Below are 66,667 nucleotides of genomic sequence, written 5' to 3' on the forward strand. Positions count from 1 at the left end.
AACCACAGAAACCTCCCACTGTTAGCCCGACGGCAAGGGGATTATAACCCACGATCCGTCTAGCACTGAGATTATTTTACATCAGCACTGTGGTCGCTGCGATTCGGGAGCAGAATTCTTATCAACCAGACACCGCTGAAATTCGAACCTGGGTCACATCATTGAGAGGCTATCCCCTGATCCATCGCGGCACAAATATACATTTATTAAGGAGTCTCCATGGAGTTGAGCTGTTCCAATAACTTTCGCAGTCAGGGAAAAAATGCACCTAAAAAAATAACCGGAAAAAAACACCGAGAAAAAATACTGAAAAAAGCACCTCAATGACTATAAAATTTATCGTCAGATTCTATTCGAACCGTTGAATCCGATTTGAATGTAATTAAATAATTATTCGAAGGAAATTAGATATTTTTAAAATAATTACTTAAAATAATTACTAAATTGTCCGAAAGTAACTTTTAATGCTTTATATTTCAATTATTAATTTAGTTATTAACAATTCTCTCTCAGAGACTTAATCTTTCTACAAGTTAAAACATTTTAACAAAAATGATAAAGTATTTCACTTTAATACAATTTTTTTTAAAAATAACTAGCTGAAATTTTTTTTTATTTGTTTATTATTATTGTTGCAATACAATATAATAAGAGTAATTATTAAAAGTAATATGTGCAATTATTGAAATTTATAACAATTTTAGAATTGCTTAAGAGTCTTTATAATTTTGGCAAATTGTATGAAATGGGGAAAGTTCGTTTCGGTAAAATTTAAACTAATTTTTATGTTTATTATATTTTCTTAAAAAATATCTTATTTCATTCAATTTTTTTTTTCAATTTTAAAAAACTCTTGTTCCACGGGTCTATTGAATCAATTGTTAAGTTTATATAATTACTAATGACGTCCTTTTTTTCCTGTGCTTTTTCACTGTTCTGTTTTTTTCTGGTACCTTTTTTCCGGTGATTTTTTCCCGGTTTTTCTTCCGGAGCTGCTTTTCCAGAGATCTTGTTTCCACCTACCTAATTTTGTGGGAATTAGGGTTTTTGATTGCTATGCAATAATGCATACAATCTTTGATTGACAATGCCTAGTTTTGTTGCAAGCTTTATTATTATCCATGGATCATTTTTGTAGATGTATCTAAGAACACAATATAATCAAAATAAAATCTTATGCCTTAAATCAATTTTTAGTACTCGATTCTTTTTAAATTGATCTTTGACCTCACGTATCAGTATTTCATTGATTATATAGCCATTTTTTTATTTAATCTAAAGACCCCACGTATCAAGCGTTTAGTTGATTATGTGCAGCCAATTTTTTTTAATTTGATCCAAAACCACGTATTTCAAGCATTCGGTTGATTATGTAGCATTTTTTAAGTCCAACATGAAAGCAGTTCTTCGCAATGTCGAGAAAAATGCTTTGTAACAATTCTTAAAAAATTATTTATCTATTGTATATTAAATATAAAATGTAATATTATAATTTTTCAAAGTAAAATTTATTATAATATTTTTGCAATTGCTAGAACACCTTAAAACTTTAAATCCATCATAATTTTCGATATCGATATTTTTTCGTCAATTCTAATGACACTTCTTTAAAGAGTCACAGATATCAAAAATGATTTAATTATTGAAAATCAAATTTAAGGGACAGAAGCTTAAAACTATGTAGTATACAAATTCTAAGCAAAATAAGTCATTAAAAAATGAATCATTTGTTTAAAATCAAAGCTAAAAAATGGAAAATTAGGTTGAAATAAATAAAAGTTAAAATACTTCATTTTTTTAAATAAACTTTTAAGTTTATTTATCAAACAGGCATTCAATTTCCGAATTCAGAAATTCAATTTCTCAGAAATTCATTAGTTATTAAAAAAAACTACTAACTGAGAATAAAATATCTCTACGCACAGACATATTTTTCAAAAAAGCAAAGATATGCAACATGCATGCTTTTAAGTTTATAAATAAATCGGTTGAAAATTATTTAAGATATCCAGTATTAAAAGTTCAAAATTTCTAGGAAACGCGAACTCACCGTGTCATCTAAATGACATATTAAAACTCATGTAAACAGAAAAAAATTAACAAAAAAGAATCGTATAACTATTTTTTTTTTAAAAAAAAACTCATAAATGACAAATTATACACAATATTTTTCTCAAATTGCATTTTTTATGAATTGTTAATGCATATACAATTTGTGAAATTAAATAAAAAAAATTTAAAAAATTCGATTTCAAGTCAGACAGTATTTTTTCTGATAATAATTTAAAAAGAATTAACATTTTTTCCCTAATGATATGCCCTACATAAAATATGATTTAATAAAAATAGATAAATAAAAGCTTGTAGACGCTATCATGAAAGAAAGAAAAAAATTTCAAGCAACTCAGTACCTCATTTCATTCTATTGAGTCGATGCAAAAAATACCTTAACAACTTATCTCATTAGAGCTACAAGAAAAAGTTGAAAAAACACGTGTTTCGAAAAATCATAACGGACTGTGAATGATAGGGAAAAAAGTAAACAGAACACGGAATGTTTAAAGAATTTTAAGCCTTTCATTCAGTAAAAGAAAAGAATTTAGAAAGAAAAATAATTTTTTTTTCGTAGAAGTAAAAAAAAGAGAGAGAAAGCGCAGGAATTTTTAGATGAACATACGATACCGGAGATTGCTCAACCCTTGGAGCCTCAATTCAAGACGATCTGGCTTTTGAGGACAAAACGCAGATCATCTCGGATGAAGATTCTACTGGATAATGAGAATTATACCAAAGAGATGACACATCCAAATGCAAGGAATTCAATCACTTTCTGTCCTATTTGAAGAAAAATAAGAAATATAATTTAATTGTTTTTGAATTTGAAATATCAAAAATTGTTTTACCTTTCATTTTAAATAATCAATTAAATAAGATTGTAAAATTTTGCCTTCTATCAATTGATTACTGGAAGGAAATTGATCAATTGATTACAAAACAAAAAATGATAAAACTGGATGCTAGCAACGAATTTAATAATTTTCCATCCAATTTACAGCTAAGGAGTTAAACTATGAGTTAATGTGTTACTTAATTTAAGATACATAAAATTGTTTTCGCACATTAGCTACAAAATTTAAATAGATTTGATTGACAAACAATCAATTAAATAATTTTTATAAAAAAAATAGTGTTTGATCAATTAAATAGAAGAAAAACTGCTCAATTAATTACAAAACAAAAACTGATGAATACTGGATGCTTGCAAAGAATTTAATCATTTTTCATCCAGTTCACAGCTAAGCAGTAAAAATTAAATATGAGTTACTTAATGTGTTACTTAATTTAAAATACACAAATCATTTTAAATAGCCAATAATCAAAACAGCTTAAATAACGAACAATTAAATAAAATTTCAAACGTTAGTGTTAGATCAATCAATTGTTGAAGAAAAAGTGATTTATTTATTACAAAAAAAAAATGCGCACGATTAAAAGGAATTCCATCCTTTTTCATCCAGTTCTCAGCTAATGGTACAAAAAAAGGAATACGAATTTATTGTTATTGAATTTAAAATACATGGAATTGTTTTCTCGTTTTAAATGGCTAGTAATTGATTAAATAATTTTTTTTTTTTTTAAGAATTGGTGTTGTATCTATTCTTTACTAGATAAAAAAAATTTTCTATTAATTCAATCATATTTCACCCATTTCACAGCTAAGCAGAAGAGAAAAAAAAGAAAACGAGTAATCTTTTACTTAATTTAAAATATATTTTAAAAAAATATTATGAATAGCAGACAATCAATAAAATAAAAATATAAAAATTAGCGTTGAATCAGTTAACACATTTCCTTATATTTTAAAAAAGTATGTTTTTTATGGTTTATTTATAGAACAATAGGCATTTTCAACATTGCATTGTTTTGAAAAATAGTACATGAAGTGTATTTCGTAATTAACAACTCAAAGCTTCATTATAAACAATGAAATCAAAAAGATAAATATGCATGTTTCTCAATATCTTTTAACATTTTTAAAACTTATGAAACCAAAAATAATTTTATGGTAACATAAATTTCAATTACAATTTATTGTCTTGTATCATTTAGTTTCTAGCGTAGAAAACTAGAAATACGAATTCTTTCTTTGGACAAAACAGTTAATATTACTTGAAACAAATAGTACTAAAAACGCACAAAAGAAAAATCATAAAATATTAATAAAAAATAGAAACGTTTGGAGCTTCCAGAAAGTTATTAATCATCTGGATTGCTTTTACTGATGCCGTGCGGGGGCGCTAACATCACTCGTGCTCAACAGTTAGTCGTAAAATTCAGCCTTTCATTTTAATGCAACGTTAATAATTTTTCTCTTGAGAGAGCTTAACCCAAAATTTCTCCATTTTTTTCAACTAAAATAACATTTTTTGGATCAAGTTGAGAAAAGTCTTACGTGAGCATGCATAACATCAATAGACCAAGATTGGGATAACTAACTTTTGCCCCAATGGCTCAGATAGATATGCATTACCAATGATCCAATTCAATTAGATTTGGATTAATGGCTGAAACATACAAACACAATCGAGCAACTTTATATATACTGAGTAATAGTTTTTAAATATCGATAGAGTCGGAAAATTTTAAGTAGTTAAAATATTGGTAAAAAACACTGCCCCTCTGCAATTTATTCATCTAAAAATCATGTATATTGATCCAATGACTATGGAGCTTTACATAGGTTATTTTGATAAAAATTTTAAAAAATACTTGCTTTGAGAAAACTTGGTTTAAGAAAGAACCCTAATTTTTGGTACCCTAATTTCTTGTTAAAATTTTTTTTTATTTTCGACTTATTAAGATGAATTGGAGCCAGACTGCAATAGCCAGAAGAGATTTAACGAAAAATGATTATTGGGATCCAACTTAAGAATTTGGAAGAGCTATAACATACCTGACATGACAAGACAAACTAAAGGATTTTTTGCGTTTGTCAATTTTAATAGCAATGTCAAGCGGAAGAAATTTTTACAGTATAAATAATAAGGGATTGCTAAACTATTCCCTTTGCATGAAATCTAAAAATGTTTGTAGATTAAATTAAACTTAAAGTACCTCGCCTTTACTTAAAAACGAGCGTTCTTCCTTTTTTTGCGACTTCCTTCACAAGAAATTTTGTTTTCTTGCCAAACATCCTGTTTGCACAATATTTCAAAACTGAAATTTATCATTTTACCAGCAATTATTCGAGAAGTGAAAGCCATTACCAGAGGCAAACTACGGAAAAAATAAAAAAAATAGTTAACGATAATTAGAAGAAACGAACTTCCATATCGTTCTCTCAGATCTTAGCTTTCACTGAACAGTAATTGAAGAGCAAGGGTTTCTATCATGCTTTCAAATTTGGGTTCGAATAAATTAACTTTCACCAGACAGAGTGAAAAATATGGCGGTAGAGTATCAAATGTCCATACTTCAGCAACATGATCGTAACTTCCGCGTTTGCCACAAGATGGCAGAGCGGATCTGTGATTTGTAGTCAATATCTACAATCAGTAGCTGCTCTATACGCAGATCTAGTTGTTATAAGAACTTTTGTCCTTGACTCCCTCAATTGTAATAAAGATACGCTGACAAAAAAAAAGTAAAAGGATAACAACAAGAACTGTGACTCTTGTGTTATAGGTTCTTTTGTTTGATGCAATTTTTTGCATTCAACTTAATCATTTTTTTTTTTTCGTTAACAAGGACATGTGTTATCTCATTTCGTCATGAGAGCAATTTGATTTTTTCTTTTAATTATTTAATGGGCAACTAATTGCCTTTCTGAACCATTGAGTAAACAGATACACATAACCAGGCACGTGTATTGTACAGCCCTTTTGTTCCTATTAAGAGACTTCTATATCAGTGATATTTCCATAGTCTGTCTCCTCATATCTCATCTAAATTTAATCATAATGCTTCCCCGTACGCATGAAACGTCCTAGAAATACCATTGAAGTATAGAAATAAATATGGAAATATCAATGCAAAGCTTTTTTTTTTTAGGGACTTCCAATTTCAATGATATTTCTATATGGTTAGTCTCCTAGTGTCATGTTCAAATGTGACTCTTGATTATTAGGAGTAAATTTGAAAATGACATTATGAGGCTGCCGAAAAGTCCCATACGTATAGAAATATTACTGACATTGAATCATGAGGCTCTTTTCTAACTATGAAATTAATTTTTTACCATTTGTTAAAAATCATTTTTATAAACTAAACTACATTTTGTTGGGTTTATAAAACCTTCTTTCAAATAATTAAAAAGGAAAAATAGACAGAGAGACAAAAATAAGTAAGAAAAAGTGCTAGAACAATCATAAAATAAGCAACTATATATATTTAGAAAGGAGGCAGTTTTAGTTCGTATGTTTTGAAACATTAAAATAATAAAAATCCCGCCTAACATTACCAACTCAGGCAGATTTTTTTTAAGTATCTCCGTTATTTTTATCTTTTATCTTTTGAGGTTAACTTAATAAATATTATGATTTAACTTTATATTGCAATTAAACCTCACTGACATTTGTATCAAAATTACACGCTATTTTAAACATTAATAATATATTGATAAACTTCGATGATGTTTTCGTTGAACTTCAATGATATTTTTGTTTAATTTCAATGATATTTTTGTATAATTTCAATGATGTTTTCGATGAACTTCAATGATATTTTTGTATAATTTCAATGATGTTTTTGATGAACTTCAATGATATTTTTGTATAATTTCAATGATGTTTTCGATGAACGTCAATGATATTTTTGTATAATTTCAATGATGTTTTAGGTACACTTTAATGATATTTTTGTTTAATTTCAATGATGTTTTAGGTACACTTTAATGATATTTTTAGAAAAATTTCAATGGCATTGTTGCTAATGTTCAATACAAAAGAAGTAGAAAATAACGTAATAAGCACATAGATCCATATAGTTCCGAGTTACGCAGCAATAACAGTGTTTCTCTAAACTAACGTGACAGTGTTTTCTCACATAATCCATTTCCTCATTTGGATTTTTTTTTTTAAATAAAAATAAAATAAATGCTGGAAATAAAACAAATTTGAAACTGGTAAAAATTAATTACAACTAAAAAAAAAAAGCCGAAGGTGGAAAGAAAAGAAAAATTCGAACTCATAATATTCCAGAAGTAATTAGGCGAAACCACTCCAACTAGTGCAACAGCGTTAAAAACAGCGGCACATTGCTCAAAAGAGACACCGCGCTACCTGCTTGGGTTATTAGTCGGCAAATTTCTACGCACCAATTAATCGGTCCGATTGATTGATCGATCCGCACCCACTCGAAGTCGGAAGATGCTGGAAAATAAATAAAAAAAATGTCGGACTGCCGGTCGCCTTCACTATCGCCAAACTGCCCCTATCAAATGAACCTTGACCCTTTGCTTCCGATACAACGCCCTCGCCGACTAGCCGCCCTACACAAAAATGCGTCCAAAAGACGCGCCAACCTAGCGTTTTAATTTTTTTCCAATCTATCTGGCATTTCATCAAAAATAGAGATGGGGCAGCACGTTGACACGCCCTATCTCGTTCCGTGGTTCCGACGGCGGAAGCGACCGTCCACGTTCGACTTCAGGTTCCGATTTATGGCGGAATTTATTCTTAAGTCGTGGGCGTCTTGGAGTGCTATAAATAAAGGAAGTTAAGCCAACACGTGGAGTGGGAGATAGAAATTGGAAAATATGACTCAGAATTAAAGTGCAGTCACTTTGCAACTGTTTTTCTCTCTCTCTCTCTCTCTCTCTTATTCAATCTAACTTAGTTTAATGTCGTGGTTTTCTGGAGTAATTTTTCGTTATTTGTACACTAATCATCAAAATACAATGTAACACTTACTGGCAAAATGACTAGACTAGAAAGGAAAATAGGATGGGGAAATAGCTGGAAATAAACATAGAAACTTTAGAGACATAAATTGATTTTGTAGAAAAATACCTAATAAAATTTTTGTGCCTACACCTTTTATACCTTATTAATTAACACCAAATTTAAGAAGAAAAAAAAAATCTTTAAAAGCACGCAAAATAGTATAACTCGATGCAATTGCAATATTCAAGTACCCGCTGCTTATAAAACTGCTTTCTTTCATTATTCCCACACTGTATCAAACATTATTCTTAAAAAAAAAATAGTGCGTTATTCAAAAACGAACATTTTAGATAAAAATTTAATAGGGCATCATATTAGGTATAATTGACATGTTTGCAAGATGAATCATATTGGCCAGTGTTTCCCAAAGCGTGGTACTCGCACCCCCAGGGGTACGGGAGCAGCTTAGTGGGGGAACGTGTTCTTATGCGAAATAACTCGCAACAAACGAAAATTTCAACAAAAAAAATTTAAAAAACAAAGGTAGCCATGAAAATTTACGATTACGTATTTTTCTATTGGCTACTTTTTGCAGAGTTAACAGTTAATAATTAGTGGTCTCAACTGCCAGTTGTGGTTTTTAACTTTGTGCAATTTTTTTATAGTAAAGGTTTGTAATAAATTCTACTTATTTTGATTTTCTTTATAAAATATAGTTCTTATCTTTAACATGGATCGCTGGTTAGTATCTACAAAACTTTGTACCAAAAAAAAAATTAAACATATTTAAAAAAAAAAAAATACATTCATTTTTTCATTAGTAGTGCACAGCGTGGACAATATAACCAATGAAACGCCTCGAGTATGAGGGGCGGTTATCGCTTTTAAAAGAATCTCGGAAAAAAAGGCATTACAACTCACAATAATATAAATTTCATGACTCATACATGAATTTAATATGCATATATATTTCGAGCTTCTTAAGGATTCGTTAAAAAGTAAGAAAAAGAGAGAAGTTTACTTCCATTAACTTCAAATAAATCCTAGCACAGTAATTATATTTTTAATAAAACATCCAATTACGTATGAATAAATATTCTATTACATTAAATTCAGACTCAGGTTTGCATAATTGAATCATTCACGTAACTTTTCTTTTCGGAGGGGAGCCCCTTCATTTGCAATTGGGTAAAAATTAATATGGAGTGAAACAAAATTTAATAACAAAGAAAAATTTAATAATGAAGGAAAAAAACATAACTTACATTAGCGCGCTGATTAGGCTGTTAATTGATAAGAAATGATAATGATGTCTAACTAGTTAAATAGAATTAACAATATTAAAATTTTCCATTTTCAAAAAATAAAAAAAAACTTTTATATTTAGACTTTCACAGATTTTTTTTTCTCAGGTAAATTATTGTCATTACGTAATAAAAGTATTTCATAATTTTTAAAAAATTATGTTTTGGTATAAATTTTAATCTATATATTTATATATTTCACACATACTTATTCCTCACCAGTTATATACAATAATTACTTTAATAGTAACAGCAATAATAATAGTTATAATAATAATACTTGGCCGAGCCTCCTATAATATTTTTCAAATTATTTTTGCTCTTACATTTCAAATAAAAATAATTTGTAAACTTGACGGTGTCGCCCTCTATACGACTATATTTTTTAATTTATTCATAATAAAAACTCCCACTTCACTTGAAAGAAAAGTATAAACTTTAACAAAATATTTAAAAAACTAAATAAATTCAATTTATCTACCTGTAAAACGTAATCTTTAAGCATCTGTCACAATTATTTTTAAAATCTTTTCCAATTTAGAGTTTCCGAAGAAGGTCCGTGTTATTTTTTTTCTTTCGTGCTGCCATCTGTGAACAAAGTAATTCTCCATTTTAATAACCAAAGCAGCGAACTTAGGGAAATGCGCAACATATTTTCTTAAGTTACTTATCTCAATTAAAATACAGTATAAATCTTTTATATATCATTATCAGTACATAAAAGGAGAACTAAAAGTTTCCACATTAAATATGATGCTTTAATAATAAATACATTATACAGAAGTGATTTCAAATGTATTTGCTTAACTTATGCTATTTATTCCAAGTTTAACAGGAAAAGCAAAATTATTTATGGTGCTGCCATCTGTTATCAATATATCAAAACCCTTATTAAACAATCGGAATGGGAATAAATCTTATCATTAATACAATTTCGCTATTTTTGTCATTAAAAAAATATAGAAGGTACATTATTGATACAAAACATTTTAATTTTAAATGATTGCTTTCCAAAATGTTATCGAAATTAATTTTATATTATAATTTTCATTATACAAATTACAGCCCTGTTACATTGCACAGTTTAATAATGTAATTAAAATATTTTTAAGTATAATGTATTTACTATTACTCATTGCATTCCATTAACCAAAATGATTCATTAATAATGATGCTTACTACTATAATGTTCATTAACGATGGTGTTTCATTTATAAATATAGGCAGTTATCAACGTGAGTTTAGTTTCTAAATAATTTTCCTAGATGGCGACACTATAAAATCTATAAACATTACAATACTTTCTTTAACATCTAAAATTGCAACTACAATAACAAATTTAAATTAATTTAGTAAAAAAAAAAAACTGTATTTAAATAAATACGGAAAAAAAATCTGATTTTCAGAAAAAGGAAAAAGTAGAACATGCTGTTTTTTATTAATCTAGCATAAAAAATTTAATGCTATCTATAACACCATGAGCAACCAACTATAACTAAAAGTAATTTCAGAAACACGACATTTATCGATTTATTAGCACAAAAAATAATAATTCTCTTCCACTATAAAACACTATATTTTTAATAAGATAATTTGAGACTTTTAACATCAATACACATATGGATATTTCTAAAGTTTAACATAAATAAAAACTAATTTAGTTCCACATATTTTCATAAAAATCTGTATGTAATATGTAGAATTTACAATTAAATATATTTAAGAAGAAAAAATATTAACCGAAAGTATTAAATAGTACGCACTCGTCACGTTTCTCCTTTTTTATTTAACACCAAAACAAATCTTTAATATTTTTCCTAGATAGGTACTGAGGAAATTTTCGCAACATTTTCGCAACATCAACGAACATTAAACTAAAACCTAAAATTTAAACTTAAATGGGAATTTTCAGTGTTTTTAAAATGAAATTGTGTAGGCGATAGCGAAACAAGCGTTTTCTCAACATGAAAAGCGTTTCAACGTGTGAGGTTTTCTGTACTTTTAAGTTTAAACATTGGAAGAAAACCATTTAAGAAAATATTGAATTTATCAAGTAGTAATAATGACGTTACATATTTTTATTCAAAAAAATAAAAGATTTTTGGTACAAATATAGTTATTTTAATAACTGATTAACAGTGCGAGAAATGCATAAATTTATTTATATTTTTTATTATTTATTTTCAATAAACTTTTATTTAATACAAATAAAGTAAATAAAGTTAAAAACAACGTGAAAAAACACAAATAATGTCATGAAAACAGACATACGATTATTTTCGGTACTATTATAAAATTCATTCTTCAATGTAATAATAATACTGGAAAGGCAGTATCTCCGTTTATGCTAAATTAATTGTGTTTTTTTCACGACGCTTTAGCTCTACTTATTTATATTCTCTATTTATATTATACTTATAGCTCTATTTATATTTAATATAAAGTTAACCTTTCCTTATGCAATAGCTATGGGAATCAATTTTCATATTGTAGTAATATTTACGACACATTAAAGATCACCGAGATACATCTTCTGATAAATAATACTGCATAGTACAAAGCTGTCGTTGCACGAAGCTAAAGCTAGAAAGCATAAAAAGTCGAAAAAAATTGAGATGTTCACTAAAAATGACAAATAAAAGTCATAAAATTTCTTTCGATTTGATGAAAACTGTACGAGTTAGAAAATATCGATACAAAATTATACCAAATGTATTCCCCATATTAGATTTTCAACACTGGTCACTGACTCGCATTTGTTCCATGGCGAACAGTTTATTTCTGTCTAAACCAATCATATGTCATAAAACAATTTTGGAAATAGATATCAAAACACTTACAGATTTAGAGCAGGATTCTTCCGAAACGACTCCTCATCATTGTTAAAATCTTGAAAATTATGGTTTTTCAGGTATCCTTCGTTCTTGCTTGTTACTTCATATAATGTTGACATAATCAGCAGCTGCATTCTCATTGACCTTTTCCATTCATTCTAAAAGGAAGAAACAAACAGGAAATTTAGTTTCATTGTTCGTTCCACGTTAAGAAAAAGAAAGAAGAGAAGAAAAGAAAAAAAAAGAGAATGAAATTTGGAACATTTGTTCTGGTTTCTTTGATCTTCTGAAAAACATTGTTTAAGCCTTAATTTTCGTTTTATTTTAAACTATCGTTTGACGCCCGCGAAGTTTCACCATTCAATTTTATCAGTTGGGTTTTTAATAAAAGTGAAACAGGAAATGGGATTAGTTCTTTTGCCACTTGCGGATTGAATTCGAAAGAATATTTAGAAACATGGGATTGTATTTATTTACGTTTTGCGGTGAAGCGATTTAAAATGTGTGTTTCACAGGAGATAGTGTGATTCTGTGTGTCACAGATGTTTCAGGAAAGTTGCATGTTTTTATTCTCGACAGTTTCATTATTAAAAATAACTGCGAACTGTAATAAATTATTTCCGTTTTCAAAGTGAAATTCAAGAATAACTTTAAAATTAAATTACAAGATAAAATTATTTATCCGAGATCTCTGTATTTTACTGTTTAGGGTGCAAAAATTGCCGTTATTACTATTCCTTTCTTTTCAACCCGATCGTAACATATTCTTTACAACTGAAAAAAAAAAATTGTTTTCAAAATTTTATTTAACATGTTTCTTTTTTATCTGTTCAATTATAAATTAAAAGGGAAGTTTTTTGTTCTGTTATAATTTTCACAGCTCATCACAACAACAACATACTCTCTTAACTTGAAAAATAAAATAAATGCTCCCGAAATTTCACTTTATATGTTCTTTCATTAGTCTTCAATTATAATTAAAATGACATTTTTCTTTCCAATTTTTATTAAATAATGATGCTTATTATAAGGAATATAATTATTTAAAGAATTTAACTTCTGATATAAGAAATAAAGATAAATTTTTTAATTTATAAACAATAAAAAAATCATAATTAAAAATTCTTTTACAAATATATCCCATAATTGTATATGCTACGTAATTTTTTAAACAATTAATAAGCTAATCAAGCAGGAAAAGAAATTAATTTTTCGACTTTTTTAAAATTTTCAAACAAATCGAAAAATTTTCAGGTTGATATTTATTAATACATTCACGATAAATGATAATTAAATTTAGAAAATATTATTTGATATTTGTTTAACAACCAGTGTTGAACAGCCGATCTAATTCTGAGTTTACGACTATCACTGTTAAACTCCGCAGTCTAGTAATTTTGAACCCAACTCAGAAGACAAAGAACTCTTGGATCAAGCAGTGGGGCAAACTAGCCTTTGTGGTGCACTTTTGATGGAACTAACCAGCATTTGTATAACATGGGAGAGAAAAACCTCGAAAACATCTCCCTAGCCAGACAGCAAGGAGATTCTAAGCCATGATCTATCTATCTACCACCAAGAATATTTTACGTTAGCACTGTGGTCGGTGCGAGCCGGGAGCAGAATTTGTCACCTTCATTGAGAATCGAATACCTTATCTCCTAAACCACAGCGGTGAAAAAAATTATTGAAAAACTTTGACTTCGGTTTTAATGTGTTAAGATTATCAAAACAATGAACTCATAAATTAATAAAATTACATACTTTAAAAAAACACTTTCCATCAGAAAGTTACAAAACCTTTTAAAAAGCTTTACATGGACTTCAACAATCTTGATACAATTTATTTTAATGTTTTCTTAATACCAAATTAAACAAGAGGAAATAACTAAATCAAGTATTCAATTTGTAGAGGAATATGCAACTTCATAGCGTAAGTTGCGTACAGTTTTTGATCAAATTTTAATATATAAGTACCAATATTACCGATATTCCAGTATTCAATATAGTTTATACATTGAATATTATTAGTACATAGCAATAATATTCAATGTATAAACTATAATATAAAATGTGAATTTAAAATTTTTTTAGTATATTTTTCTCTAAATTTAAAAAGGAATATTTAACTATTGCACCTTGATAAAAGCAAGTAATTGTTGAGATAATACGCATCCCCATTAAACATTAAAAAGATAATAATTAATAACTTAATGAACAGTAGAAAAAAAGCAAATAATTATCGAAATAATGTTTATTCACATCAAACAGTAAAAAAATAACAGTTGATTTTAATTTAGTTATTGTACCTTAAAATAAAAGTAATAATTGCTAAAATAATACGCATCCCCATTAAGCATTAAAAAGAAAATAGTTCATTATAATTTACTTGTTGTACCTTATTAAAATAAAAGAAAATGATTGTCGACAAAATACGTGTCTCCATCAAACATTAAAAAGATAATAGTTACAAAACGGGATTTTTTTTTAATATTATGAAATAAGCACGTAAATAATAAATACATTTACAAAGTACTTAATCTCATTTTTCTAAAGTGATAACAATAAACACAAAATGCACGTGCTGTTAGGTATTCTCATTCTTCCTTTGATTTAGCACTTCACTCTCATAAAGTGACCTCATTATTATGATCGTCTGCTTTTTCTCCGTTCTATTCTTAACGATATCTGATACAGAATATACAAATCACGTAAAAAAAATTTAAAAAAAACGCCTTTTTAGCAATGTTTTCTCATCTGTGATGATAATCATCATAATTACGTATCATTCGAAAAATATTCTCATTGGGTATGCCTTTTAGAGCTCCAAACCACCCATCCATTCTATAAAAAATAAATGAAAATTACAAATAAAAAAAGAACCATTGATAGTACGAAGTGTTTGTAAACAAGACTCAAGGCCCCGAGAAAAAAAAATTACCAAACCGTATCGCGTAAGACCGCAGCTGAATAAAAAGAATCGGCCTATTTGAATCTCCAGTGTACATGTGCCTTAAAAATCAACTTAACTGTGTCCTTACCTATCATACGTTTTGTTTTAATTTTCTTTATTATCGTTTGGCAACATCCTTGTGCATTAATAAGAGAGCGTGAGGTTCGACCATTGATCCTCGTTCTTTTTCAAGCTAATTCCTCGCCTTCGCAGGTGTGTGCATCTCTATTAATCCATTATGTAAGGCACGTAACAACAGATGTGCGTCGTCTTTTTAAATAACTAATTTCTGATGTTTCCTTTCAATTACTCTCAATCCGCTTAGATTAAAACAGGCTAAAGGCTCTTGCAAAATGATGAAATTTTATTAAAAAACCACCCCGAAAAAATGAATTTTCACACTGTGTAGCAGGGGGAAAAAATGATGCTCTATAAAAATAGCCTGAGGTGAAGAAACTTATTTTGTCCCTGAAATTTTTAAAATGATTTTGACTAAGTATGATTAGCTAATGCTGGTTTTGAAAAAGAAAGAATTTTACACTATCAACACTTCTTAAAAATTATTCAGAGCAGAAAGTTGTGAAATGGGAGATTTTGAAGCCCTACAAAATTGTTTCTTCGTTGCCTTTGATTTAAATATATTCTATTACTTCTATCATATTTACTTTTTAAGACTCAGCTAGCTTCTTAAGTTCTTGGTCCTTTAAATAAATTACACTAAATTTATAAAAGATATTTTAATTTATTCATTCATTCACTTTTTTATTTATTCACTTTTAGTATTATTTTTATTTCCTTGTTTGTTCTTTTTTTTTACTTTATTTTTTTAAGATTTAACTAGGTTAGAAGGATTCAGAGGAAGATGGGTATAGCTAACTTTCTGGAAATTTAACAAAATAAAATAGTAAAAACAACCAGTGAACCTTCCAAAATGATAATTCGTACATTTATTACGAATTGTATAAAAAGGAAGTTAACTTATGTACTGTACTGGTTAACTTATGTAATAATTAACTAACAAACTGAAAGTATTTTTGAAAAAATTTCATGAAAAATCCTTTGAGATGAAAAATTTTTTAAAGTCATGAGACAACTTCTGATCTGCTAAACTCTAAAATAACCCTATTTTGAACAATTTGAAAATGCGGTACATTATTGTATTTTACACAGCCCTTTAAAATTTTGTTACACATTTTACGTCATGCCAATATGTTTTTGCTAGGTAATTTTGTTAATGTTAGACTTCCTTCTTCCAATGCAAATAAAAATTATAATTTATAGGAAATTTTCTACGATAAAATTAATTTAGCTTCTTACGTTTGGTTTCTCATACTTTCCAATTCTAAGCAGCTAATAATCTAAATGCAAACCCTTTATTAAGTGGTGACGTATCATTTGAGTAACCTCTATCATAACATTCATATAAAAGGAAAAAGAGCAATGTATGTTCATAGTTAACTCCTTAAAATATCGAAAAAGTTCTAAGAAAATTATTTTAAAGGAATTGGTATATGTTTCCCGAAAAAAAATTATAATTTTATCAAAAATAAATAAATAAATATGATTCATAATAAGGGAACAAAAATTATAATAAGTAATTCTTAAGCATTTAATAATATATAATGATAACATATAATACGAACATTATAATTTAATAGAATAATAACAGTTTTTATTAGTATGTAATACGAACATAACGTAAGATTTACAACATCCCTAAATAACTAACATCGAAGCATTTTGTGAAACTAACCAAACGATTAACAACAAACATAAAAAATACAATTAAAAATAATCAAAGAAAACGACAAACTCATCAAACTCATTATCAGCTCAGATTTTTTTTGTGCTAAACCAATAGTGTGGTGCTAAAACCATTTGGGCGAGAGTGTTGCCACTTTGCCTCACTTAGAAAACAAACTTTTTTTCATATGCTATAGTATTATAATGGAAAGTATATATTTTTTCGTGGCTTGAAATATAAAATTAGAAAAAGAGTACAAAAATATGACATTTATAGAATAGTAAGCTTAAAAAATCGTCTTGTTTTTCTCTTTTTAAAATATTTAGCCAAAGAAATAAAAAATGATTTAGGATTACGAACTATTTTCCAAAAAGTTGAACACAAAAATTTTTTTACAAGCCTGGAATGTTTTATTCCTTTTTTTCCGTAAAAATTAAAACTGTACGATAATTGTGAGCAATTGTATTTTTATAGAAAAAGGGTAGGAGACATAAATTACCTTTAAAATCTATGATTTTATAAAAAGAAAGCAAACAATTTCTAAAAATAATTAAAATACTTAAATAAAAAAATGGAACCTTTTTACAGTCATGTATAGATGGTTGACTGAGGATATTTTTGGCATCGTTTAAGAAATGAAATCTTAAGAACATTTTCGAAAGACGATTATTTGAATTACGATGATTATAGATTTGAATTACGTGAGTTAGAGTATAATTTTTTAATCAAATATTTATTTAAGATATTTTATTTCGACAATGATGCGAAAATTATATAAACGCAATTTAAAATTGTCAAACTTCACACGAAGAAAAAATTCTGGTAAAACTACCATACTTGCATATTAATATTTATGTTAAAAAAAATCTGGTAAGAATTACAGTACTTTTTGGTGCTCTCAAAAAGCCAGTAACACAGCAAATTTTCTGGTAATTATGACCACTTTTTTTCTCAGTATATAATGGATTTGCGAAATATCGAGATTTAACGCATAACTAAAACTTTCTAATAATTTTTTTATCCTTTAGGTACAGATTATGAATGAAAACGAGCTTAATAAAAGAATATGGTGAATTAATTAACTTTTCGTCCAATATGTATATTCTTATAGTTTTTTTAAAAATATTCCTTTGATTCTTTTTAAAATGATACATATTTTGTTTTTTGCGTTACTTTTAAAAAGTAATTCGCACTTATCTATTATAAGACAAATTGAAGTGCTCAACTAGCATGTATGTTTAGCTCGTATGTGTGCTCTCAGTGTATTTAAAACAGTACTGGTGTACCTTCATACCTCCTTTAATCACTCAACCCTTTAATATATATGTTTTTAAAAAAGCAAAGTAAATTTTAAAAAGTAATAATTTGTTTTTTCTTAAAATTTATTCTTGGAATTTAAAAGTAGCTATTCGACGGAGGTTGGGAAACACTTACATAGAATCTGTAAGCGAAACTAATGTGTCATCAATTGTAATATGCTCGTAATGTAAATTTAATCAAAACACGAAAAACGTAACTAGTCTCCAATTCATGTCAGACAATGATAAGTAGGAAAGTCGTTGAACTTTTATTGTTATTTTAAACTTTCAATGACAATGTTTTAAATTATTGGCGACGGCAGTGAAAAAACATTACATTTATTACAGAAAATCTTATCTTAAACATATAACACACGAGATTCCCAGGTCAATTTCTTTCCATTCGATTCAGTCCACAATGTGATTCATGAGTACTTGAGCTCCAGCAGAAATTCGATTTAGACATATATGCTTTAAATGATTATAAAAGAATGATTAATTGCCGTTCTTGTTCGGGAATGTTTTAAAGCAGACTGTAAATAGGTAAAGATGCAATTAAGGAATTTAGTGGAGGATGACACGCTACATTATAAAAACGTTAAACATCTTGAATTTGCTAATAAGTTACGGGCATCTGTAAGTATAGAACATTATTTTTTCTGCTAAGCCTGCCAATATAAGGCTGGTTTTAATGGATGGTTCCTGTTATTGTTATATTAGCTATTATTGTTATATTGTTATATTATATTTTATTGTTATACATACACCCTTGTGCAAATTAATTGAAACAAACTTTTTTTTTCGTGCTCTTTGCAGCCTATTGACGGTATGATGCGTTCTGAGCAGTGCATTACTATTCTGGGTAAAAAAATTGTTCCAGAATTGAAGAAACGATACCCTGATGGAACATGGATTTTTCAACAGGATTTAGCTCCTTGCCATGCGTCCAAAATTGTCAAGAAATTCATGTCTGAGAATCAAATTGAGGCATTGGAATGGCCAGGGAACTCTCCGGATATCAACCCAATTGAGAATCTGCAATTGCCATATGCAAGAATCGCCTATTAAATATGGACTGTACAACTATGGAGAAGCTAATCACGGCGTTAATTCACGTGTGGTACAAGGACACAAATATTATAAATGACTGTAAAAAATTAGTGGAATCCATGCCGAATCGTGTCCAAATGTTAATAAAGTGTCGTGGAGATCATATTATGTACTAAAAATTTTTGAGTTTTCATAAATTTAAATAAAATAGCATTTTCTCTTAGTCTTCTGAATTTATTGAGTTTGTTTCAATTAATTTGCTCAAGGGTGTACGATGAAATGACACTAAAGCTCAAAATTCTTGAATTGCAAAATTGGTTGGTAATAACAACAACAACGAAAAAAACTAAAAAATATATGGTGAACTGAAATATTTAGTTTTAAATTCTTCCTATATTCTTATCAATTAATTTCTGTTTAAAAATTTGAAAAACAATGAATTAGTATAGTAAAAAATATTGAATTTGAATTTATATGAATATAAACTTATTCGGTCTATGAGCAATCTGATTCAACTCATCACTCTAAATAACAATTATAATGAAAATAAATAAATTAAAAACAGATTCTAGTTCAATAATATTTTAATTTTGAACANGGAGAAGCTAATCACGGCGTTAATTCATGTGTGGTACAAGGACACAAATATTATAAATGACTGTAGAAAATTAGTGGAATTCATGCCGAATCGTGTCCAAATGTTAATAAAGTGTCGTGGAGATCATATTATGTACTAAAAATTTTTGAGTTTGCATAAATTTAAATAAAATAGCATTTTCTCTTAGTTTTCTGAATTTATTGAGTTTGTTTCAATTAATTTGTTCAAGGGTGTAAGATGAAATGACACTAAAGCTCAAAATTCTTGAATTGCAAAATTGGTTGGTAATAAAAACAACGAAAAAAATTAAAAATATATGGTGAACTGAAATATTTAGTTTTAAATTCTTCCTATATTCTTATCAATTAATTTTTGTTTAAAAATTTGAAAAACAATGAATTAGTATAGTAAAAAATATTGAATTTGAATTTATATGAATATAAACTTATTCGGTCTATGAGCAATCTGATTCAACTCATCACTCTATATAACAATTATAATGAAAATAAATAAATTAAAAACAGATTCTAGTTCAATAATATTTTAATTTTGAACACTCCAATAGTTCAGAAACTATAATAATTTTTTTTTACTCAATTTGAGAGCGCATATGAAAATTCGAGAATACCCTTAATTTGAAACTCTTGCACAGCATGCATATTGATAAAGAAATAAGCTTTCACAAACCAAGAGTTTTTCTCAAAACAAAATTGATTGTATTCGTGAGTTAGATAGTTATCAATTATCATCTGATTTGATCTCTCCATGATTGTCCAATATAACATTTTCCATTGCAGATGCAATAAAAAAATAAAACTAAATGTAATAAATTTTGATTGGTTGTTTAGTTGCTATAGTGACTTTTGTGCATTAAAATCACTGTCTTTTTAAAAGTCAAAATTCGTTCTATGAATAATAGGATACCTGCTAGTGACGTAGTGTGGGCATCACGGTTCTGATTGGTTCTTGAAACGTGGCATTTGTTTACGTTGGAAACTGTTCTTTCCATTCTATTTCGAGCAAGCCAAATCCGTCAAGTATGAATTCTCTTAAGTTGCACATTCTTTATTCTTTCACATAGATTTTAATTCTTTCACAATAAATTTCTTACTTAGCACGAAGACAAGGACGAAGCCATGTAGAGCATATGCAAATTAATTATGCATCAAAGCTGCCATGTACACAAAACAAAAATATATCATGGTTACAATAAAATACATGAACAAATAATATATCTAAGATGAGTAAAAGGCGTAGACAATAAAAATTATATTTTAACAAATTCGATGAGAGATACGGCATTGTGTTTAATAAACATCACGTTAATTAACATTCTATCTTAAGAGTAGAAACTTACACGTCATCTGGTTTATAAGCGATCAGCTAGCGTTGAGGTCATAAATCACGTGTTTGTGTATCAGTGACCGTCTTCTTCTCGAGTTACAAGTACCCAATCGTTTTATTTTACTTAAAACATAACTGTTCTCGAAACCTAGGGCAGCGAATTTTCAAAACTCTTTTCCGCCATTTTTCATTTTAGAGTGTTTTTCTCCTAAATAATTATACTCAACTCCCTTTAATAATTAGATGTATCGTTAATATCGAAACAAAAATAGAGAAAGTAATTGACCAAAAGAAGAATCTCCTGTCGTTGACCATTGAGAGTTTAGTTTTGAAAGAATTTCTTTACTATTTCAAATATGTGGAATAAAGTTAAAATAAATCTACAGTTTTAATTTATTATATGATCAATTATTTTACTCAGAAATCAACTAAGATAATCACCGTGTTGAAAATTCATTAACAGGACAGACTTTACTTATCTATAAAACATCATTAATAAAAATAAAAAAATTACTATTACTGTATAATAGATGATCAAAAATCAGGCTATGAATAAAGTAATTCAAAATATTTTCCATGCGATCACTTTTGATCAAGGGAGTAAAAAAAAATCTGATTGCTGTCCAAATAAGCAGGTAAGAAATTCCTCCAAAAAATAATTTGCAAATAAAATATAAAAAACAAACAAATTGCAACAAAATTCCAATCGAAATACCTGACCCTCTTTAACAACGTCGCCCTGCAAGCCAAATCTGAGGTAGTTATTTATCCGAGAAGTTCCAAGAAAAAGGGGGGAAAACGAGACCAAAAAACTAAAAAGATGTATACAAGCGAAACAAAAAAAAAAAAATCCAGACGCTTTAGCATGGACCGCACGCGCAAATCATGAACGGCGGCACCACACAGTCTAGAACGACCGGACAACTATTTCGAATCTTAGGATGAAAGGAATGTGCCTTCAGGACATGAGAGCAAGAAAAGAACAAGAAAATCGAGCGTGTGTGTTCTCAGTAAAAGAATGAGGATAAATAAAAACAAAAGAAGAAGAAGAAAAAAGAACTACTTGATGAGAAGTGTGGGGATTTCCCACGGACTGTAGAGCAGGATAGTTTCCCCGCAGGGGCAACTACATCTTGACCCTTTCCTGATTTCGTCCAGACAAGTGCCTCGTCCACTCAGCGATTGTAGTGAGAATATTTCAGAATGCAGATGATACATTAAATTAATTAAAATATGCGCTTTACACTTTATTTTTTAGATATTTTAAATTATTAATGAGCTGAAAAATTTAAGTGCATTAATTAAAAAATATGGGATCGCCATTCAATCTATTTTTAAGAGATTTAAATGGTATAAGTTGAGCTTAAAATTCATAATGTGTGCTTATAAATATTAATTAATAAACGCAAAAAAATTTAGATCTATTTTTGAGAGATTTAAATGGTATAAGTTGCGTTTAAAACTCATAATGCATGTTTATAAATATTAATTAAAAAATGCAAAAAAAATTTATAATATTTGCGAGTGAATTTTTTTAAGAAGAGCTCAAAAAATATTTGCCTAAAAAAGTTTCTAGGTTGCAAAACATATAAATTTCATTTTCATTCTTTTTAGTCTTACTACAATTTTTGAATTAATTTATAATTGTCCTTCGTTCTCTTAAATTAATAAACGTGTTTAGATAAATATTTTTTTTTTGTTACAAAATCCAAAACAAGGTCAGTTTAAAAGGAAAAGAAAAACAGTCTATGACATCATTCATTGTTGGCGTAGTTGTTAAAAAATAAGGGCATACTTCAACAACCCACAATAATAGTATAAACTAGTTAAAACGTCTGTAATCCCACATAATTATCGAAAAACAAGTAATAAAGTTATATTGGGTATTATTATTACAAATTAATTATGCATTCATACTTTAACCGTCTTTTAAATCAACACCCAATGGAACAGCGCAAGACGTAATAGAAAAAAGAACAAATAAAATGCGTGTCAACGTACGAGCATAGTTATGCAAAACACGTAACACTTGCAATCTAATTTGAATTCGCATGACTGCTAACTAGTAATATAATTTCACGCGAGAATTATCTAAACTTTTACATAATTTTCTTTGTCAAATAAAAATAATCACGCAAATTAAAGAAAATGGAGTTCGGCGTAAACCTAATTCCCAAAGATCACTTTACAAATTTTACTTATCGACAACAGCAAAGGTTAGACTCAGAGATGAAAGAACACCACAAAAAAAAGTCATTTTAATCTGATGCATATACATCGAAGCTAATTTCATTTTATTTTATAAACGTCGTATAACAGCCGACACTATTTAAGGTTTACGACTACAAATGTTCAACTCCGTAGCCTTGTAACTTTGAACCCAATCCAGAAGACAAGGAAACTCCTGGATCAAGTATTGGAAGAAATTTGTCTTCGTGGAGGACTTTTTGATGAAACTAACCCGCAGTTGCAGGGAGAGGAAAACATGTAGAGGAAAACCTCCCAAGGTTAGCCTGGCGGCAAGGGGACTCTATCCCATAATCCGTCTACGACTGAGGATATTTTATTACATCATTGCGATCGGTGCGAGCTAAATGCGGAATTCGTATCGACCAGCTATCGCTGGGATTCGAACCCGGTTCACCTCATTAAAAGGCGTACGCTTTTGGAAAATCTCTTATGTAAGCAAACTGTTGTCACATTTTGGAATGCGACAACTCATTGGAAAAGTCTGACATTTTTAAATAGCCTAACATTTTTTAGGCTTATTACAATGAGCCCAGATGCTTGCAGGCTAATAAGAAAATATATCACTCATTGTTCAAATAGCCTAATTTATTTCAAAGAACGTACATACTTTTGGGCTGATTAGATAATGTATTATTCATTGATGAATTAGTTTGTTACATACTAGTTCTCCATTCAAAGCGACGGAATAATACAAGGCTCATAGCAATTTAAGCTGTATCAAAATCAGGCTGATTAAGTAAATTTTGTACGCTTTTAATTAAATTCTTAAGTCATAGAGACTGATTTTTATAATGAACCTGAAAAATATCAGATTGAATAAAATACAATCGAGTCTTGTACTATTAACCTGGCATATTGCAAAATGATAGAGAAATTTGTTAAGAATGGGATTTTTAAATTAGCTTACTACTTATATAAACTGTAAACAAAAACTTAACGATTAGAGGCAGAAATTTTTTATGTCTAGTGACTCGAGGACCACTGAGGAGGTCTTGTGATCACTAAGGATAATTTTATGTGAATACTCTCTAATCGGATCAAACCAGAGGCAGTTTACGAATCGTTCCTAGGATTCGAACGAAATATTGGTGCAAAACGAGCCCTTCGGATCTTGAAACAGCTCTGCCCAATCAAAATATGAATAAAAATTGTACATTTTTATTTTAACTTTATGTAACTAAATTTAATTTGTCTTGTTTTTATTTAAAAATTAAAATATGCTTCGCAAAGTAAATAAATAGGAAGTAAAACAAATTAATTGTAGATAAATAAAATTGCATCAGTTCAAAATATATTTTTTACTATGCTAAAATGTAAAAACCTCTTCCAAATATATTCTTTAACTATGAAATAAATTTACAAATTATATTATAAAATATATTTATAAAATTTAACAACTCATCAAGAAGAAATTTTATTGAAAAAAGTGCATAAAATATTTCAAAAAATTAGTTACTGCTCTGATAAAAATTCCAGATTAAATTACGGAAAAAATACCTGCACTCTGGGTGCCGTTACTTTTTATCGTGAAGTTCATTTTTACCGAAGCATGTTATAAAACAAAACAACTGTTATACCTTAATTTTTAGAGTAACAATTACCGTAAAATCACTGAACCACTCTAATTAAATAAGTATTACTGTAAAAATTACGGTATAATATTTTACGGTAAAATGTATTCTACGGATGATGCACCCAACGTGCCGGTACTTTACGCGGGAATTCGATCCGGAATTTTCATAGTGTACTTCAGAATTTAAATTTAATATTGTATAATTAATATAATGAGAATGCGTAATAAAATCAATTTAAATTTCACTTGCAAAATGCTTAATACGATGATTTATTAAGAAGCAAATCGATTTATTATTGTCCCATATAAGCATTAAACTCATCATTTAATTTCTTTTATCAGACATCAAACTAATAATAAATCATTTCGAACCTTGCATTTAGATTAACATTGAAAGGCATGACACCGCTCGTTAAAGAAGGCATAAATGAAAACCATCTTCAGAAATAATTGTTGTCTGCTGTCATCGGTATAAAAACTTGAGCCATTTATGAAGACAAAAAGCAATGAGGAATAATGGACGCAATGATGGAAAACAATGAAATCGAAGGAGTAGTATTGTTTCCGGGGAAATCAACTTACCAATAAGGAAGTCCATTACTCGAAGCTATTTCCTACATTACGTTTAAATATTCTTTCATAGTTGAGAATAATTATTTAAAAATTAAGGGAGTTTTCCAAAGCTCTTTCCCATGAAGAAATAAAGTCATAGTTAGTGGAACTTTAAAAGTGGGAGCTAAGCTAAGTTATTATTATTGCTTTAAGTATTTATTTTAATGGTTATATGATACGAAACTTATCCTTCTAATTAATTGCACTAAGAAACGCAAAAATAACTTCTTTAACATTTTTCTTTCGAAGCGCTTTCACCAAGGAAAATAAAAAAAAAGCCATAGAAGTGCCTTACACTTGAAGCAAAGGTATAATTTCAATATGTCATCTTGACGTGAAGAATTCTCTGGGTTTTAGAACGGACAAATAACTTAAATAATTTATAAGTTATTAAACTTTTTCAAAGATTGCCAATTTGGCTATATTTTTCCTCCTAGATATAAATTATCAAAATCAATGCCTTGTTCCCCTTTCTCTGCAAATTTTTATCAGTCCAGATAATGCAGCGTTTGATAAGTTTTTAAAAATTAAAAATTAGACCCAAACGCTTTTCATTAACTGTGGCTTTCTCCATATTAACGTTTTGCACCATTTTCAGAATATGCATAGAGGGCGCGACTAAAGATAGTTTAAACTTAACCTAACAGTCAGGAATAACTTTTGCAAACTCACAGAAGTTTAAAAAAAAATAGAGCATATTATTCGCAAAAAAAGCATCATTTCATGCGACGACATAGCCTTCGAAAAACATGACTAAAATCAAAATAATTCAAATCAATAAATAATTCTTTATTTCGAATTCTTTTATGAGCCCAAACAATGGAGTAATTTCTAAAACACCGAAAAAAATTAGATCACAATCGCTTTTCATTTTCAAAACTTGGCGATATTTCTTCTTATTGGCATTTTGAGTCATTTTCAATAGTCATGAATAATTGTTAGAAACTGTTAATTGTTAGAAATTGTCAGAAACAGTGATGCTAATTTAGCTATATAACTAAATGTGAATAATCGCATAGATGTATATGGGTAACTTTTCGATATTTTAGAATAATTATTTAAGAGCATTAATCGTTTAATAAAAATGGGAAACAGGTGCGACATTCAGCAAATAAAAATAAAGTTTTTCTTCTCAAATTCAGTGTGTATATTTTTTTTAAATTTTTGACTAAATCAGACTAACTTCAGTGGTGCAATTGAGTGTTTGATATTTTGGAATAATTCTGAACAGCAATCTTCAAAAATTGGGTAAACGAGTGCGACATTTTGTTATCTGATGCAAGATTCCTTTTCTAAGATGAAGTAGGAATAATTTTACAACAATACAAAGAAAACTTTAATAAAGTCATAAATTTGCAACCTTTGGTGTGTTTTAATGAAAAATGTCTAATCAAGATTGGGATAATTCATTGATTGGGAAAATCAAGATTCGCACTTGGGGTTGGAGCATTGGACTAGAAATTTTCGCATTGCCACTAATCACTATGTGAAAGCAGAGATCACCTACATGTGCAGTGCGCAAAATAAAAAAACGGACTATCCTGAACAACTTTCGATTTAATGATTGGATCTTTGCGTTTTAGACTTAATCTTAAAAGTTCGAAGGGGTGACCTCAAATATACTCTAATTAATTATTGCAAACGAGATTTTAAGTTACGAAATTAGACACAAAAACGTACTTACTCTGAATAAACATAATTTTTTTTTGTTTTTCTTCTTGTGGACGTATTCGGATTTCTGACCCTCAAGATATAGGGGTAGCTGAAATCTGGGAAATATGGCCCCAATAGTTTGATCAAGAGAGCGGTCCAAATTTTGGACCGCTTGAGATTTTGCTCGTTTTTTGGGTCTTGACGACAAGACACTTACTGCTTAGTTTGGACTTCCGGCAACAACAGTATGCCAAGCTAAATTCATAAGTCAATCAATTTGTTTCGTAAACTATTTTTTTATAAAATTTATTTCTAAAAAAATAAAGATGAAAATATTTTGAAGAAACAATATTCATTCAAACACCCGGTTATAAACATCCAGGAATCTTTAGTTGTCATTTTTGGATTGTGACATGAGCTATGTTCTGAAAATTTTGAAAATATAATGATTTAGACTAACTTTCTCTACATGTTAGCTAATATATTTTTCCAATTCAGACGCAGATATTCCTATATTTGAGACGACTTTCTCAGTACTTTATATTAGTATATTAATTAATAGAAAGTAACGTTCGACTATATTGCAGGAATTGTCAGATTTTAGTTAGCCAAAGGCTTAAAAATGATAACTTTCTTATATAAATGTATCAAATTATATAAAGTGGGTACTGTTAGTCAATTAAAATAAAACAAATGCAAACTTACCAAAGATTTCTTTATCGGTGTTAACTACTATCTAAGCGATGGGGAGGGAATGTGAGGAGGCATGAGTGCTTTCATTAAGCATATTTGAGTGCATCTGAAGGCGAATTTTTACGGAAATTTTTGTTTATAGACATTTTGTTCGGAAAAATATATTGTTTTTTCCCCCACATACTAAGTTATTGAAAATGAGATTATTTTTAATATTTTATTTCTGTAAAGAAAGAGCTACACCGTAAAACAGTTTTTGTTTTTTTTAATCTCAATTTTTGAACATTTAACATTTTAATTGTAAATCTTTAAAAACATATGATTATCAATTGCCTAAAATACTTTAGCTATTAAGGAATTGGATATTAGCTAAAAAAATTATAATATTATGTGCCAAATAAATTTTATTTCAGTTATTATGTAGTTATAGATATAACGCAAAGGAGTTTCAAACATATGTAATTTTCTTTAACCAAAAACAATAACGTACATTTTCCGAAAGGCTACAAGTCTTAAAGAATAAAACTCAAGATGAACCAAAAAGTTTCCTAATGACAATGAGTTGTTGAGGAAGGAAGTAACTTTAGTTTATATCGATATGGGTTTTTCCAAGTTTCAGGCGTAAAGTATAACTCATACTGTTAAGAGAAAGAAAATTAACAATTCAGGAAAACAACAAAGATATTTCATAACTTAGACAAAAGAAAAGAGTTACTGAAATAATAATTTAGAGAATTATAAGATCTGAACTAATGTAATCTAACTAGATCTGAAATAGTTATAAATATCACTGTAAATACAAACATGAAAGAAATGCATATATAAAGAAGGAATTTAGCGTTGTCTTTGCTTATAGCACGATTTTCTATTTCAAAAGACTCACATTTAATTTTTTTTTACAACATGAAATGTGGGTGTTTAATGTCTTTCTACACCTTTTCCTTCCAAGCTCTTTAATTCTCTAAGCGTTAAATAAGCCAACTCCAAAGCTATATACAAAAAAGAATTATAGCTTTCCTTGCTTGTAGAACGAATTTGCATTTACACGTATTAAACATGTTCTTTAACACACGAAATTTTGAGTTTTGATATCTCCTAACACCTTCCGCTATTCTCTTTAACTTTTATCTAGGCACTAATAAACCCAATTCTCAAGTTATAATGCTAACATGTTCACATGCTTCTGTTCATGTATGCTAATACTTAACATGTTCATATGCACATGACATTTGCTGTCTGATATCTCTAACACGTTCTTCTTCTAAGTTTTTCAACACTCTGATCATTGAAAAAACTAACTTTAAAGTTACCGTAAACCGGGGCGAGTCTACCCATTTTTTCAGTTTGTCAACTTTCAATTAAAGAAAAAAGGCTTTTAATAGGTGTTTCGGAATCGCTATTTATACCTCTTTAGAGCTGTGAAATTGATTTTAGAAAATATTAACAGTTACGCTGTTACTGTATACTTTTATAGAACTGCTGACAAATCTCTCGTATGGGACGAGTCTACCCATTCTACTAAAATGAATGTTAACATTGTAAATAATCAAATTTTACTATTAAATTGTTATTTTAGTTACTATATAGGATATTTATGAAGTAAAATTCATAACTTTATTATATATTCCATTTTTTTATTCATAAAATAACACAAATTGAGTATTTGATCGATTATCACATTTTGATCACAGTTTTGTTTTTATAATCATTAACATTATAAAATAACATTTTTTTCTGATTATTGTTGATAAAAATAAATTAAAATTAATATAAATTTACAATTAAATAATTAATAAATAATAATAATTAAAGATTATTAACAAAATCGAAATTCAAACATTGGGAATCATGAAAAATCCTTTTCCCATTCTTTTGGGAGGTAATAATAATTTATAAATAATAATTTATTTAACTTGCATTAAATAAAAAAAGTTAATTTTGTAATATAAAAATTGAAAAAATAGGTAAAATAAACATATTTTATATTTACATTTATATTTAACCTATAAATTTTCTTATTAATGATAAATTTATCAATGCAGAATTAAAATAATATACTCAAATTCATTTAAAATGACTTAATTTTAATATAAACAAAGTTCTAAATTATATTATTATGCTTTATTAAAACTAAATACGAATGGGTAGACTCGCCCCGCGAATTCTGGCTTTTTGTTTACAACAGCAAAACTTACATTTTTTTTTTTTTTTTTTTTCATATAAAATTAATGTAATCTTAGTCTTAGATAAGTTTATCACTTAACCAAAGGGAAATAGTAATAATAATAATATACTTACGGAGAACCAACTAAAAGTTTGCTGATTTTCAATACAAATCTCTCAAAAGACGTTTGAACAGGTCGGTTAAAAAGACACCAAATAAATAAAAACGGGTCAAACTACTACAGCACCATCTTCCTTAGAGTCTGAACTAAGTTCTCCGTCGGTAAAAAATTTTTTATTTGCAATTTAAAATAGTGAAAATTAAATAAAACTAAAATGGGTAGACTCGCCCCTGGATGGGTAGACTCGCCCCGGTTTACGGTATGGAAAAGGAGAAAAGGGAGTAAAAAAAATTCAATAGAAAGTAAGGATAATAAGCATTTACAGGAAGAAAGAAAACATCCTTAGACTAATTTAATTTCTTATAGTATTTTTGCCATAACTGTCTAAAAAATAATAGCCAGGGTAATAAATTATTCGAAAAATAAGAGAAAAAAAGTGATAAATTTTTTGATATCAAATCTAAGTAAACCTTTACCTTCAAAATATACACTTCAGGAGATATCCTTTTCCGTAAGCTTTCATTTCGCAAAAAAAGTAATCAGTTTTAAAAACACTAGTTTAGGAATATATTCTGCTGGTATTTTAAATTTAGTTTAATTTCTTTATTCACTATAACTATAACAGCAATATCTTGTTTAATTTTTGGAATGCAATGTTTTTTTTTTATTTAATTTTTAAAAAACTTAATTTCAGCGTAAAGCATGAAAAATACACATACGATTATTCTAACGTTTCCTTAAATGGATAAGCATATTTTGTAATCATATAAAAATTTCTTTTTTCATACGAAGCATCTTTCAACAAGAAAGAAATTTATATTTGCTCACTTATTTATTTTTTATTCCAGAACTATAATTCGCACTTATATATTTTTTTAAAAAAACTAACAGAAGTATATTAGCTAAAAATTCAAATTTTCAGATTTATTTTTAAATACAAGTAAATCAATTTAGATATAATTAAAACTGTAAAAAAACTAACAATAAATTAAGGGGATGTTTTTTCAGAGAACTTATTTACTTTCAATCAAAAATCAAGACAATAAATGTTAATTTAACCTTAAAATGGTTTTATAAATTATCGTTATAATGGATTAATAAATGCATCAAACCATTTTAAAGCTAAATTAATAATTACGTTTAAATGATTTAATGAATTTATTTAGGTAAATTTGAAGAACACAACAATAAGAACTTTTGAGTTCTCAAATATATGATTCATAACTTATAATAATTAAGATATTATTGGGAGTGTAAATTCCTTAACTTAAAATAATTAATTAATTAATCGTTATACATAAATTCCATTCAAAATTGAAATTAGTTCACAAGAGTTTAAAATTGAATTAAACAGACAAGTAGCTCGAAACATACATTTATTTGTGTAACTGGCATGCCAAGTTTTGTCAAAATTTTTAATTAAAACTTAAAAACAGTAAGAAAAAAAATAATTTCACTGTAAAAACAATAATAGTTTTAAAAAAATCATAATTAAACAGTAAAAATAAGAAGTATAATTTTAAAAACAATTAAAAGTAAAGCAAAACATACCATTAATTATCTTGATCAACAATTCCTCAGCACTAGAAAAAAAAAATTAAATAAATTAAATAAACATTTCGAAAATGCTTTTTCACTCTAACACAGCATGAACTTCTAAAATACATTTTTTTACAAAAATGTTAGTTAAAAATATTTGTTTACATAAACAACTTAATCCCAAAAAGCATGTCGCGTGCAACCATAACGCGAAAGAAAACTATCTCGAATACTGCGCAGTTCCGAGAATCAAGTTGTCTGAGAGTTCCTGGTCACGTGAGTAAGGCCTTCGCTTACTCCTCCTCAATGGAATGGCCATGGGAACTCGACACAAGGCATTCGAAGACTCACTTGTTTGGCGAATTCTCTACAACTGGCGACCTCGAACCCATGTTAACAAGTGTGTGTGTTTGTGTGCTTCTATTTATTTTTATAAATTAATATTTTTATCCAGCAATGGAAGGGTAATTAAAGAGATAAAACAGCTTGCAGATATCAAAATAAAAGTATGAACTGGACTTTTTTTATATAATAATGATTAATTCTGCAAGTCCGAAACGCAGGAGTATAAGGGTCTGGGTGGTCTCGCTTACAGTCTTTAAATGGCTTAGTATTTGACAGGTAAAATTTAACCAGAAAGCATATATTCTTCAATTTAGCAAAATAATAACAAATTTGGTTTAGAATTTACATTTAATTAAATTAAATTAAATTAAATGAGAAGAAAACGAGTATATAAAACATTAAGATAAAATAAATCTAGTGAAATAAGGATTTCCTTTCCACTGAGAAACGTTAATTTTCCTATTTTATCTTATTTTATTATTTTCCTGTTAAATCTATTTCTTGCTCTTCATTTACTTTCCAAATGCATTATTTATTTTAAAAAAGAAAGAAAAAATAATTCAGACATTTTAAAAGTTTTTTAACATAAAATAAAAGTTCTTATTAAGTGAAAGAAATAATAAAACGGAATAAATTTATTAATGTATAATGCACATTAATTATTAATGTATATTAATTTTTAATGTATATTATTAATAATGCATATTATTAATGAATATTATTATTAATGCACATTAATGTTAATGCATATTTTTAATATACATTGGTAATACATCTATTTAATGTATATTAATTATGCTATTTACTGCATCATTGATAATACAGTAAATAGATGTAATTGGTTTTATAATTCAGAAAAATGTCTTTTCGACGTGGCGGTTATAAAAATAAATTAAATTACAAACTTAAGCTTTTTTTATTAGCAAGTAGGAGAATTTTAGAAATAAAACTAATTAAAAACACATATTTTTTTCAGTATAAACTTTATTCAATGTTCTCACACGAAATATTAAAAGCAAAATTATTTAGAAAATTTTTTACTGAGTTTCAAAAATAAATAAATTAATAATAAGAAAAAAAATACTACTGATGGCTCTTTACTAAGAAAAACCGTCGACCGTCATATTTTTTTGCAGAGCAAACCGATCTCATTATGCAGTATTACTGGATATAAGTTAAAAGCATTTGCAGAGGGCGTCCGGAAAAAAACTTAAAATAGAATAATTTCCTTTCCATAAATAGTACTCAAAATATTTACACAATATTCGCATCTCAAAATATTTTCCTTAATATATAAAGTTGCGACAATGATTTAATTGAATACGTGAAACTGAAATTATACGAAGTCGTAATTCGAACGTAAAATAGAAAGCATTCGCAAGTGAAGATTTAAAAGAACGAGTAGGTAAAAAAGTTGTGCTAAATCAGAGCAATTTATAAAAATTTTTGTGTGCTTAAATTACTCACTGTATCTTTTTTTTTCGTAACAAACTTAACTCTTAAGTTTACGTCATCTACCAGTTCATCCCACAGACATAAACGTTTTTTTTTTCTTTCTTTATTCCTTGGCAAGTGCTAAAAAAAACGTCTGATGGTTCTTAAAATAGTCGGGGCGATTCAGACGAAAGAGCTAGTAAAAAGCTCACAACATAAACTCCAATGACAAGTTGATTCAGCAACCAAAGTGCAATAACTTACCTACGTACCAATTTAACTGCCGGCTAAGTTGCCAAATTTTCTAAAATGCAGACTTCCTTCAACTAGTCCCGTTTTGCACGAATAATCTTCATCCGGTGTTAACAAATCACGAGTTCAAAGTAATGAGTTTTAAAATGTGTCAAATGGTGCTTAGCGAAATCAAAATATTTAAAAAAAAAAAAAAACCTCGTGGATAACAAAAGCGGAGTTTGGGAGAAGATAATAGTAAATTCATCAAATAATATTGAACTGAAATAAACAAAATTCAATTGTCTTACACTGAGAAAATATGTTCAAAACTACCAGAATGTGGTAAAATGTACCATGCTTCTTGCTCTATGGAAAAATCAAAAAGTTCGATAATTTTTACTGAAGCACTTTGGTAATGATTTTGGAAAAATTTATAATAAAATATGGCTTCATAGTATGTGATAAAATTCGGTAATTTTTATCATGATATCTCAGAGCATGGCATAAAAACCATTTATTCGGGTAAATTTACTTTCCAACTTTGTATATTTACTATGGTTTGTCTATGTAAGGAACTCCCCAAACCATTTGTCTGGACCTGTGGCGGTGACTATGGTTACGAGTTATAACCATTTCAGGTGGGGTCCTGTTTAGGACGGTTTTGGCTCGGGTCCGCGAAAGAAAGGGATCTTTTTCTTCGGTGTATCGTGATAGCCCTAGAGTGAAGAGAAATCATCATTGAACCCGAAACAGTGTTTAGAGCGTTCGATTATCTTTCCACTTTTTTCGAAAGTTTCTATTTCGGAAATGTTATACATGTTATAAATGTTATATATGTTCGGAAATGTTATTTTCAAAAATTATGTGCTTTTTTGTGTATCAGTTTTTTTTTCCTGATTTTCCTCGCTATTATGTGTCCAAATATTCAGAGAAATTTAAATTTATTATTTCTATGAATAATGGTTAATAAATAGGAGAAAAGTTTTTATAAAATTGCTTAAAGCAGTTTGATGTAAACATTTTATTAAAAAATAACTCATCTGTAAAGTTCCTATACATCGCAAATCAATTTTTAAGAAATACAGAAAAAGTAAAAATAAATTTGCAAATGAAAAGAATTGGAATTATTTTTCAATATATGGCGTGGAAAATTATAGAGACTTCATTAAAGTAAAAATAAAAAAATGTAATGAAAAAACTTTGAGAGCTTCAAATAGTTTGATGAGTGTTGATAAAAAATTATCATTGTTTGATTTAGATTTCATCCTAGTATCGATAATTTGTTTTTCGCTTCAGAAAAAAAGATATTATTTAGGATTAAAAAAAACTATAAATAAAATTTTAAAAAAACGTCTCCTTAACATGAAGACTTTAAAATACGCATGAGCAAAATTTCAAATGTTAAAATTTAAATGCCAAAGGGTAGCAAGGTATTAAAAACTGACATTTATACTTTTAAACATCTCATTGTATTATTCTCTGAAATATGTCCCTTCCTTTAAAAACATTTCAATTAACTGAATAGCAGCCAACTTGTATGATCGCCGGGACAGAGTTTTCAAAGAGATAAAATAACATTTAAGATATTATGAATTTTCTAATGCTTGAGCTATTTTACCAACACTTAAATGCATAGTTTCCTAATACACCTTATGCATTAAATAAATAACCCCAAGAAACTAAAGCAGTAAGATATTACTCGATTAAAAACTCCATTTGCTTCAAAAATATGCAACAAAACATTCAAAAGGTAAGTTGTCTCTCCCCTTTATTTTTTCCTTTTTCTTTTGCAACTTTACGTTTTATATATCAAATCACTTTTGTTCCTTCTCATTCACGTCTGATAACTCTTGCAAATAGGCGCCTGTTTTTCAGCGCTTAAAACATGCAGACTTCCAAAATCGGTTTGCATATCGTTAAAGTTCAAAAGTGTTTTTTTCTTCTTCATTTCATCAACTAATTTATTGTTTGTTCAATTGTATTTATAGACTTGATTCTTTAATAAATAAATAACATCGTGTTAATTTCTTTAATTGTTGCATTAGGTTAATTTAAGCGTACAGAAACGTTGCTGTTGTTCTCTCAAATATCATATTTTCGCTCAAGATCATGTTTTTTGCTCATTATCCACTAGATAGAGTCTAGTGGATAATGTGCAGATTATCTAAATAGTTCGTAGATTATCCAGATAGTTTGAGAAATGAAAAAAATTATTGGCACTTTAAGGATCACTCTTGTTAATTTGCCTATTAGCAAAAAACTGATAATAATTGATTTCTAAAATTTAGCTGTAAAATATTCTTAGGTTTATATTAATGATTTGTTATAGCAGAGATGATACTGATTAATTTTGTCAGAAATTATGTATCTAGTTCTTCTTACAAAATAAAATTCCAAAAGCTTATAGGAATTATGCGTACAAAATATATTGTACTATATAAAAAAAATAATCAACGCAATACGCTAACGCAGTACATTCCGATAAATGCTTTAACTGAAGAAATTGGATATTAATGAGTAACATTTTCGTTATTACATATTTCCAAAAAGTTAAAATGCCGAACTATTTATAAGTTTCAAAACATTGCAGTTAAAGTACTTGACAACAAGGTGAAGAGGCAAGGAACTTTCTATTTAAAATCTACAATGGCTTCCCAAAAATAAAACTGAAATTTTATGATAGTGTTTTAACACTTTATCTGACAAGTTTTAAGTGCGAACATCTGTTAAAGAAAAGGAGGCTAAATTTAAAAATCCCCTTGTGCACCCAGAAATGCCGAGAGTGCATGTTTCAGCGATAAACTTGCTATTTTTCAACTAATTATTAGACAATATGATCTTAAAGTAAAATTGTCATCTATTATAGTTTACTGTATAGAAAGGGGAAAATATCCCATCGCAGAGAAACAATATTCTGGTAAACTTACAGTAGTTCATGATAATGACGTTTCTGGTTTTAAAAGAATACAATTTTGCTAATAAAACCAAAATATATGGTATTTATAATCCCTTTTTCATACCATGCTCTAAGAAATCTAAGAATCTTTAAAAAGAAATTGGCCTTTTTTATTGAAGTTAATTTTTTATTTTTGTTTTACAGTTTGACTTACATTATTCAATTCATATTTGTTTCCTGTAATACGTTATTTATTCGAAAGGGGCCAAATGTTCTTTCAAACACCATTTTTAAAATGCTTCTTCAAATTGATCCTAATTATTCTTTTTCGTAAAACATACTTCCTTATAAACAATACTGCCTCTTACACGCTATTTCTTTCTGTTTATATTCTTTCATTAAACAAGATCAATTTTACTTATTTTATTTGATTGATATCTGTCACTTGTAACTTACTCTTACTGAGTTAAACTTTCCCAAAAATGGGACTTTTGAAAGATTCTGTTTTCGTGACATAGTGAAAAGTCAATTTTCATGATAAAATAGTTTGTAAAGGGAGAGTTACGATTAAATAGTCTGTGAATGATTGATTTTCACGGTAAAATATTTTATAAAGGTACGTAAACGAACATGAATTTTAAATAGCCTTTGATAAAATGAACACATTTTGCAGCAGAAATTCTATTTTTAGTTATGTTTTTTTTTAATAATTTAAAACGTCTAACTGCATGTTCATAAATTTTCTGATTATCAATAAGCTCAGACCATTTCAAGCTTTCAGTTCGTACAATTCAATACGTAATTAATTATTTTTCAGATTTATCTCCTCAATTAAGAAACTTAATTAAAAAACGTCATGAAATATATTTGAAAATAATTCAAATTTACATTTTTAAAAACATATTACGGTACTCTGTAAATCTATGAAACATTAATTCTGTTTGTTAAGTCTTTTACCATGCTTATAAGTCGACGAGTGCTTTAGAGGTGTATGATTTTGAAGGTCATCCATAACCTTCATATCATCCATATATAATTAACATTTATTAATGTTGTGAATTTTTATAAGGGACAAAGTGTATAATTCACGTGATATTTTAAGGTACTATAATGCTTTTGGCAATCTTAAATGCAATTGTTCGTTATTTTTTTAGGTTCATTTTTCTGTCACCATTTTGGCAACATTTAAGCATGATAAATAATTCCATAAAATTTGTTTTTTCAAACAATGTCTTGTTCGTAACCCTCATTCAAATTCCATTTTAAGTTATTGCGATTGATACAATTAATGTGTATAAGTTTAATTTAGAAAAATGTTTTTCTTTAAAACGAAATTATATAATTATTAACACTAAGAAATCTATCTTTATATTATTTCTAACTGTAAATAAAATAATGTGCAAAATTGATTTATTACTAATGCTTATAGTATTGAAGTGTATATTTGTACTTAATTGTTTAACGCATATTTTGAGAAAAGAGTTTTAAAAAAATATTACTTCACTTTGTAATAATTTAGTAAAATTTACTACTTAAATACAAAATATTTACGTATACAAGAAGGAGGGGAAGAGATTAGTTCCTGCAATTTATGAACAGTATAAAAATATTTAAACTTATATGCCGTGCTACCAATGCAAAATGTATTTTATTTTTATGTTGCATCTAAGATTGAATAAATAATGACAAACATCTTGTAAATTGTGTTTGGAAAGTCAAATTAAAATTGTTAGGATCAACGAGGCGACTTTGACAGCAGCCTCGAGAAATTGTTTGAGATGAGAGGATGAAGGAAAATTAAATTTCTTTCGCAAAAACGCATTTTTTAACTTTTTTTAAAATATTGCACTCTAAAAATATTCATTACATTTTCTTCGAGCATGACTTTATTACAACTTAACTATAGTAGTTGTATAAGATAGAAATAAATAGTAAGATTTTTAATAATATATGGGGGAAACTTTAAATTTTTTAAAGATTAATTAAAAATGAATAAGATTTTTAAAAACTTATGGGAGACTAATAAGTAAAGAAGTAGGCACATTTCTGCATGTAGTACAGCAGGAAATTATATATTTCGGAACTTATATTTCGGAAATATTTACATTTTCCTTCATCCAAAAATTTAACTAGCGGAACTGATGTTATGCAATTTTGGAATTACAACATTTCGTATGAAACATTTTTAGCATGTATTAAATCATTTTGTGACATTTTAAAAACGTAAATAAAAAGTTGAATTTATAATAGTTGTTTAAACGGGGTATTTCGATATTTAATAAAGTAAATTAAAAATGCTTTGGGAATATTTTAAATACTTCAAAACATAACTATAATATATATATATCTGTTACATTTATGAAACCATTTATGCAAATTGTAAATGTAAATCTGAATTATTTTATAACGAAATCATTAAGTAGTTTATTAGTAAAATTGTATGAAATTATAAATCGCGAAGTCTTATTTAATTTAATCAAAAATTATGAATTATAAATGAAAGATTTCTTTACAATAATGAAATATGTATTGAATTTTTATTCATTTGATTATTATTTATATCGGGTTTCAACTCAAACCCTCATGGAGCTTTTAACTCGGTTTTCTGAAAGTGAGAAAAAGCTCGCATCTAATTCGGATAAAAAAATTTATTTGGCTTAAATTAATAGAGTATTCGTGGAAGCAATATTAGAACAATAATACTTTTTTGAACTACACTTTGAACTAAACCGTCAACATGAATTTTAATTAAAATTAAAAAAACTTTTTTAAAATGTTATTTCTTTAGATTTAGGAACTATTTAAGCGATTTAACTCAATTTTTAGTTTTTTCATTTATATACGTACACTGTGAAATATTCCGTATGAAATTACGGTATGAACTTTTGGTCCATCATCCGTAAACTCCATTTTTACTGCAAAATATTACACCGTAATTTTACAGTAATATTTATTTAATTGGAGTGATTCAGTGATTTTCCGGAAATCATAACTGTAAAATTATGATACATTCATGAGATGTTTCCCTTTTTATACGTAGTTTAGTACTACATAAATAACTTTTAGTATTATTATTTTAAAAAAATAATAACATAAATAGCTCAAAAACTATTTTCTAAAGAGGATTAAAAATGAAAATCTATTGCAAAAGTGATGCGCTCTGTGTTTTATATTTCAAGTATGACAAAAATGGAATTATTTAATACTTCCTACTAGTCCCCTTGAAAAACGGAGTTTTAGAAAATTTATTCTATTTAATTATTTACTACTTTTCAGTTATATGTCACAAAATTAATTTTGGAAAGTAATCGAAACTTTAAGTGACAATAAATTCCTATTCGCGATATAATCACGATACATTTTGCTAGTAGCATTTAGCTCTACTGACTAAACTACCGGGAACCACATTTTCTAGATTTCAATTCCGGCCCCTCTTCCATGTCTGGAAAAAGTTTAAAATCTAAAACCGTCATTAAAAAAAAAGGTACTTTAGATGAAATATTTTTTTTGTATCCGATTTCATACCTTAATTAATCGTGAACATTAAAGTTAAATTGAATAACTATCTCTCAATACTCTCGATTGCAATCGTGAAATCAGCAGTTCAAACTCAATACCTTTACTTCGTTATACGAAGTCAGTCAAAAAATAACTTTAAGTTAAACATCAACTTGAGTTTAGAAAATGACCTGATAGTTTCACAGCACAACAATCTTTATCCTGCTCTTCATCCGTTATTCGAAAAGAAAAACAAAATACGAGGAAGAAAATATTAACTATGTCCTAAAATAGGCGATAATTAAGGCCTAAAAAAACTTGAAAATAAAACTTACAAATAAGTTTAAAAGCTTGTTTGTTTTATCAGTTTTCATTAAAAAAAATATATGCATTAACGGAAAATTTTTCCATAACATTAAGGGCAACAGCCGTAATTAAACTCGTTTAAAAAAGCAATTATATTGAATCGTATTTCATTCGTATTATGAATAATATCACTCTTCTAGGAAATGGAGGAGAAGTACAAAATTATTTTTGGAAATTTTGGTCTATATTTCTAGGAAAACGAATCCTGAACTTAGTTCAACCGATTACTCATATTAAATGCACGGAAAAGGCATAAAATTCGCACATTTCCAACAAACACCAGTTCGAAACTTCGATACTAAAGTGGCAGGTGATAAAAGATGATTATCAAACAAAGGAAGTACTTACAAAACAAAGCAGCTGCTGAAATTTGTCAGAAAACAAAAATTGAACAGCTGAATGTTAGGGACTCCACGCACGGAAGGGTTTTTAACATCTTCCCTTCCTTTAATTTTCTGAACAGTCAGGAAAATAATACTATATCCTTCAAACTGTATGGGCAAGTGAGTTTTAATGTTTTGACTTTAAACGAAACAAAACTCGGAGTAATTAAAAAATAGTATTATAGGAATGCAAAACTTAACAAATAATGACGGTATCCAAATGGAAACTTTAATACCGTTTTTTTTAATTTATTCATTTTTTTTTCAAAGTAGTGTTAATAACTAAGAATTGAAAAACTGGTAGCATTGTTCATCGGCTACAATGTAAACAATTTCGGATCAAATTACGATATAAAGTACCGGCACTTTACGTGCATTATCCGTAAAATTCATTTTACCGTAAAATCCATTTTTACCGTAAAATATTTTAACGTAATTTCTACAGTAATGCTTATTTAATTGGAGTGATTCAGTTGTTTTACTGCCATTATTACTGTGAAAATTATAGTATATCAGATTTTTTATGTTCGTAACATGTTCCGGTAAAAAAGGATTTTAAGAATTTTATTAAAAGATTTTACGTACCATAATTTGATCAGATATTTTTTACAATGTATTTAACTTACATCTCTACATCTCTGGGTAAAGGTATACAATCTGAGGTCCAGGAACAGCATCTGACCCTCAATTGGTTTATGTGTGGCCCTCTGTCTTGTGCACAAAGAATAATTTGAAAACTTCATAAAAGAAACTATTTAGTAAACTCTGACAAAGGTGCTAAATCGTTACGAAAATTTTTTAATTTTTTCAAAAATTTGAGTGACTTTTAAAATTTTTCTTTAGATATAAATGTTTAAAACAAAACATCAATGTTAAATTCAAAGATTTATTTCAGAATTAAAAGAGGTTATTCAACAGTATTCAAAAATATCAAAATTGTATTTTCTTAGAGAAATTTTTTATTTTATGGAAAAATAAAAATTTGAGAAAGATGTTACCCGATTTAAATATTTTTATTCTTGATATTTTCTTATCTAATGTCTTATTTTAAGAACCTTTAACATTTTCAGAAAAATGAATAAATTTAGTTTTTTAGAGGCGTAACTTAATACCCTTTAATTGACATAATTTTTTTTTTACTTCATCGCCACCCTTGAAAATACAATCATGTAACCCTCCTCATAAAAAGATTATGCATCAAAGCTTTTGAGTCCACAATTTTGCTCTATCTGAAATACTCTATCTGGACACTAAATTAACTAATAAATAATTTATCGATGATGCGAACTTAACTAAAATTATCAGTTTTCACAACAAGTCAATTTTGGGAAAAAGGCTACTATTTAGAGGTTGACGTCTATCTTTTCAAATATAAATATTTGAATCATGTTAATTTTTAAATAATTTAAAACATAACTTGTGTGAGTTAGTGTAAGATTGGAACAAATTTTTAGGAACTTTATTCAAGAATAACTGTTTTGAGACAAGTTAAAGCAACGATCATATCACTAGAATTACCTTATTTTATTAAAAATAATATTATAAATTTGGTATAAGAAATTTAATGTCACTTTGTTAATATGTATTATAAAATTTTGGTGAAATAAATTTTAGTTGTCAAATAAAGAAAAGGGGAGTAATTTATTCGTAATATTTTTTAAAATTGGGAAATTTTTGCTTATGGCCTGATTCATTTAATCTATAGTACTGTTGAACAAATAAGGAAAGTTTTTAACACTTTCTTGCCTTGACAACATACATAAATAACATATGTGTAAATAACCTAAATAAATATAAGTAAAGATCTTTGTTTTTTTAATGAATTTTTAGAATAATCCATGAAAAAACTAAGTAATTATTATTGTTTACTTTTTTTGTTGACCACAGCTCCTTGCATCAAAATTTTCAAAATACAATAAAATTATTTTAATAAGCCATGCACTGTAAAAAATTCCATATAAAATTACAGTATAAAGTACCGGCACTTTGGGTGCATCATCCGTAAAATCCAATTTAACCTAACACCCGTTTTTACCGTAAAATATTATACCGTAGCTTTCACAATAATATTTATTTAATTAGAGTGATTCTGTGATATTTCTCTAAAAATTAACGATATATCATAATTTTCGTTTGTTCATATTGTTCTAGCAAAAAGTACGGGCACCCTCTTTTTACCGTAATTTGATTAGAACTTTTTTACCATGTGGTTTCTTAAAGATATTTTTGAAACATTAATGTTTAGCAGAATACTTATCTAGATTTTTTTACATCTGAAAGGGGGTAAAATATTAAATCCAAGAAAATAAACAATAACTTTTTGTTTTAACAATTATTTCATTCTAAAATAAATATGATCCCCAAATTATACGAAATTTACTGCTCATACCTCCTGTTTTACTTCCCAGGGATAATTTTATGAGAAATTTCGGCCCTTTGACGGACCTTTCACAAAATTTATTATCGTTATTAGACCGCAAACTAGTTTATCTTTAAAATGGACCCTACACCAAATAGTTTTAATCATTGAAACCTTATTTTACATGTTTTTCACTACTTCACAAAAATAGACCCTCGCACAAAAATTCTGGATGAACCCCTATAGTCGTATTTAATTGAAATCTAAAAATGAAATCATTATAATAACCTTTAAAATAAAAATTGACAGTGAGCATAAATTATATCGATTAAGAAGAAGAAGAAGAAATAGTAATTCAGTTGAGTTTCTGGATCTAAGAAATGTGGATCAGACAATGAAAGGGTGTCCATGGGAACCGTGGAGTTACAACAATAACCACGCGCATAATTCATGAAAAATTGATGTTTCTGATTGCAGACTATACTAACGATATACATAACTACATTAGTGGAGTAAATGAACTGGGAGCGCCCTTATTATTTACTTAAAACACATACTTAAAATTCACAAACTAAACCCACATGGTAGACAACAAAGACTAAATAAATCATAATTCATAATTACAGTGAAAATTTGAATTTAAACAATGGAATGACGTAAGAGAGGAGAGCAGAAGCTAATTCTAACCACTTCACTTCATGGTGATTTGAACAAAGCAAAACTGGTTAAAAAACATCGCCTCCAAAAGAGTTTTGATTCTCTTCATTTGGAATAAAAGCTTAAAACTGCGAAAGTATAATTACAGTAAATTAAGGAATGTTATAAGGATTAATAACTGGAACACATAAAAGGAAATGAGTGTGGAATGTTTGAAATTAAATGAAAATAATTAAATAATTTATTATAGTTCGATTTACCTACATTATCTAAAATGTTATCAAGAGGAAAATTTAAAAACACTTCATCTATAAGCAACACCTCATCTGTCATCTATAAAATTAAATATAAAACATCAATGCATTCCTCCAAAATCTTCAACTACAGTGGCTTGTTGAGGAAGAGCGACGCGACAAGATTGATGGAGTTACTGAAGTGACGGAATGAAAAAAAAAATGTTCTGAAGATTTTAAATGTAATTATCACTGTAATGAAAAATATAAAGACAAACGCTATCTACACGAGCAACTTTGAGGAAAAGTGCAATTTTGTTTACATTTATTTTATCGTAATTTATGCAAGATACAGTAAAACGAGTTTACTACTTCTTTTCATTTTTTTTCTTTATAAAAATGGATCAAACGGACTAGCACAATATCTATTTGTCCATTCCTAGACATTATTAGCTATTTTTTTTTCCATTTATTAATACATTTATTTAATTATTTGTATAATTATCTTTTTCGTTGACAAAGCACAAAAAATAACAACATAAATTTTTAATGAAGAATTAGTTGAATTTAACTTAGACCTTTTCTCCTCAAATTATTATATTCAAACACTTGACTCTTTGATTTAACTCGTGCACTCAGCACAAAACTAAATAACTTCTGACCTAATGAGCAAATTAATACGGATTGAGTATAGCAAATGAAGCATCTTCGTAGTTTGTGAGTTCATCTTAAGATATGATAATTCAATAATGCAAATAATCAATTCTTAAAATGCGTAAATTCTCCCAATTATTATTTCATATCGACCATTTACGTCTCTTTTTTTTTACTGCTTTGTTTTTGACCAAATAGGGGACCGTAACTCAACCTAAAAAATATAGTCCCAATATAGTCGCTTGGTTGATCGTAAGTTTCAGACCCTTATTGTTATTATTACTATATCATGTAGTTCTAAAGATGTTTGATGAATAAAAATGTTTAATTTAATTTTTCGAGAAGTACTGTTTATTAGAAATGAAACGGGGTGATCCCCTAACATGAACTAGGATTCATGATCTTAAATTAATTTTCGGGCTCATGATAAAGGTTTCATAAACAAACCGACTGCTTCAAAACTAAACAAATACACAAAAATCCATTTAATTCAGAAACCAATCGAAAGAAAATGTAAAAAACCATTAAGTGTACAAATTTAAGAATTATTACATTCGTAAATAAGTAATCTCAATTACATAATTTGTCATTTCTCTGTGCAAAATTTCGGCTTCATACTTAGTGAGATTTGAACTCTATCTGTCCTATTTAATTTATGACTCTGAAGGACTTGGGTGCGAAAACTCCCCTTGATTTCAATTTGGGGCAAGCTCAGACTTAAAATTTTGTGTCTCGGTGAAACAGTGAGTCCTAACTCATCCCTAATATATATCTCCCATCCCGTATTATAACTTTAAAAGGTCGCTAGGCTTTCTAATCTAAAAATAAAGTGCTGTTCTAAATTAAATATTGTTTGATAAAAGAGGACCCACCATTTAAACCACCACAGGAAAAATTACCAAAATTTTATTTTCCGCTCAACTCAAATCAAACTTGCCTCCATTTTTATTTCTCACGCAGTATCGCTGCTTAAACCGAGAGGACGTAGAGAGAATCAAGCAGGATACGCATCCCGTCATCAAGCAACACCATCAGAGGATTCGGGGACAGAAATGGCACAAGGAAGTCGTCTGGGGTCGTACGCCGTGATGATGAGAGTGACAACAAGCCGGATGACAATGAAATTAATGTGACACTTTTTTTTTTCTTCTTCATTTTGTTCTCGTCATTACCTTTCAGTCAAGATTTTATTTTATTTTTTTTAACCAAGGACTGAAATAATTTTCCCCTTCCGATACACTTTTTTTTCTACAGAGGAACGAGTGATTTTTACATTGTATTGTTTCCCTGTTTTGTTTTCAGCTTATATCACCAATGATTAAAGATTCAAATTGCTTTCCTAGTTTAAATAGAAGTTACACTCAACTAAACGCTGATAATTTTTGCTGTCACAAACAATTTAATCCTGAAATTTCTCATTGTAAACTCATATAATGTAAAATAAGGGTAATTTTCTTGAAAAAAAAATTTCATTTAGCTTATTTTCCGGAATATCAAGTTTTTTTTTCTTCACAAAACCTTTAATGAGATTATTTTAAATCAGATATACCTAAATTTTTGAAACCAAACCCAAAATCAATGGCCAGTGTGATTTGCGAAACCAAGAATCTGTTGAAAAAAAATTGTTAATTAAATATTCATAAATCGTTAATTAAAAATTCACAATTTGGTCACGAGAAGAACCAAGAACCCATTAGTGTTACGTCAACTATCAAACCAAAGCGAGTCAATCGGAATAAGCAAAAGAGTGGATAAAAAAATGGTTATGCATCTGTAATGAATATAGGTATGGTTATTGATTATAGTTATCGACAAGGTTCGAATCCCAGCGATGGCTGTTCGATACGAATTCCGCACCGGCTCATACCGATCACATGGTTGAAATAAAATAACCTCAATGATAGACGGATCATGAGTCAAAGTTTCCTTGCCTTTAGGCTAACCAGGGAGATTTTCGTGATTTTCCTCACCATGTAATGCAAAATTGTTAGTTGCATCATAAAGTCCTCAATGAAAGCAAATTTCTCTCAATATTTGATTCAGGAGTTCTCTTGTCTTCTGGATTGGGTTCTAAATTACAAGGATACGAAGTTGAACATTGGTAGTCGTAAACACAAAAATTGTGTCACCTGTTCAACGACAGTTATAAAACAAAAAATGGTTATCAGTAGAACACGCTGTTACAAATTTTGGAGGATGGTGAACTAAAATATCATTTTAATTAGCTGCTTCCGTGATATAATGCTAAGGTCAATGGCCTGTGCAATTTTGCAACCCAGGAATCTATTATTATAAAGCCGAGCACTAACATGCGAAGAAGCATATTATTGTTCATCTTAAACTTAAGTACAAATGTTTTAATTTGAAAGGAAACAGTTCATATCAACACCGTATTGAAATTTTAGTCAATTTATGACATATAACGGTTTAAGAAAGGTGCCGACGTTCTGGCTCCAGATGAATGAAGCAGTGGTTGTCTTTAAAATCATAAATAGAAACCTCTTTTTTATTGCAGATTTGAATTCTCCAATAAAAAGTACCCCCATTTGAGTTGCATGTCTTTCCAGTTTAGTTTACAGATGGGGTAGAAATTACGAAACAAATATGAGGTAAACAATATGAGATAAGCAAATATGAGGTAAAATTGTTTGAAGTGGGAGATAGATCAAAAAATGCATGTCAGACTGACAAATAAAAATAATCTTTCATTTTTTTGAAAATCCTAACTAATGACACTAAACACAATCCCCACCGCTGAGAGTTGGCCCAGTTAAGTAGGTGGGAAGGGGGTCATGTTTGGTGTCGTTATTCTTAAATATAGAGCTTTTCTTTCTTTCACTTTAAAATTACTAAAACGAGATCCTTACAATTTAAGATTCTGACATTTACATACAGATGCTGTACAGATTTAAAGACGATTAATCCTAGATTCCCTTCAAATCGATTCTTTTAATTATGAAAGTTAAAAAGAAATTTTAATTTAGCTTGTTTGTTGGAATATCTACAGTTTTTCTACATCTTTAATCAAGTTTTTTTTTAAATCAGATGTACTTAATTTTTCAAGCCAAAGTCAAAATCAATGGTCAGGGCGATCTTTTGATCCAAACTAAAAAATTTGGATTGAAATAATAATTGTTAATTAAATATTCATAAATCATTAATTAATTAAAAAAACGAAAAAACTAAGAAAACTTAGGATAACCTATAATCTTATGCGTAAAATGCTTTTGTAAAATCTATTAATAGATAGTGAACACATTGACTGTGAATGCAGTATTCATTTTTTTTTTAGAAACGCCTTTTTTTAAAAATTATATGCTGTATTTAATGTTTTTTGATGAAAAGTTTGACAAATTAAAACTGTGTGCAATGATTTAAAGTAATCCCATTGCTTCACGAGCTATTCACAAAGATTTGGATGACTGGGTTTGCTACGCAAGTTCACGCTCAGAAAACTTCATACTTCTGAAATTATACATTTTACCGATTTAACTTAATATAAGATAAAACTATATCAATCATCCAACAGCGCAATCAGCAACTTTAAATGAATCAAGCAAACATAAACTAAAATTTAGCATAAATCAATTTATAGTAATTTGTGCAGTATCAGTGAAAAACACAAACAAATCCTTTTTAAATTGGATCTTTTAAGTGAATAGTTCGAGATATCATACATGCTGAGCACTGAAGAACTCACAGCAGTTTTACGGGCTTAAGATCCATAACTAGGACGATATCATCTTCAGAATCCGATATTTTAAGAAAATTCCCACGAGAATTCTCCTTTCTCGCGCGGCACAAAACAATGCCGTAAGGCGTCTAGTCAATCTGAACTGCCAGTTTAATCGAATAATTCCAGCAGAACGGTATTTCGGGGGAAAAAACAATGATATAAATTCTAAAACGTTTATAGTTCAACCATTACCAGTATGGTGGAACAGAATGAAAGGAATTCTTACAAATCTAACCTCGAAAAAAGAAGAGGAAAAAAATTACTGTGGAATATATCCTTTTCTTTAAAAAATGTAGATCCTCGGCAAAAATCATGGTCCATTGTTTCGCTGCTTACAGTAAATCGTAATTGAGAAAGCACGAACAAGCCAATTATTAGATGTTATACAAAGCAGGAAATGTAAGAATTTTCCACGCTTATTTCACGCAGGTATGATCCGTCATTTTATATTTCTATGACTGTCGTATTATAACCTCATTAGTAATCCATTCAAATAGTTAATTTTTTTATACAAACAATTTTGTTAAGGGAAGTTTTCAAAAGTATTTGCGAACATTTTTTGTTAAACATCCAACAATCTACTTCCAACAGTTTCCTTTCCGTTTTAACCAATGTAGAACTATAAGAATGCAATCTTCCTATTCATTAACTAATTGATATTTTAGAATACTCTTGTTGTTTAAAGTTCAATTGGTATTCATTTTAGCTATTTCCTTAAATTGTGATATATTGTATCCGGTTACCAAATATTTAGAAAACTTTTTTGAAGCTATTATACTTACAACCTTAAAAATGGAAATTTGGTAACCAGGTTAAATAAAACCCATTTCAATGAATGAAGGGAAAATTTCATTTCGATGAATAAAAGAAATGAACTAACTAGCATGTTTTTAATTGTTTTTTGCTCCATTTTATTTATTGAAATGTGTTTTATTTAGATTTCGGTAAGAGCCGGCCAGGTGGCCGAGCAGTTAGCGCGCCTGACTGCGAAGCCATTGGCTGCGGGTGCGAATCCCGCTCTTGGCATGGATGTTTCTCTCTCTCTCTCTCTCTCTCTCTCTCTCTCTCTCTCTCTGTCCTGTCCTGTGTGGTGTGTGAATGTGGCCCACCCTATAAACGGGTTTGTGGCAGTGGGGCGTGGACAATGTTGCTCGCCTCCGTGACTTTGGTTCACAGGTGCCCACTGGGTAACGCTAAATGAGTAACAATTCTGGCATCTTCATATGCAAAGATTTAAATTCAGTGCCTACCATTAGAAAAAAAAAGATTTTGGTAAAAGAAATTCCGAAAAGCATTTAAAAAAAATTTATTAATATCCAACAATCCTCTTCTACCAGAAAATGGATTATTCCTCTCCGTTTTTAAATGCTAGTAGTATGATGAAAAAAATTCATTTGCATCAAAATCTTCCAAATCATACCTTCGTTTACTTACATTTAAAAAATAATAAATGAATTAAAGTAAAATTTTTCACTTTTTTTTTTGTAGACTATAAAAAGAAAATAATTCTATTTTTGTTACACATAAAACAAACCACATTGCTTTCAGAAGACCTGTTGAGAATTTTCGGTGGTGATATCGAAGTTAATTACTTAAGTGATGGACCTTACATTTTTCGCTAACAAAAATATTTTCTCCTATAGCTTATTTGGAAAACGCAGCTTTTACTACTTTATTTATTATTTTCCTCTATTTAGCTTTGTACCTGTTTGCTTATAAAGGAAAAGGGGTCGAAATTTTGATTGGAGATAATAAGACAATAAATACTCTTTAAAGGGGTCAGAAAACCAAGTAAATTTTGTTGAGTTGCCATTATTTAAGTTGATAGAAACACACTTAAGTTTAAAGAAAGCGTAAGTATCAATGTCAGAAATTACGTGGTTACAAATACCTTTTGAAATACGAATTCGGTGACGTCATCACCTTAGTTATACGTACGATAGTGATAAATCTAACTTTTGCTCTACTAGAGCGGTAAGATAGCAACTTGCTCATATTATAAAATCTTTATCAAATCCTTTGGGAAATTCTTTCTTTGGGATGTAGTGCGTGAACCAGTTGTCGGAGGCAGTTTTAAAGGTCCTCCGTGTTTTCAAAAGTGTATTTATCAATTTTGTAAATGTTGTGACATTATTTATGTAAATGTTGGGATAAATTCTGCTTGCACCGATTGATTGCCACGTCATAGAGCTCCTGAAAGATTTGAGTGCTCTAAATAGTCAGAAAGAGGACGAAACTATGATTACCAGAGTCAATCGCTACTTCTAGAAAACGAGGCAATAAAAAAGTAGTTAACACCGTTGTCTTGGAATTGAGCTTCACTAAAAATAATTGTCTTATAATTGCTTCTTACTAAACAGGATTACTTCAATGCAGAATTCTTAAACTGAGATTAATAGCGATTTCAACTATTGTTTGTTTTAAAAAAAATTATAAATTGAAAAAAAAAATTAGGTATAGGAGTAATTTACACACATTATTTTTGAACTCTTGAAAAATACATTAAAACTCTAATTAAAACTGTAATTGTTACAAATCTTTCTAACTTCATGCTCATTTTTCGTGTATACACTTCATTAAAACTTCAAGTAAAACTAGGTAATCTAGGGCTTTAGGTCTAGATTATGCATTTCAAATGCGTTGCCTTACAGCTGATCAACTGTGGCACCCGGGGCAACAGATATAAGTAAATTGCCTATGACCAATATTCATTATTTACACTGTAATATTTATCTATTCAAATTTCATAAATTTAGCCGTAAAATTTCACTTCGAAAAAATTGTCAAAAATTAATTACTAATTAAATTGTAAAAGTTAAAGTAAAGTCTACGTAATTAAATTGCAAAAGTTAGAAAACGATTTCGAATTTCAGAATCGTTTGCACATTCTCTAAATAAATGAAATTCGAATCCATTTTTGACTTCAATGAGTTTAATGATTCATTTTTAATGAAACGTAGCATACCTAACTAATTTTTAGATAAATTATTCCACAACATAGCTCGCTAGTTGAGCAAAATTTTATAGCATACTGAGTTTTCGTTCTTTAACTTTAGACTATTCAACTGATTTTCAATTGAGTCTACAAATACGCAAAAAATATCAATTTTAGAAAAGCATGAATAAAATTTACGACAGTACAATGAACTCATGCGTAAAGTGATAAAAATTGACAGCTGAGTGAAAAAGGTCTCAGTATTTAATACTACATGAAAGAGTTGAATTGAATCTACGAATACACAATAAAAATATTCTTTTTCAGAAAAGGTAAAACATCATCTAACAGCTGTTCAACATAATAATGATTTCTGAAATATTTGTCGTAAAATACAATATCGTAGTAATATTTATCGAAAATATCGTATCATAATAAGATTAATTGCTAAAACACTGGTCATGAATTTCATTTCATAATAACATCGGTAGCTAAAATACCAATAATTTCGTTGGTTATGTAATAGTACTTATCTATTTATTTTTACTCTTTCAGTTTTTCAAGTTACTGCAAATTATGTTTAACTGCACAGCTCCTAAATTTTACTTTTTTCACGCAAATCAAGTTAGCAAACACTAACGTGATTCCTTAAATCATAATAGTTAAGAGAATTGGTTGTACTTAGGGGGTGCTAATGCACTTTCTATTGTTAAAATTGGAAGCATTATTTTAAAAATAATAGTTTCTCTGTCAGAGAAACGAAAGCACTCAGTTCCAAAAGCATGGCTTTTACATTTAAATCTGCATTTATTTGTTCTAGAAATGTAATTTTTTATGATCCACGGAGTTCCTATTATTCGACGTATTGAAATTAATTTCGAAATAAATAATAAAATAATTTAAAACATTTGAAAAAACTTTTCCATGGTTCTGCACAAAAAAAGGTAGAAGTAAAATATTACGTGTAACTTATAAAAATCGAGTTTATGTTGTCAACTTTAATTCTAAGGTATTATGTTCATTTTATATAAAGTTTATGTTAAAATGTGTTACAAGAATTTCTAATAATTTTTTTTAAAGAAAGCCGGTGAAAAGTCAGTGGTTTTTTAATAACATTATTAAGACTAAATAAACCGCTGACTTTTCATCTGCTTTCTTTAAAAAAAATTATTAGAAATTCTTGCATCACAGTTTAAGATAAGCATAACTTAAACACGATTGCTGGAAAAGTAACTTAGACTATATAAACTCGAGTTTTGTAAGTTGCACGCAAAATTTTATTTCCTACTTTTCGTCTTAATATGGCGCCCGCAGTTCAAATGCGGTTCGCAAAATCTTCTGAGCACAGTGAAAAAAATAATAATTTTTTTTTGAAAAATAAAAAATATTGAAGTAGCATATTTGAGTCATCACTTACTGATTCGCACAATTTGCACAATCTATTGTAAATCTGTGTTGTTTCTCGATCGCTTTTTTCAACGTTTTTCTACGAAACTCCGCATGGCTTTAAAAAATCCATTATTTTTATTACGATATTACAATCCACCAATTTCGAATTTGAGTAATCACTTTTCGACTCTCTTTAGTTTTACCAATTTCATCGCAATTCCAATTGACGTTTGGATCATTTTTTTTATGACATTACGACTCGTGAATGTATCATGCATTCAATTGATCACTTTTTGACGTGCTTTATTTGTGCCGATTTCATAATTAATCTGATTTTCTTCTTCTTTTTTTATAAGCAGTTATATTGTTACGTTTTTTCTCGTGATTTTGAAAATCCCATATTTTTACTACGATATTATTACGTCACGCAAGTAAGGCTTTGTTTTTGCCGATTTCAACGTAAATTCAATTTTTTTTTCAATTATTTTTTCGGCAGTTTTTGAGTTGCATTCCCTTGTGGTCTTATATATTCTGATTTTTATTGCGATATGCAAATTTTAAAGAATGCATTTAAATAATTACTTACTGTCTCTTTATTCGTGTTAATTTCATCTCATAAAGTTAACAAATTTTTTCTGCTATTATTGCCATGCTTTTCTACTTGATTTTTCCACTTGATTTTGGATGATTGCGTTATTTTAGTTACGATGTTATTACGATACGTTAGTTTCTAATCGCGTTCACCCTTTAAATAATCACTTTTTGATACTACTTATTTGTGCATATTTGATCGTAAATATAAGTTACTTTTCCGTCGTTTCATCGACAGTTAGCGCTATGCGTTTGTATGTGATATTTAGATTCCCGATATTTTAATACCAATGGAATACCAATGTTATACCAATGTAATACCAATGGAATACCAATGTTAAGGAAAAAAGGAAAAAAAGCCAATTTTTAAACTGCTTACTATTTGAAATTTATTTTTATTAATTTTTTTGTTGCTTAGGTGGGTTTTTTTAAGTAAAATTGAAAAAGGAAACGCTTCCTATTTGAAATTCACGAAACCTCTAATAAATCAAGAAATAATATCAGAAGTATAATCAAATAAATATTGAATCTTATTTAATATTATGTATGTGGTTTATTTTAATTTTTGGATTTTGTTTAAACCCTATAAATTTTCTTTAATTAAAATATGTTGCTTTTTTACACTTTCATTCTATGAGCATTACTGTATTTTTCCCTTATATATATATTATCACCAACATGACTAAATATGCGTTTGGCGCTTCCTTAGTTAACCTGGCTCTATAAGCGGACCTCTCAAAAAAGTCGTGCACCCCTAGTCTTAGGATTTTTTAAAAAAAATGCTTTATTTTTTTTACCAATTTTTTACCATCTCAGTAAATTGGCTGCGACTAGAAAATCTCGATTTAAGATGAGAGATGTAAGTATTGTGTATAACTTATATAAACCTACTAATCTACTCTGTTATTAGTGGAATATTTAAAATAGATAACTAAAGATAGAGCTTTTTTGTATTAGAATAGCAAGCAAACTTAAATATTAATTAAGTTATTAGGAGAGATATTGTATTTTCCTGGGATATTCTATAGAAATTTTAATTGAGCATAAGTCAGATTAAAAGTTGGAGGAAAGTCCAGAGTCGGAGTAAGATTCGACTGCGCAGCTCAGATGTGCACAATGAGAGTAAGGACAAAAAATTAAAACATATACCGACAAAATTAATAAAGCTGAAATATTACGTTATTTGATTAAACAAAAAACTTTTTTCAGAAGTTCATTCCATCAAAACAAAGATTAAGTGTAATTGGAATCATTTGGCATTGATGCTGTTGTTCGAAAACAACTCATGATAATGAAAATTTTAATTTTTTTTTCGGTTCCCTTTAATGAATCAGTACCTTTACTCGATTAACTTTGCCTTTAATGGCAATTTTTTACGGTTTCCCCTAAATAATCAGTACCTTTATTCCATTGCCTTTGCTCTTTAGCACTTATCTTATTTTTCTTTATTTCAATTACAGTTGATTTCAAATTTCTTAATATTATAAAAACAGGTTTAAAAAGGCAAACTATAAGCAAAATAAGCGTGTGGTTTTAGATAACTTTAGAAATACTAACTCGGTGACGTAGTCAGGCTATTCACTTTGAATATTGAACTTGTAAAAAGTAATTTAACATTAAAGATGCAATAAGTCTATAGATTAATTTTATAACAATGGCTAATGCTAAAGTAATGAGAAAAATTCAATTTTTACGCATCTCATGAACAAACTAATGAAATTTTTTAACAATTTTTAGGATCAGGGACTAAAATTGCTCTTTGTATTCGATGTACAGGACCCTATCTCAAACGGTTCTAGAGTTATAAGAGATTCAATGTCCGACACAAGAGCAGACAAAAATACTGAAAAAACACGAAATAAAAATTGTTAAAACGAACTATAAATTAGAATTCTTTCAAAGTAAATTCATCGGAGGGGGGGATTTTATAATTTCCCCCCTATATAGGAAGCTAAGGATTATGGGAAGAAAAGAAAGCAGGACTTGAAAGAGAACAGATAAACCGCGACGTGACATGCGCAACTCATGAGTTTGCTTTCCAGCATGTATTGCTTAAAGAAGGGGAAACGACATTTACAAGTTTTATAAGACGTTTAAAAATGAATCGTATATAACTGGAAAATCAAAATGGTAGGCAATGGAATATTTTATTGATAGATAAGACCATATGGTTTTAACTTGATAAGAAAATATTTAACACACACATGCACCGTAATTTACACAATTGAAGCAATTAGTTATAATTTAATAAAAACGTGCATTTGATTTAATGTTATTCGAAATTATAGACTTTTTTTTAACGCAAAATAAGTCTTCAAGAACACAACTTTTTTTCCTTGAAATATTCAGAATGCAATTTTTTTTAACTTAAAACTAATTTTACCGTAATTAAGAACTTCAAACTTTTTAAAATCAAGAAAAATTACCAGCCTCTGTATAAGTATGAATCACAAATATTTATCAAATTTTAAAACATTAAAAATGAATTGTAAATAAAAATTATTCGTTTATAATTTAGTGAATCATTATCTATTTTCTTATTATTTAATATTCAATTATGTATAAAATAAAACATCGATACAAGATCGAAACAAAAAAAAAAGAGGAAATTAAGACAAGTTGTTTTTAAAACAAATTATAGTTTCATTTGAAAAAAACTTTGATTATTAGTGAATTGACTGTGAACGAAATTTTTGCATTCTCATTTCCCATGAAAGATGTTAAAGTTTGATTTCAAGTGTTAGGCTATTTATAAAAAGACTGTCGTAAAATTACGTATGATCAAAAAGTACTTGATATAAATCTTTTTTTTTTAAACTATTAATAATAATAAATTGAGAGAGGAAAGAAGTTTTTTTTTTTCATAGAATATTCTTTTAAATACCTCATTTTTAAAATGTTTTTTTCTAAATTATGAGCTCCCTTGAACTTTTCAAGAATAACACAATTATAAGATTTCAGAAAAAAAAAGTAACCAATAGATTTTTTTTTTACCATATTAATGATGAAACCTATATCTTGATGAACATATACTATGATTTAACGCATATTTCTTACCACCATAAGATTTTCCTTTTAATTTTACGCTAGATAAACCGCATTTAAGAACATATTTTTCATATATGTTTGGTCAACAATCTGAAACTTATAATTTATAATTTTTCACAGCAAAGCTTTTCTTTAATCAATATTTAATATACTCAGTAAACATGCACTAAAATTACAGCGCAAAATATTATTTACTAAAAATTTAATAAAATTATTGATTATTAACGTTACAAAAAATCCTAAATTTTATTACAGACAACTTAATATTTAGCATTATTAAAATTTACTTTAAAAAAAAAAACATTTCAAACAATCAAGATTTACCTATTTCTTTATAAAATAAAGATAATAATTTTTATTAATAGTAATTATTTTAATAAAAACTAGGAAATATATTAATTGTAATTAAATAATTCCATGAAAAGGAAAAGAAAATTACCTCAGTTTTTTCCAGGATCAGCATAAAAACCTCTCTCATATCCTTTGAGCCCCAAAAAAAAGCCTTCATTTCTTTCAGAAGACCACCTGCATTAAAAAATTCGCAGGTGTAGGCAAAGCTCTAAGGCGAAAAAAATAAATGACTAAAAACAAAACCAAAAAAAATGTATTCATCTCTGCTAGCTTTGACGGCTGCGGCAGCGATGACTGCGGTCACTGACTAGAAAGAAGCGGTCACATTCCACGGCAGGTTACCGCACAGTTTCAGAGAGAGAGTAATCGCCAACCTCTCGAAATATTTGTCGGAGTCAAATACGCCAAAAAAATCCATCGCCAAGATCACGCGAGTTTTTTGGAGCATGCATAAGGTTATCAAATGTTAAAATAAGTTTGAATGGATTCCATATTTTTCTTTTTCTTTACATTTACATGAAACTATATTATTTTTTATTTAGTTTTTCTTTTTTTTTATTGAAATGTTCAAAATTTTGTAAATAAGTTAATCAATAGATACTCGTAATTAACATGCATCAATATCTTGGAATTATCTAATCTGGGATTGCTTTACAAAAAAATAAAGAAATAAACGAATTAAAATAAAATAATTAATTAAAAAATGCTTTCAATTAGTTTGACAATAATTAGAATCTATGCCCTAAAAGAAGGAAGAACAGCTAAACAAACATTGATAATCATGAGTTTAAAAAATAAAAAATATCCATTTTATTTTTTTATAACATTTTATATATAATTTATGCTTTATTTTTTCATTCATTTGTTTATTATTTTTTACATTTATTTATCTATTAATTTATTCATTTCTATTCTTATTTTGTTTTTTGTTTTTTGTTTTTTTTTTTTTTTTAATATTATCGAGTCAAAATATTGAAAACTCAAAATGGTGAGGTTAATGTAAATCACGTTGACAAAAAATCAGCAATAAAACGACATTTCTGCTAATTTCTCAAGAAGTACAGCGCAAAATTAATATTCATACTAACAAACAAAATCACAATCAAACAAATTCACGAACAAGGACACAATCTTAATATTTGAAAGGGGTGATCACAAATATGTTGATTAGTTAGTGTAGAAGATATTTTAAGTAAAAAAATCAGATACAAAAATATATTTTCTCTGAATAAATATAAATCTTTTCGATAGATTTGGATTTCTGATGATTCTTATTAGATTCTTAATTTACTAATGTTCTGGTAATTTTTGTTTCTAAGGTATACTGCACCAATTTAGTTCAAGTAATTTCAAATGATATAATCTAAAGTTTGAAAGGAATCGGTCACGAAGAAATACCCCTTCTTCGAAACCACAAAATATGCAAAAAGTGAAGATTATGAGGTCCAAATTTCTGACCGCAATACCGCCTAAAAGGGTCATTCACATTAGAGGTGATTTTATCTCATACGAATGCAATTTTATCATTGGCAAAAAATATCGCAATCATTGATAATGATCTTTAGGAATATTCTTTTTTGTCTCTGATTTTGTAACTTAAAGTATCGTCCGTACTAATTAATTGCATTAAGTTACGCCCTCAAACCATTGACATTGAGTCCTAGTACTTGAAAATCCGATTATAAAATCAAAAGTTATTAAGATTTTCGTTTGTTTTCACTCTACAATATTTTTTTACCTAACAACAAATAGACAAAATAAAATAAATATATAAATGAAACTAAGACTAAATCACCTTTTTTGATTTGGATCAGACTCAACAGTTAGAAAAAACAGTGAAGTAATATATATAAACAAAAAAAAAATTTATATATATTTGCCTTAATTAACCCAATATGTGTAAAGGAAATAGAACACAATCCAATACTTTTAAAATATATATTTAAACTATTCTAAAGTTAGTCTTTTATTAACATCTGTGTTGATCTACAATCTACTTTCTCTGTCAAAAGTACTTTCTCTGTCTTGACCAGCACTGTGCTGTCTCGCCAAATATGATGATGAAATATTTAGCATAAAATCAAACAATAAAAATACATTAGAACAATAAAAATGCTTTTATAAATGAACATTATTTGTCAAAATGATTAATATATGATAATTTATTGCTGATGGTGAAATTTTTGTCGTGGTATAGTTAGACTAATAGTATTATGAAAAGCTGGAATTATGTAAAACTATCTACGCTTTAAGAGCAAAGATTTTTTTTAAAAAAAAGAAAAAGAAAATGTGACGGTAAAAAATTCATTTATTAAAATTGTGAGGTATTTTTCAAGGATTGAAAAATGTATTACTCACTTTTAAGTCGGTTCAACATGTTTGCTATTTGATAAAAAAAAAAAAATAAGACAAAAACAACAATTATTTGCCAAAGCCATTTTAGAGAGGCAAGTAATTCTGATCCATTTTGGAGACTTTTGCGCCAATTTCAAAAACATTTCACCATTTTTCCCTTCTTAGATTTTTTTTTTACTCCTCTTTTCCCCTCCTAGTAGTTCTGCGTAAATCGTAACAGCGTGGGAATGGAATTTTTTCAAAGAACATAATAATTTTCCTTACTAATACTTTTTGAATAGAATTTTTTTCCGTTCTTCTCGCTTGAACACATAAGTGATCCTTTTGGAATAAAAATAAATATTTAAATATCATCGTCAAAATTGGATTCTGGTCTTTATATTTGTGATGCATTTATGTCAAATGATTCAGATTATTTATTCTATTTCCCCATCCTCCCTTTCTATATCCCAGATTAATTGGCCGATACTGCATAGTTCTTTCACTTTCTTGTTTTATTCGATTGTTTAGATTCAGGTTCTTAGGTAACTATATAGTAACTTTAATATTTTTAAACTAATGAATTAGGCAATTTTTTTATTTTCTCTATAAATAAAGAAAATCTAAAACCTAAATTCAATTCAAATAAAGAAAATCGTTTTGAAAATAATTGGAAAAATGTGAAATGGTTATGTTTCTTTTTTCTATTCTCCTTTTTCTAAATTTATTGGCAGAAACTTTACAATTCTTACACTTCCTTTCGTATTTTATTCAATAAAGCAGAATCAAGTTTTTAGGTTACTATAGGTTTAATGTTTCTAAACTACTGATTTAAGTAGTTCGTTTTTCAAAGAAAATCTAAGGCCTAATCTAAATTCTGAAATCGATATCCTTTTGAAATTAATTGGAAAAATGTCAAATGATTCCGTTTTATTTTTTCCTCCTATTTCCTATTTTCCCCTCCCCATTTCCTAAATTAATTGGCAGATACTTCATAATTCTTTCACTTGCTTTCTTATATGGATCGATTAAACAGATTAAGGTTTTTACTAACTACTGATTTAATATTGTTATTGGATACTAACTACTGATTAATTATTCCGCCTATTTGTTTCTAATTCCCTTCTAGATTAATTGGTAGTTATTTTCATAACTCTTTTAGTTTCCCTCTTATAACTAAATTCTACATAATTTTACACAAATAATGTTTGTAAGACTCCCCGCATAAACTCTGAACAACAAAAGAGAGCAGCACTTTAATAATTTACCAATCTATTTATTTAGAGATGTCGAGTCTTAATTTAATGTAAATATAAAGAAATTTATTTGCATATAATTAGATACCTTAAAAAAATGTATATATACGGATTATTTCTAAATTTACACCGAGAAGCTTCTAATTCTTTATACTTTTCGCTAAATCGGACTCTTAAGAAACTCTAATAAATTGCACTTATTGTATTATGATGTAATAATTGTGTACAAATAATACTTATTTACTAATGTCAAATGGAATTTACACTAGTAACTTATACTCATACTAGTAATTTACACTACTACTTATTGTATTATGATGTAATAATTGTGTAAAAATAATACTTATTTACTAGTGTAAAATGAAATATACCGAAGAGTCTTTACATTATGACCACCCTCCATCTATAACAATGGGCTCTCCTAGGTTTTCATGGTTTCTCGCCCAGGAACAATGTTTTCATGGGGCACATTAGGANGCTGGGAACCGTGTCTTAACGATCAGTCTAATAAATAACGATCATCTAATAAATTGCACTTATTGTATTATGATGTAATAATTGTGTACAAATAATACTTATTTACTAGTGTAAAATGAAATATACCGAAGAGCCTTTACATTATGACCACCCTCCATCTATAACAATGGGTTCTCCTAGGTTTTCATGGTTTCTCGCCCAGGAACAATGTTTTCATGGGGCACATTAGGACCCATAATCCTCATAGCACAATCCCTGACGTCTGTAAGCTACTTGAACATAGTTGCAGACCAGGTTCACCCATTCATGGCAACAGTTTTCCTGCGGGGGATGGTGCTTACCAACAGGATAATGCACCATGTCATAGGTGTCGAATCGTCGAGGAACATTCCAGTGACTTTCAAGTCATGTCTTGGCCCCCAAATTCACCTGACCTTAATCCAATAGAGCATTTGTGGTCCTACTTGGAAAACCAAAATCATGCTGCCACGCTACCCCCACCCCCGCAATGTGAGGGAATAGCAGGACCAGTTGGTGAACGCTTGGTACCAAATACCTCAGGCTACCTATCAGCACCTTGTGGAATCAATACCACGGCGGGTGCTAGCAGTTTTGAGGGCTAAAGGTGGTTCTACATGTTATTAGCACGGTGATCATAATGTAATGGCTCTTCGGTGTATGTCATCAGCTTTGATAATATTTTTTAACTCATCACAAAACTTACTTTCTGAGAATAAATTATTGCTATTTGATACATTTTATATAATAAACTGCTATGGCTCAGTGGTTTAAGGTTCTCAGCTGTCACTGTGAAGAACTGGGGTTCGTTCCCCATTAGCGGCTTGAAACCAACAAAGTTTCAGATCGATGATTACCAGGTTGCCAGTTGAATAAAGGCAGGCGTGAGCTATGTAGATCACATCGCCACCGTCATGCCGTAGTCTCGAAATTATGGATTCTCAACCTCAACAACTACAAACTATAAAGAGCGCTAGCCTCCCAATCCGGGTTCGAACCCCAGCAATGGCTGGTAGATACTAATTCCACAATGACCACAGTGCTGACGTAAAATTCCTTCATTGATAGACGGATCATGGGTTAGGGTCCCCCTGCCTTCAGGCTTATGATGGGAGGTTTTCGCGGTTTTTCTCTCCATGTAACGAAGTTCGGGGTAGTTTCATAATTAAGTCTGTTGCGAAGGCAAATTTCTCCTATTGTTTAATCCAGGAGTTCCCTTGTCTTCTGGGTTGTGTTCAAAATTACAAGTATACGGAGGTGAACATTAAAAGTCGTAAACTCATAATTATGTCGACTTTTCATCACCGGTTATAAAGTAAAATAAAGTAGGTAGTTGCTGAAGTGATGTAGCTTGATTATAGTAATTCAATTATAAGCGATAAATAATTATAAAAACATGAAACATTAAAAGTTCTTTTCAATGAACCTTGAATATCCTTGAATATTATTTGTTTCACTTCATGAAATATCTAATTACACTTGAATAGGTATTTAATTACATTGAATTGTGGATTAATGACCTTAATCGAATCAGTCGTTAAATTTCCTTACTTGTTAAAGCAAAAAATGTTTCCGGAAAATCTCACAAAATCATTAAAGGGGAGACTATAAAAAAAAGGTAAATAGAATCTGAACAGAGGAAAATATAATTCAATTCAAAGCGCCACTGCAATTTCATATCTACGAATTCTACGGCAAAAAAGGTATATAAGTAATAGACATTCTGCAAAATTTATTTTAGTCTAATGTGTTATAGTTATTAGCTATAATGTTCCTTTTACAATAAAATTTCTAAAGCTTAGGCCTATGATAAATATTTTAGTTTTCACACAGAAAAAAAGAATCTGATAAAATTACCATACTGTATGAGAACAACATTTCTGGAAGAAAAAAATAAGAAATATATTTATACATATATATAAATAAAAGTAAAAAAACATACTTTTGGAAATATGAACCAAAATATATGATATTTAAACCATTCATTGGGTAATTTTTTCGTTAATATGGTAACGGTTTATCGGAAATTCTGATTTTTAAAATTATTGTTCTTATTACCACAGATTTAGTAAAAAGTAAAAAACCAAAAAGTAAATTTAACTGAATAAATGGTTTTTATACCATGATCTAAGGTATCATGATAAAATTACCAAATTTTATCACATATTATAAAACCATATTTTATTGTTAATTTTAACAAAATCATTACGAAAGTGATTCGTTAGTAATTACCAAGCCCTTTGGGTGTTCCCATAGAGCCTGAGGCACGATAAATTTTATCATATTCTGGTAGTTTAAACCATACTTTCTTCTCAGTGCAGTAATTGACAACATAGTTGAATTTTAACTTACAAAGAATCATGAATCTCCGACCTCTCTCAGTTCAGAAATGGCTGCCACTGAATTTTACTTATGCAGCAGCTTTCTGAAATTAATTTTACGTGATTCTCCTGTGTCTTCTTTAGTTTGTGTCATTTACAGATATGGTGATGCTTCCGTGAACTACCACTTTTTTACTTTAGTTTCAAATTTATGCTTATTTCCGATTTTCTGTGAACAAATGCGGGATATGTAAAATTATTGAGCTGTTCAAAGAATAAAATAAAACACTTAAAAAACATCCTTCCACTAATAACAACAATCTCTTTCTGATAATATATTTAAATTTGCATATCAATGCTTCCAGAAAACTGAGGTAAATTTATTTGTTATGATTCCAGCAAATTGAAGTGAATTTATTTGTTTACTATCTTTATCGTCCACTTAAAAGAAAATCATTTGTTACTTTTAGCACATGTGCAATGTTATTAAAAAACTTTGCGACAAAAAATTCATGAATTAAACGATTTTTAAAAAAGACATTTAAAACAGCCTTGAGTAGCAACATTGTATATTTTCAAAAGCATTTAACTTACTCCTTAAAATCTAACTTTGATCAGCATTTTAATAAGCTCTTAATGCATTTTCCCTCAGTCAGATTCTCGTAACAAGTAAAAACCGGTTAAAAATCAAAGGTTTAAATTTACATTTTAAATTTATATGTTCACTCACAGGAGTAATTAGCATATTTTTAAACTTGTTTACAACGGAAGTTAAATGAATGAGCCAAACTATATTATTTTGTTGACATTTACGAATCAAAACCTTCACCTGTGGTTCAAAAAGTATTTAAAGTGTATATATGTATCAAAATATACTTTTTTTTGATAACCTATTTACATTTCAATTAAGTTTACGTTTTGTTAAAATAAATTATTTTCAAATGTATGCTTTTTTCAGATACTTATTCCAAACTTATTTAATGCAAAAGCAGCATTGATTACAATTCAGATTGAATTGTTATGATTGAATTTGTAATTAAATTAAATTGAAATTAAATTAGCTTGAAATAAATTTCAAATTAATTGAATTGTACTGAGTGTGATTATAAGAATTTACAATTTTGATTTTAAATGTAATTGTGATTACTAGTAATCATAATCAGTAGTTGCGGGAAATCGCGATTACTTGTAATCACAATTACTTCTAATATTCATTACGTCATTACACCGATGGTTTACTTCACTTATTATCTTAATCATTCATAACTACTTGCAATTATGATAGCAATATCAATCTTAAATTATAATTTTCTGTAATAATCGTGATTATAAGTAATTATATGTAATCAATCATTTTTGTGTAGCTAATTGTTAATTAATTGTTATCGTAATCATTCGTGATCAACTGTAATAACGATTAAAATAGTATTGTAACTTATAATTAATTATAATTCCTATTACAAATACTTGATTATGTAATTATTATATGCAATCAATTATTATTCACGATCACAATAGCAATCGCAAATAATGATTATCTGCNATCGGGAGTGCACTGTATATGTAATCAATCATTTTTGTGTAGCTAATTGTTAGTTAATTGTTATTCTTTAATTAATTGTTAATTAATTGTTAGTTATTGTTCATTCGTGATCAGCTGTAATAACGATTAAAATAGTATTGTAACGTATAATTAATTATAATTCCTATTACAAATACTTGATTATGTAATTATTATATGCAATCAATTATTATTCACGATCACAATAGCAATCGCAAATAATGATTATCTGCAATCACGGTTGCAAGTAATGGATTACGATGAACAAAACGACTCAATGAGTTAACTCAAAAACGACTATCATTTAATTGAATAGAAGCTTCGGAAGTCTACACCTTACATAATCAATACACAAATTGCGCTTTTGTTTTCCGCTTTTTAAAATAAGCATAACTGGTAATATAGTGTTATTAACTTCTTATATAAAAATAAATATTAGGATACTTACATTTATTTCATAAAGTTTTTCATTTCTTAAAATTTTAATTTCTTAATTCTTATTTTTTGAGAAATAATTTTAAAGTCTTTTAATTTAAAACTTCAAGTGTACTTTATATTTTGCAAAGCAATTTTGTGTATTTTTCAATACTTAATCATAATTTACTTAGATTATAGAAAAATTAGTGCTTAAACTTTTTTTTTATTTCCATCAGTGCCCAGCTGTGTTAACATTTCGTCAATTCAGGTATTTACAGGGCAGATTTGTTGGCCACTGCTTCAGGGGCACTCTATTAGGTGGGCCAACATTGCTCCCACAGTAAGGACAGATAGTGCAGAGAATGAAACAACATCCATGCCTTGCCCGGGATTCAAACCCATAACCTTTTTGATGCGAGGTCAGCTCCCTGTCCCCTAGACAGTCCGGGTCGCCGTATTTGAAATTGTCATAAAAAGAAGTACAAATTTTTAACCCTTCACTATGATGAGGATGCTTAATAGTAGCGTTATGTACCCTCCTCATAGTAAATGATAAAAAAAATTGCATGATCTCGTCCACCGGCATTTGACTGAAGGATGAATGAGGCATGATGGAAAAAACTTATATTCATCTATTTAGGCTTATAAGGTTTTTGAAGTAAAACTCAAAAACAGTAGTTATTATGCATAAAAAAATTATTACAGCTTCTGGAGTATTGGTCCGATTTGGTGCTTGCAACTTGAAAGGAAGTGAAGTAAGGTGACTATACCTAGCCATGTGATTTAAATCAGATTTAATTGGAGCGACGTAAATTCTAAGCGACGTTACTCGAGTGGTCGAACCTCGTTTGGCTTTGAATCGACTAATGCCACTATTTGTCTACAATGACGTCACTTGCAGACACCCAATTGAATTCCATTTATACTCATTCGAATAAGCGTAAAAAATTACATTAGAAATAGTGCTTTCAGTTTCCTGTAAGAAATGCATAGGAAGAAATACTTTACTCATCTAGATATGCAGCAATGTTAAATGCGCAAATATGTGCAAATTAAATAGTACTTATTCTACACAAAAATCTTTAAGACTTCTAAATTTTTAGATTTATCACCTCTAAAGGGATCTTATTTAGTTCAGAGTTAAAGACTATATCTAAAATTAAACCTAAATTGCAGTATATGTAAATTTCCACCCCATTTTTGCTCTGTCCCACCTCCTCGCTTAAACCTGCTATTGAGAATCAAAATACTTCCACTTATTACCCCAGTATAGCAGGCAGCGTCTTGAAACCCACGTAGCTTCAGATCGATGGGTGCCATCTTGTCTGGGAAGTAAAAGTGGCTGGTACACAAAGCTGACCATTTTGGTCTCAAAATTGTGAAGCCTCAACCAGCGTGACTCCCCTGGCCCACAATGTAAATGACACTAGTTCGTCACCACCTCTCAATAGCACGTGGAAATACATGTTACCCTAGTTTGCCCTTCTCGACCACAGTGGTTTTAATTGTTTTGTTTTACATCTTTTTTACTCTCTCGGTTACTGTGGTGTTTCACAGTTTT

General features: G+C 28.6%; 1 long non-coding RNA gene across 3 annotated transcripts; it reads right to left on the bottom strand.

Moving 5' to 3' along the window:
• Positions 1-2,227: 2,227 nt before the first annotated feature.
• LOC107445625 (uncharacterized) lies at positions 2,228-57,036 on the bottom strand. Of its 3 annotated transcripts, XR_011637254.1 has the most exons (5): positions 56,811-57,036; positions 31,626-31,657; positions 12,028-12,179; positions 9,669-9,775; positions 2,228-2,835 (listed from the first exon to the last, which is right to left on the bottom strand). It is a non-coding gene; the product is annotated as an uncharacterized lncRNA (long non-coding RNA). The 3 variants fall into 3 exon arrangements; XR_011637253.1 differs by lacking the exon at positions 9,669-9,775; XR_011637255.1 differs by lacking the exons at positions 9,669-9,775; positions 56,811-57,036 and adding an exon at positions 31,779-31,910.
• Between the last annotated feature and the right edge of the window lie 9,631 nt (positions 57,037-66,667).

This window comes from Parasteatoda tepidariorum, chromosome 1 (genome assembly GCF_043381705.1).
Source record: "Parasteatoda tepidariorum isolate YZ-2023 chromosome 1, CAS_Ptep_4.0, whole genome shotgun sequence".
Classification (NCBI taxonomy): domain Eukaryota; kingdom Metazoa; phylum Arthropoda; class Arachnida; order Araneae; family Theridiidae; genus Parasteatoda; species Parasteatoda tepidariorum.